Here is a 69,241-nt window from a genome sequence, read left to right on the forward strand (position 1 = left end):
AGAATGGAGGTAGTACAATATAACATTTCTACCAAGATAAATACGATATCTTGCACCTATTATATGAATATTTTACGAGACAAATAATTTATTTATTATTCCATATACTACATATATTAAGAGAATTTAAGTATTTGTCTATCATTATTTTAATTAGTAAAGTGCATATATCTTTTTAGCTAGATTATTACACTATTCTTTATTTGTTTAAATACTTTGTTTTCTTTTCAGTGTAACCTTCCGTGTATAAGAATGTTTTTACCAATTATAAATGTGATACATACGCACCTTTTAAAAGACAATTAATACGGAGTATGTGTTATAGAGTACTCGTACAATTTAATAAAATGATATTGGGCATTATTTTGAATGCATTTTCTAATATTTATCATTAGCACGTGTTCAATTTTTTTTTTTTAACAATCTTCAGTAATTACTACCTCCGTTTCAAAAAGATCCTTACAGTCACTATTTGCACAAACTCCAATGCAATATTGAACTACTAATATATCCAATTTTGTATGTGAAAAAATATAAAAATTTGATATTCTGAAAATAAATCTCGAGACCAATCTAACAAGATCTTACATGTAACGTTTTGATATATATAATGGTGAGAATTTACGATCAAAGTTTTTATAATTTGGACACATTTTTCAAAACATAAAGAACTTTCTGAAACGGAGGTAGTAGGTTATTAATTTTATTTATTTCCTTATGCAAAATTGTTTAATACTTGTTTTAGATAATGACATAATAAATAATATAGTGTTATCATAAATAATAAAATTTCATAAGTTAATTCGTTTAATTAAGTCAGGATAAAAGAGCGGGAAATTTTTTAATGAGAGCGTGACATGTGGCAGTTTTGGTTTTAGGAACCTCTCTTTTAGTATAGTTATAGATTTGTTTTCACAATTTTATCTTTTTACAACCTATATATCTCTTTAAATATCTAATACATCTCATACATCATATCATAAGCTTAATACTCCCTCCGTCCCTTAATACGCGTCCCGCTTTCCTTATAAAATTGTCCCTTAATACTCGTCATGTTTCTATAAATGGCATACTTTTACTAATGTTAATTCAAGCGCCCACTCATACCTCAAAAAAGTTTGACACATTTTCCACAAATTATATTTTAAAAAAAAATCTCACTATCAATGGTCACCTATTAAATTAATAAGTCAATTAAATTGCTCAAAACTTTGTGCCGGTCAAACCGGAGCGAGTATTAAGGAACAGAGGGAGTATAAAGGGGACAAAGGCCAATGACATATAAACAATATCCAAAGTTTATTTTATTTTTATTTTGCGACTCCTTTTCTTTCGACACATGTTTGCAAATTGTTACTGGTCTGATCTAGTTTCTTCCTGATTCAGCGAACAAGAACAAATTCTTGTTACCGAAATGAATCCCAGAACATCAAAGATAACAAGCTACATGACCAAACTGCCATTGAATTCTGGGCCGCTCAAACAATTTCCTTGACCAAAGAGTTTGCCAAAACTGAAATACCCAAATCCACCCCCAACAGACCAATGCATATTGTTCAAAGCCCTCCCTTTGTAAGGTATATAGTTAAAGTGGATGCTTCCTTTTGCTCTACCTCTTTGCTTGCTTCCTATGCAATTATCTGCAGGGATAAGAACAACATGTATATAGATGGAGTTGCTGGTACCACAACAACAGTGACAGCCACAGCTGCTGAAACTCAAGCAATCTTGCTAGCTCTCTCCTGGGCTGCTGTCAATAAGTGGGAGGATACTGTGGTAATATCAGATTGTAAGGTGGCAGTTGATAGCATAGGCGAGGAAACAACTCCAACAACATGGCTTTCTAACATATATGGAAAATGCAGGGAACTCCTAAGAAGCCTAAGAAGCCTGTTTTTGCAAGCAAGAAGGCGAGATTCGATGAAGGAAGTGGATCATGTAGCAAGGAAGGCAAGGAGGCTGCTGAATCTGTCGCATCAAGGAGTTAGTCTACACCCCCCTAACAAAATCTGATAGCATCTCTGAAAACAATGATATTTCTTTTTTGGAAACTTTAAATTCTAATCCCGGTTGCGCCATAGATGGCTGTATTTTTGTGCCACATGAAGTGGATGGCTGTAATTTTGCTCCACCAAGAGTGGAAACTATCTGAAACTATGATGCACTGTAAATTTTTTGCTGAAGTAATGGATTAAGTAACTCTTTCGAACCAAAAAAAAAAAACAAGCTACATGACGGTCTTCCTGACTGGTGTAAGCTACTGAACATGGATATTGCTGTAACTGAAGGTGTACAAGTTTTTGCTCCAAAATGATGTCGCAACAGTTCAAAGGGGAAAAACGAATCTACAAAACTGTCTTCTCTTCTCTAATGTTGAATATCTTCAGCAACCCATGGCTTTTGTAGGCCTGCCTTTATGATGTCCTCAATATCGAGCTTTAAATACTGCAAAATGGAATATATATATCATTTGATCTCGGATGAGATCTATCAGCTACTCGGAACTCGTGCACTTTTCCATGAACCTCCACCTAATTACAGCCAGGAGTCTTCTTCAGCCCTTTACTTTTAAGAAAACTTCTCATCTTTGCTACTTTGTTCCATTTTCCAGATGCAGCGTATATGTTAGACATCAATATATAGTTCCCAGCCTCCGAATGCATTTTACAAGCACTTAATAACGGACCCATACACAATCCACACGACACAGTCCTTTTCAGGCATTACCTCAAACATCAAACTCGCATTCTTTAAGCTACCTAGTTTGCAGTGCATAGTCAACAATGCAGTGCTTACAGCTAAATCTCCAATAAGGCCTATTATAACAACAATTATACCATGAACCAACCCCCTTAATTTCAACAATTATACCATGGCTGCAAGTGCAAATTGACGCTTAATCAACAAAAGATAATAAAACACAAGCTTTGTTTGGAGCTGTTAAGTCGAGTTCAGATTCGATCAAACTTATTCCGAGCTACATGGAGACTTAAGAAACCAGATTTCGTCATGGTGAATACTCGATAAGGAAGAATCATGCACTTATTTGGTTCATATATATGAAACTAACATAGGTATATGTAAGTTATAACAGACTCGATAATCCATCAAAAAGTTTAGTCGTCACAACTCATAAAAACTTATACAACAGGCTCATAATAAGAAATTAAAGCAGGCAGGACTCAGTAATGTCCATAATGAACCAATTATTACATCAGAATTGGCATGCTGCCCAAAATGTGTTCCAAGAAGATTAAAGATCATCAACTATACCAACAAACAGGGGAAAATATGTTTTAAGATGCAACTATGCAAGGTTTTAAGATTCAATGCTCAGAACTTGCATTAGTCTTCCTTGTTAGAACACACACATCACAGTATAACTTGGCTACTCAAATTTCACTATGCAATGTTTACAACTAATAAAAACATTTAAAATTCCACAAATCATTTTTGGTATCAAACAGCCGTAGGAGTTTCCCTTCAATGCAGGAACTGGAAGCCGATACAAGGTCAGAAAAAACAAACATCACAACCAAGTGACCACCAGTTGAAACTCATGTGAAACCCTAACTCATTAAACTTATGTTCAACAGGCTGAGGAAAGACAATCTAAAAAAAACATATAAAAACAACCAGCAACATATAGATTTGTATCATAGTTACATGACTTATATCCGAAATCAGATATTTATTCATAAGCAAATTTAGGGGCTAACTATCACAGTTATATACGAAGTATATGCAACAATGAAAAGAATATAGAACAGTGCGCTCAATTAGTCAATTATCATTAACATGAAAAACAGGACAAATGAAGAACAATAGAGAGTACTTCTAATATTCAAACTGAAAACTCCTTTTCCACAACAAAAGCATTCACAATGGATGTATGCAACAAAGTTCACTGACAGAGAAACTTGACATTCATATTTTGTTTACATCACACACAATCATAGACTGTCGGACTATTGATCATCTTCGAAATCATACTCACAAAGTAAACCGAGTCCACTACAGCCAGTATCATTCTCTTCGAGTTTTCGAACTGGTTTCCTCTTCTTGACAACAAAACTGATGACTGCATCTTCATACACCTTCCGTTTCTTCACAATTGGCACAATCGGATACTGCTTCGTAATCAAGCGTGCTGGCGGAAACATCAATTTGTCATCCATCTTCTTTTCCTGATGATGCAACACATCTAGTATTCCTGCTTCCAGATTCAAAACCTCATGCTTCGACTTCATAGATCTAAGTTCCTCAATGTTGGCCACGGATTCAGCTTGCCGTTTCAATTCACGGGCACGAATCTCAACAGATTTCATCTTATCCTCTTCAAAATCATCAATTTCTTTATCTGGATTACTCGGTTCAAAATTCCTCGTGGCGCCGGACTCGATTTGGTAATCGCTATTTTTCGGGTCGGTCTTCATCGTGATCTCCGAAGAACAATTCGTACACTTTATATAAAACCTAAAAACTTTGATCATTCCTAAATAAATCTCTCGAATAACGTCTTCCTTTCTGGAATTGAATTTAGTCCCTTGATACATGTAATTTCCACACGAACAGCATCTAATACTCATCGGGAGCATCATCCGCACTTTGATTTGATGATTTTGGGGTTGCCTACGTCTAGGGAGTTTGGCCGGATCGAAATCCGCCGGATAGTACTTGTTCAGTACTTTCCTTTCACCCATTGTAATTCGTAAACTTCAAGTGTTTCAGATTAAAATCTTGAGTTTTTCTTTTCTTTTCTTTTTCGAGGGATTTCTGAGTTTTGGTTCTAACAAATCAACCAACTTGGTTATTTATTTATAGGGTACAACATCGATGGAGAATGATCTTGACAAATTAGGCGTTTTTATTTTCCAAAATCTTTGGATTATACATCCGGGTGCACAGTGCTCATGGTGCACCCTGTTGAACATTTATCGAAAATCTAATGAACATTTAGAATGATTTCAATGTACATGTACTAGTGAAATATTTAAACTATATGTTCTATGCATTTGAACTATATGTTCATTGGCTATATGTTCTTTGAGTATGAACAATATGTTCTTTGTATTTGAACTATATGTTCATTTAAAAACAGGGTGCACAGTGAGCATTGTGCACCCGGGTGCATAAACCATATTTTGGTAGATTTTGAAGTAACATAAAAAAGGAAAGTTTCCTAAATCAACTGATAACTACTCCTACTAATTAAGGCGAGTTACCTTAACTACAATATTACAACTGCAATACTTACACGTTTTCCCACTTTCCTTGACAAGAAAGGAATGGAATGGACTCTTTTAATTTACTATCTAGAAACAAGACAGATTTCCACTATCAAGTAAAATTCTATTATTCCTTAATTTTAATTAAAAATATTAAAAACTTGGTGTGCGATTCAAGAAACCTTTTTCAAACAATTTTAACCGTATTTAAAAATATTTTAATATGACAAAAAATAAATAAAAAATTCCTTTTCCTACTCCTAAAAGGCCAAAAACTATCCTCCCCACTATAAATACACACCACGCAAGTCTTCAAAACCTTCATCTCATATGTGATTATTTGAGCAATATCCCAACTTCTTTAATCAATTCCTCTCTTACTTTTTTGTTCTTTCTATTTCTTCTTCCGATCTTTTGCCTTTTCCCATCTTCTTAAAACACTAAAACCTTAAACAACAACCACAAAAACCTAGAACACCAAATCTTTTTGCTTAATTTTGTTTTAGGTTGGAAATTTGTTACAATGGGTAGTGGTGAAAGACAACACATGAACTTCCACCTCCACCTCTCCGATCTTTTCCACCGCCACCACCGTCATCATCACGGCGACAACAACAAGAAGAACACGAACAAGGGTGTACCAAAAGGGTGCATGGCGTTTCTAGTAGGGCATGAAGGAGAAGAGAAACTTGAAAGGTTTGTGATTCCAATTATGTACATTAATCACCCTTTATTCATCAAACTCCTTAAAGAAGCCGAAGAAGAGTATGGATTTGATCAAAAGGGTCCTATCATTATTCCATGCCACGTGGAGCAATTCCGTAACATTCAAGACGTGATTGATCGTGAGCACCACCGTATGATGAACCCTCACCACCATCATCATCATCATCGCAACAATTTCTTGTACGTGCTTAAAGGCTTGATCGATTTTCCGGCTTTATTGGAGGCGGTGGTGATTATTTTTACTTGTTTATCAAGATGTAAATTTTAGTTTCTTGATTTGTTTTTGTTTTTTGTGGGAATTTTTATCTTTGGGCGAGATGAAATTCAAGTGAAAGTGGAACTTGACTCTTGACTTGGAAGGTATAGTTCTTTTCGGAGCTATAAAAAGCTCTCCTTCGGGAGACACCTCCAAGGGCGAGTAGGGCTTTTTCCCCTCAAAGAGGGGTTTTTGCCTGCTACTAAGTTTCCACTTATGTATTTGCCCTTATAATATACAAGTTTACTTTCTATCAAAAAAATAAAGAAATTCAAGTGATTAATTGTAGCCGACAATGATGAAAGTTTGGTAATTGATGATATTGTATGATACAATTAAAGAGTTGTAAGTAGTAATTAAGTGCAGTTTATAAGAAGCTCATGATTTGGCCATGTTAGATTACGGAGTATTACTTAACCAAAACTGTTTTTCTGTTTGGTGCCTATTATCTGGGTTTTTCCGCATCCGTTTAAAGAGTATTGCTCCGTATATAAACGCTTTAGGTCATGACCTATTGTTAGTGAAACACGTTAAATCTTTGTGTTATTTATTCGGTAACCATTAGGGCGTTTTCCTGTGATTATCATAAACTCGCTAGCACAATGAACAAGAAAAGGAATGCTAAATTACATTCTGTAACTTATCATTACGAGTCTGATACTAAAGGAAATTTCCTTAAGGAAAATCCATTGTCTCTAGTTTATGTTTCAATCTTGATCTTTCCCCAAGCACAACAACAAAATTTGTTTGAATTCAACTTTTACCGAAGAATGAGAGTCAATACTCAAGAGGTTATACTCACACTTTTGCACCAATATTTTAGAGTGAAAACTACTATCCCCATCTTTTTTATTCTTTACGTATTCTAAAGTGTACGAGTGCAAAAGTCGTAGGATTAACAAGTTTAGAATAGCACAGGGTCCCAAAAATTCGAGGGCCCAAAAATATTCGAGAGTGTTTTAGTAATTTAACTTTTTAATAATGTACCAAAAATTCGTTAATTTTTCTGCTTCAGCATCAAATACTCCTAAAATATTCTTATATTTTCAAGAAAAATAGAATCTAGTAGGAGAATTTAATACACATAAAAAAATTTCATAAAAAAACCTCATTAATTATTTACTGTTACAATAATCAACATTAACCTCCATGTACTGAACTTTCATCAGCAAAATAAGTTTCAAGTCTAATGAGTGTAAATAAATTATAATCAGGTCTTATAATGATAATAAGTTCCAACCAGGTCCTATATAATATCAATAAATTTCAATCAGTTGCTATAAGTTATAATCCGGTTTTATAAGTTTACTCTTTCAAATTTACTCTCTAGTATTATCGGGACAAACAAGTTTAATCAGTTTCTATAAGTTCAAGGGAATAAATTACGATTTTGTAGGCTCTTGAATACTCTCTTTTGATCTTACTTACGGCAAATAAGTAAATAACTGCGGAGTATTAGGCCCAACTTTTACTGCTGATTTCGGCCCTGTTCGGCATGTTGAGCAGTTGAGTAGAGGACTAGAGCCCAGAGGATAGCGTTTAGCCGTTTACTGTAGCGAGTAGCGGCAAACAATAGCGGGTAATGGTAGCTGTTAATTTAGCGGATAACTCGTCACATAATAGTATTCGGTACGGCCTTGTTCTGTTCACCTTGTTTCCACTTATTTCAGTAAAAAAAAAGTTCAGATAGGTTCAGTTAGGTTCAGTTAAGTTCAGATAAGTTCAGATAAGATAAGTTCAGGAAAAATAAAGGTTGCCCAAGTACAACTTATAACTAAAATAAGTTTTGATAAGTTTTAATAAGTTCAAATTAGTTCAGAGAAGTTCAGATAAGATAAGTTCAGAAAAAATAAGTGAAAATCAGGTGAATAGAACGCACTCGTAGCGGTTGATAATGTAAAATACAATAAAAGTTATATATACTACTGTTTAAAACTTTACTGTAAATTTATCAAACGCTACCCGCTACCTTTAAACGCTACTAATTTTAATGTTAACATAAGCTGCCCAATCGCTAACCGCTACCTTGCCAAATAATTATGAAATCAAAATGCTACTTCAAACACTACTGTCGAACAGGTCTTTCGTATATACATTCAACGGATGCTATATGTTACTGCCAATGGCGAGCAAAATAAGTGGATACTCGTTGGCCAGGAACCATTGTTCCAGAACAAGAAATGGAACCGGTTTTGGTGGTTCCGGATCTCCAAAACCGGTTCCATTTCTAGTGACAGAAGAATGTGACAAAAGAATGTGATGGTTAGAGTTGAAGCAAAGCGAGCGATTGTGGTGGTGGAAATGGTGCCATATATCAAAATATAATGTTTGCCTTTTATATTTTATTGAATTTTAGTTTTTTTTCCCTTACATCTTTAAGTAGAAGGATGAGAGGAATGTGTAAAAAACAAAAAGATGAGAATAAGGAGTAGGAGAGTATATTATCGGTAGGATTAAATTCTAAATTTACTTTACCAAACAGATGGAATAAGTTATGATTTTATATGTATCGTTGATTATAAACTCATGGGTTTAATACTCAAACATATACTTTATACCTGTGGTTGAACCAAACAGGGTCTAACTGAATAGTCAACAAAATATGGATACGACTGTGTGCATTAAAAATATCATAAATGCCACTAATTAGAACATTGTACACAAAAGACGTTAAATTTGTGTTTACAATGACAATAGATTTTTATTTATTTTATCTCTTCTCTTTACTTTACCTCATAATAACATTTTGAATTTTTTTTTTTTAAATTTTAAAAATTATTCATTAATAATTAATCATATGTTAATCAACAATTTTTTTATTATCTTAAATATATATTTTTTAATCAATCAATAACTTCAATAACTGTATACTAAAATACACATCATGATTGACACGTGTCATCTTTCGATGTGTCTTTGACTTTTTTTTAAATTTAATTTAATTTAATTTTATAATGTCTACTCCATTAAAGAAACTTTTAAAAACTATAAATTTTCTAATTTGTTTCCTTCCATATCATAGAACAATATACGGAGTATATTACAAGTAATATTACGAGTTCATTTATTATGGCAAAAATCGAAAATAATACACTGCACTATTACTATTGATTTTCTAATATTAATATGAAAAATATCAATCACGTAACATGGAAAAAATTGCAAATTATACACTGCACTATTACTATTGATTTTCTAATATTGGTTTATATGTTACTAATTATTATCATAAAAATATATGATTTTACAATCTTAACAAATGAATTTCAACTGCAAAATAAACATTTAGATAAATCATTTAACTCTTATGTTTCTTAAACTTAACTTATTATTAAACATAATTACTATTTAATTTTCCCGAGAAAAGTGAAAATAAATTAAAAATACTGATGTTCAATTTGTAGTTTACGTACGTAGTATAATTTATGTTTAATTGACCACTTTGAACTAATTGTGTCTTATACAAATTCAAAATTTTACTACGTCGTTACAAAATATTAGTTCATTAAAAATATTTAATATTTATAATATTATTTACGAGTAATTATAATACTCCGTAAACAAATTTTAATTTCATATGTGCGTTACATGAGTGCTAAGCTAGCTATTTATATATTTAAGCCGTTTTTCCCGTATTTTACAATTTTGAAATTTGAAATTTCCCAGTATCTCCGTTTCCCCGCTTCCGTTTCCAATATTAGTAAAAATATTACAGGCTAAGTTAGAAGTTAAAGCAGATTTAACGGAAGAATCGAATCGCACCTTGAAACAGGTTCCGCAACCTCAATTAAAAAATCACTAGCTTGGGAATACTATGCCGACCGGGTTTCTAAGAAAATCCGGCCGTTCGGACAAGTCCAGAGCGGACGGTAATCCGAATCGGGCTTCATCTCCATATTTGTGTAGTCCCTCATATTAAGCTCAAACTCATCTACAAAAATTAAACCCAGATATAAAAATCAGATTAAAAATTGGATTTGGGAGTTGGGATTGTTAAAATATTAATCTAGAAAAATCTAAATAATACAATTGTAAAAATAGTTAAATGTATTATGTAGAAAAATCTAGAAATATAATAATCTAGAATAATCTTAGGAAATATCTAGGAGCTAGACTAGAAAAATCTAGTAACTAAAATGTCTAGAATTATCCTAAGAAAAATCTAGATGATGAAGGGAGTAGAAAAATCTAGAAACCATAATACAACAACTATAAATAGGTTGTATGTGCATAAGTTTCGGGTGAGCTAATCAAGAGAGCTCCCACAAAAATTATGAGTGAGAGGTAGAAACAAGGGTTCTACCAAAGAGATAAGTGAGAGACATGAGCTCTCGCAAATATTGTTGTACAATTTTTATCAATACAATTTTGTTATATAATTGAGGTCCATCAAAACTTCCGCGTGTGTCCTCAAATTTCTATCAGGGATTTGGGATTGGGGAGCAAAATACAAACAAAATCGAATCATACAGTGGACTACAATGTTGTTGGCGAGGTATGATTTAGGGAAATCGAAGTCGAAGTCGATATTTGATGATTTAATCCTCTTGATTCTCCTCCTATAGTGTTGTTGGGTTTCCTTCCTATTTGTGAAGTCGTTTAAAGCCATTGAAGATTGCACCCCCATGATGTTGAAGTAAGTTTGTGTGCGTTATTGTTAGTGCTAGTGTTAGTATTTCCAACTACAATTTAGAAATGCCAAACTAATTAGAAACATCGACTCAACTTCAATTTTTAGGGTTCATTCAGTTCTACAATTGAACAATTCACAAGGACACAAAACTTACAGTGGCGAGGTGATGGCCGGCGGCGGTGGCGATGAGGAAGAATAATATCGCCTTTTGTTTATACGGAGTATTATTAGCTATTTAGCTTAGTATTTATAGTACAAACTTCCTAATCGGAAAGCCTGTCTTAACGCGCGCCTATTGTTATCTGTTTATATATATTTATCTTTAATGGAACTAGTTATTGCATCTGTGATTATGACTGAAAATTAATCTCGATAAAAATTGAGTTAAATAAAAAAGTTATAATACTTTGATATTTAAATAGTTACCTATAACATGAGATAAATATTTAATGTATTATTTATTTTTGTTAGGGTGATAGAATATAAAATATGATTAAATATTCAAAAACTTTTGTGTGCCCCCGATCTACGGTATTTTACTGTACATCCAAATATAAAAGTGAATCAAACCAAAGATATAAGTGACCTTATTTGAGAACTAAAGTTACCTTACTCAAGGATAAATGTGACCCTAACCATTTAAAAAATGCGACCCTAACAATGAACAATGAAGTGTCATGATCAAGAGTGATATGCTTGTTACAAGTTATAACTATGACCAATACAACACCAACAATGAAAATATACACCAATACACAAGTGTAATATAGGTAGTAGGCTACGTGGAGTTTGACCCCACACCATGTACAATATTATACATTGCTCTACCATTTGAGCTAATAGCCTTGAAAATAAGGTAACTTATAACTACAATAAAGAAAACTTATAGCATCAATCTATATAATATACTAAAAGAGAGGAAATCAATGTGGTGATGACAAATGTCACTCTATGATTCGCCTCTCTTTTAATATAAATAATTAAGCTTAAAATAAAATAATTAATATACTTCGTATATTTTTTACTTAAACCTTCTAATTAAATACGGTAATAAATCAATTACACTACGAAAATACTTATTTACTTATTGGAATGAATTTCTTAATTTAAATATACTACTAAAATAACATGTTGAAATATGATGTGCATACATCAAGATCATTGACTAAAAAAAAGTTATACTAAGAATCTACGCCAATATTACAATATTACAATATTTACAATATGACAATAATCTGTACTGTATAACATAAAAATAAAATATTTTAGCAAGGTTGTCTAAAACATATTTTTATTTTAAATGTTTTAACATTTCTTAGCATGTTTCAAAATATTAAGCTTAAATTTGCTAATTACTAATAGTATATATTGTCAATTTTTATTTAAAATATGTGTCTTATATTGACTGCAGATATGTATAACGAACGTTTACCTTTAGTATTTATCAAGGTTGTGTCATGCTTATTGAAAAGAAAGTTTAATAACTTTGTATCTTTTCTTTCTCGAATTTATAGTTTCTACTTATCCTTTTATTTAATAGTTCCTTAATCTTGAATAATGAAAACAATTTTAAGAGGTTTTTTTTATTTTCTTTGTCTTTGATCATGTGATGGGTAATATATTTGTCTTTACTTTACATTGTAATCTAATGAAAAATCTTTGCGCGCAATTTCGAGTAACAGAAATCGATGTGGAGTTATGTCGCTCGCTGATTTTCCTTTCTTATACTTGATTCTATATTAAAAAAAATCCACTATCTCCCATCATACCTATTTTTCTATTAAATTATAATATATAAGCTTATAATAGCTTATTGTGTAAAACTCCGTGTAAAGACTATACGATTAATTTCGGACGGAGAGAGTACATATTATAATGTTTTACTTTATTTACTCCATTATTCTAATAAGACACTAGAACTTTAGAAGACTCTATAATAGAACTTTAAAATTAAAAACTCTCGTACCAAAAAAAATGTTAAGTCTAGGGGTGGGTTTGAGGCAACCGTGGATACATGGGTGGGTGATAGATCGGGGATGAGTTTGATCTTTTATCCGTTAAGAAGGAGATTGGGAGGGGAGGGTACCTTTCCTATCGTGGGTGACGGGGATATGGATGAGAATTTTAGACGAGTATGAGTGTGGAGACCCGGACCAACCTCAAAGTCATGACTAGCTGAATAAGGTAAATACAAACTTTTACATAAGACGGTCTTACAGAAAAGGCCACATTGATGTATAAATTAAGCAATGAAATAAATTAGTTAAACACTTGAACTAATTAGTTAAGCACTGAAACCAATTAGTTAAACAATGAAAATAATTAGTTAAGCACTAGAACTAATTAGTTAACCAATAGAACCAATTAGTTAAACAATCGAAGTGGTCTTTCCGGTAAGACGGTCTTACACAAAAGTTGTCGTAAAGTAAATAGTGGAGTAGGTATTATCCATCATTAATTTTAATTAGGAAAACATCTATAAGTTATATGTGTCCAAAGTATAATGTAATCAGACAACCAAATTGTCAAATACTCTTAGAGTTTTAAAATTCAAAACTATCTTATAAAAAAATAATATCGGGTCCATCCGTCTAGGGTTTGGTTTGAGGAGGGTGTAGATACACGGACGGGTGATGAAACGAGGTTAATTTTATCTTTTACACACAGGGCTGGAATTAAGACGGGGTGAGTATCGTACCTATCGTGGTGATTGAAATGGGGATGTGAATTTTAGGCTAGGTGTTGAGAGACCAGCCCCACTGCGCTTCGAAGTTATCTCTAGCTGAATAAAGTATATGGTGGGGTAGAGATGTTAAATGAACGGGTAATGATGTTGATGGTAGGGGAGTATTAAGTGGGTATGACTATCGAAGTAAAGAGCGGATGAGAATAAATTTATGTTTGACATGGATTATGAAAGGGGAAGAACATAAATATATCTATGTACCCTTATTTTATTTTATTTGAATTTGTTAAATAAATAAGACACGGAATGGGATAGTAACAGATCTATCCATCGTTAGTTTTAATAAGAAGATTATCTATAAACTCTATTTTGATAATAATTGTTTATAGCTATAGTATAGATATGCAAACTTATTATTCATATCATAAATCGTGCATTGCACGGGTACTATACTAGTAAGGGTAACTAAAAGAACAGAACATGTGCGGATAACATTCTCCTTTTAGGCCGCCACACAATATATTATCGTAAATCGGTCTTTCTGAAAAATTTGGGTTAAATAATTTAATATTAAATTTAATTTAAACTTGAGTTATCGGTTCCTATGTTTAAATTTCAGTTACCCTTTGTTTTTTAGCTCTAAGTAAATATAAATTAGGGTTATTAATAAGCTGGTAAGAGATATTGACGGGGTAAATGTTGCTCAGCTTCAAACTTTTCTTTCCTTTATCGTACCAAGTGACATTTCTCAGGCCATCTGCTCAATCAACTTATCCCAAAAGTAGGACATGATTTTTTTACAAACTTTTATAGTTTTATGTAAGGCGGCATTACACAAAAGACCACATTGTTATCATATAAGTTAAGTAATGAAATTAATTAGTTAAGCATCAGAACTAATTAGTTAAGCACTGAACGAATTAGTTAAGCACCAAAAGTAATTAGTTAAACAAGAAACTAATTAGTTAAGCAATTAAAGTGATCTTTTCGATAATACGGTCTTACATAGAAGTTGCTGTGATTTTTTCAGATCGGCAAGTTGAGGGGAAGTTCAGCTCGGATATGGCCAAGGACTTCATTGAGTCCCAAAAAATAAACACAACAAGGATTGGAATTGGGTTTGGGAGACGGCGGGTCACCCCAAGGGTCGTACAATGATTGTGTATGCGAGTGATGCTTTCATGGCCGAGTCGTTAGGAATTAAAGAAGTGCTTTCTTGGCTTGTAATGTGCATGAAGAGACTCAATCAAGTCATAGAGGAATCATTAATTACGGGTAATTGCAAACCACTAAGGGTGAGTCGACATGGTTCCTTCATCGATCAAGGATTCAAAGAAAACATATACGAAGTACAAATTAGATGAATTCTAACCAAAATTACTAGTTAAAAGCATAGATAAAATCAGAGGTAGCATGAATCTTTAACTTTCGCATCTTCATGACCAACTTTCTTCTATCAAAATATGTTCATACCACCCCTTCATTAAGTTGCTTAAAGTTCACATGTGGGCTTCCATCGCTTGCTTAGTTGCCAAGATTAAAACAAAGCCTATCGTTGATATGCTGGCCATGTCTTTATTTTTTTATTTAATTTTCATTTTAGAAATTATGTAATACGAACTAGTTTGTTAAGGAACATTATGACATCATCTTTCGGTGATTTTTGTCGGAAAATTAATTCGGGGTTGTAATTTAAAATTGACTAGACTTTAGCCCGGTTTCTATTCAATTGTTACGTTAAAATAAAACTCCTACATATATCAACTGCTATATTTTATTTATTAGATTAAATTGATATTTTTTTTTATTATGGATTGAATTTCATTTTAGATTTATTTTTTAATTATTATAGTGTTTGATTTTGGATGAAATTGTATATAAGAAATATTAATAATTATTTAATAAAAATATTTACATGGCATCTAATTATTTATCTAAGTGGCATTCGACTTTTTAATTCAAAAATAATTTTGAAGTCTTATTTTTCATTGGCTGAAACCATTAGATTTCCTACGTGGCGCTCTAATATTGGATTAATGTTTGATTTTGGATTGAATTTTATTTTAGATTAGTGTTTGATTTTGGGTGAATTTTATTTTAGATTTATTTTTTAATTATTAGAGTGTTTGATTTTGGATGGAATTGTATTATATTAGTAATTAATTAATTAATTAATTTAAATATATACATGGCACCTAATTAATTATCTACGTGGCACTCGATTTTTTTAATTCAAAAATAAATTAGAAATCTTATTTTTCATTGGCTGAAACCATAGATTTCCTACGTGGCGCTTTAATATTGGATTAATGTTTGATTTTGGATTGAATTTTATTTTAGATTAGTGTTTGATTTTGGATGAGTTTTATTTTAGATTTATTTTTTTAATTATTAGAGCGTTTGATTTTGGATGGTATTGTATATATTAGTAATTAATTAATTAATTTAAATATATACATGGCACCTAATTAATTATCTATGTGGCACTCGATTTTTTTAATTCAAAAATAAATTAGAAATCTTATTTTTCATTGGCCGAAACCATTAGTAATCCTAGGTGGCGCTCTAATAGTTCAGCATATAATTAATTATCTATGTGGCACTCGATTTTTTTAATTCAAAAATAAATTAGAAATCTTATTTTTCATTGGCCGAAACCATTAGTAATCCTAGATGGCGCTCTAATAGTTCAGCATATAATTAATTATCTATGTGGCACTCGATTTTTTTAATTCAAAAATAAATTAGAAATCTTATTTTTCATTGGCCGAAACCATTATTAATCCTAGGTGGCGCTCTAATAGTTCAGCAAATATGCCTCCTTTATATGGAACTTTGTTAGATTGTATTTGTCAAATTTTCCAAAAGATAAAGGAAATAAAAAATAGTTCTACGGGTGCGTTCTATTCGCTTGATTTTCACTTATCTTATCTGAACTTATTAAAATTTATCAAAACTTATTTCAGTTATAAATTGTACTTGGTATTTTCCTAAACTTAACTTATCTGAACATATTTTTCCCACAAATTCTTATGTACATGGGGTGTACGATAAATATTGTACACCGAAATTAAAGTTGACGTAAAATGCTTAAAAGTTACCATTACATATATAAAATTTACGGATTTTTCATGAAATACCCCCGAATTATGGCGTAATTCACCAAATGCCCCTCGACTTTCAGAAATTCACCAAATGCCCCTCACAAATGACTTAATATCCAAAATACCCTTACTAATGACGCGCCGTTAGTCCTCCGTTAGCCTAATTTTTAAATTCACCAAATACCCCTATTTTATTACTTATTTCATATAATACCCCTATTCTGAAACTTAATTCACCAAATACACATAACTTAAAATTACCCATTTTGATGCTCAGCGGCTAGTTTTTATGTTTGAAAATTAGCCGTTGCTTATTGTTTGCTTATAAAAACCCCTTTTCTGACTATTTATTGTAGTTTTTCTATTGTTTTGTTAATTTCATATCATTTTTGTCATGAGTTTTCTTTCAAAATCATCATCCACACCCATGAATCCACATATGTAAGAGTCCCAAACAATTTCTAATATTATGGGAGGAAATTTCCATCTGAGGCTCCGATACAACACTTAGTAAGTTTCAATTATGATCCAATAAGTTCAAGCCTCATCCAGTAAAGACAATGCACTTTAGCTGAGCAAAAGGCCAAAAAACCTCATTTTCAAAGGGATCTTATGTAAGTGAAGCTGAAGTAATTCAATCTAAAGCTAACACCTTAATTTTCTTATTATCCGAATGGTAAAGAAACTAAGAAATCAAGTTCAATAACACATACATTTTTATCACAACCTCGATTTCAACTTGGATTCATGATGTGAAAATCTTGAGTTTGGAGGCAAATCTTTGTGCCAAGATTCATGTTTTTTCACTGGTTCATGAGCTTTGGAACATACCTTAGTTTCATTTTTTTTTCTTGTTCCCTCAAATCCAAAAATAGACATTTGTCCATAAATCTGACCATGTCAATAGGACCTAGCTCAAAAGAAAAGTGGGAAAACCTTTATGCCTCGACTGTAAGGTTGAGAGAAAGTTAGGAGATTGAAGAAAGATGTTTGGAGGCAGTAGAGACAGGAGACAAAAGGGAGTTAACGTTAAATATGTGGCATGGAAGCAATAGAAGCCGAGGTAGCTGGAACATATGCGTTAGAATAAAATTAATAAGAGCTTTATTTTTAATCTGTTTGCATATGTTAAAGATATTTCCCATATTGAAAAAGGAATACCTTCCGATTGCGTGGTAAATATAATTAATTGGTCACATAAAGAATAAGGTACAAAAGAAGTAGCTATTTTCTTGAAGAGTTGCGAAGTTTTGAGGTGTTTTTAGGAGTGTTTTCTGTTTTAGTGTTGTACCGGAGCTTCAGATTGAGTGTTGTATCAGATATTCGGATGTCAAATTTTCTCCCATGATAACAAAATTTATTTGGGACTCTTACATATGTGGACTCATTGGGTGTGGATGATGATTTTGAAAGAAAACTCATGACAAAAATGATATGAAATTAACAAAATAATAGGAAAACTACAATAAACAGTCAGAAAAAGAGTATTTATAAGCAAACAATAAGCAACGGCTAATTTTCAAACACAAAAACTAGCCGTTGAGCATCAAAATGAGTAATTTTAAGTTATTGGTATTTGGTGAATTAAGTTTCTAAATAAGGGTATTTGGTGAAATAAGTATTAAAATAGGGGGTATTTGGTGAATTTGAAAACTAGGTTAACGGAGGACTAACGGCGCATCATTAGTAAGGGTATTTTGGGTATTAAGTCATTTGTGAGGGGCATTTGGTGAATTTCTGAAAGTCGAGGGGCATTTGGTGAATTACGCCAAAATTCGGGGGTATTTCATGAAAAATCCGTAAAATTTATCTACTTTTTAGTAATAAAATTTTTTCATTTTTATAAATATTCCAACAAAATCACTAATACTGTATAAAATTAATCATTTAATACTTTAAAATGTTTATCTATTAACTTTTTTTAATAATATAAAAGTTACAAAAAACTAGATAATGATTAGAACAAACTGGATAAAAGTTATTTATTGTGCACCTTGTGCATACAAGACTTTTTGTATTTTTCATGGAATAAGTGGAAAGAAAGGAAACACATAATTAAGTTTTGGAAGTTAGAAAATCTTTTCCCAAAAATAATCTAAGCCTTTATCGGTTTATCCTACCACAAAGTCCACAACTATGGTCTATGGAGATACGTGATCTGTAGGTAATTATAGGCTTTATAGCTGGTGCCTTATGCTTGAAGCCTATATGTGATGTCATATCATAAAAGACTTAGCCCCTAGCCCCCTATTTCCTACAATACTCCGTACTTCCGTAGTAACTAAATCGAATAACTCTGTAATATCATAGGATAATAAACTTCTTAATTCTTTTTTAACTTTGAAACTCATTTATTTAGAAAAAATTAACATTATTCTAATTATTACCAGTTATTTTTATAAGGGCGTTTGGTGAATTATGACAAAACTCGAAATATTTAATTAAGGGAGGTCCCAACTTTAAGGAGTCTCAACTCTAAATAGTCCTCAATCAATAAAATGACCTGCTAAACTGGTGGTTGTGTCACGTACTACTATATGTCTATACGAAGTAATCCATAACAAGTCTTCATATAGACGGAGTAGTGAAATACAACTCTAAATCTTCTAAGGAAATACCACACTTCCTTATGCAAGTTCGTCTTTCTTCTATGGTCTCTGTGGAATGAGAGAAATGATTGCATTTCTAAAAATGCTTCCTTTAATCCTTTTAGAATTTTCCATAAAGCCCACTTGGCCTATCATGAATGGGAGGCACGAGTTAATATTGATCATTACCAACTTAAGGGTACTCCTCTCACCTCACACACTTCCACTAAGAATACCACACCTACTCTCCCTATCATGGTTCGCTGGTATTGTCCATTCAAACTCAATTTCGACGGTTTAAGTAAAACTTCTTCAGCAGCAGCAGGTATGTATATATTATCATCCGTAACAATTTTGGGAAAGCCATTTATGTCTATTCCTTCAACGTTGGTCATACTTAGGCTTTCATAGCTGAGGCTATTGCTCTTCATAAAGGACTCCAGGAAGCTCGACGACTCAACATCGACTATATTGAAATAGAGGGAGATAACCTTCTCATCATCAAGAAGTCAGCTTTAGAGTTGCAAAAAGAGCCATTGGCAGTCTTACTTTAAATTATTGTGATGCATATTCAGTTTCATGCTAACTTCTCTTGAGATCAGTAGGTAGTTGCTTCGGATTACCTGTGATAATACTGATAAATGTAAGGTATGCAAGATTGAGGTGGAAATGGATTCTCTCAATCTCTCAGTAGAAACTGATTTCCCTGGTTCTTCGAAAGTGGTTTCAGTTACCATCCTACCTTTTTATGAAATTCAAACATGAAAACAAACTTTAACAGGAATGATATAGTTCATACTGACTAGTCTTAGGAGTTGCTCCTCGATCTTTAATTTGGGGGAAATTAGACTACTAGTGTAAATGGATTGTAAATTCTTGGTACATACATCATAACTTTTAGCTCTATAGTTGGGGAATGTACAAAGATGTGAAGGTCTATCAGTTTTAGTGACTCCCAAGTTACAATGTGTGCATGGAGTAAAATTGCATTTGTATCTCCATTTACAAACACTTCAAAATACTAGCATGAGTTTGCAGGTGTTTGTAAATCAAAGGTGACCATTAAGAAAATAGCAAGCATATAAATTAGGGTACAGACTTGAGAGAAGACTATCTTAACTTTTGTTGTATCTGGAAGAAAAATAGCAAGCATGCATGATTTACCAGTTACGGCTTTCCTGTAAATAGAAATTCAAAAATGGGGCTTATCATCTGAGCTTGAAATTGGTTCCTTGGCCTGTAGATGAGTAATGGAAACAACCGTAGAAAAGGAGGTGATTCTTGAGAGAATCGGGAGCTTAGACAGCTTGTTTGTTCAAAAAGTCGAAAGTTATTGCCATTACTTTGAAAATGATTAGGTGCACCGTGCACCCACGGATATTTTTAATACCCATTGGTGGTCTCTATCACATTTTCTCCTCTCATGTAAGGAGAAAATGTGAGAGAGTGCACGGTACACTCGGGTGCATATAATATGTTATAGTGTTCTACCATTACTTTGCATCAATAGGTCATTGGTGAATAAGTAATGCGATCATCTTTCAATTGTCATGGACAGCCACAAGCTACCACACCATACCAAATATGGATGTTTTTGCCCTGTAAATTTTGACAATCTGTTTACAAATACTGCATAGATGTTTACAATACAGGTAGAATTGAATCAGTAAAATTTCAACTAGAACCAAGGGGGAAAAAAACTGAAAATCATTTTCTTAATGTTGCATTTGGGTAGTGTAAAAAGACTAATACTTTGATAGGTAAAATATAGCTAAAACAACATGCATTATAGACAAATAAGGGGTGTTCACCATTTCTTTACATATAAAATAACTTACATATATAAGGAATATTTCAATAATTCTTATCCCAACAATCGCAGCAACCTGAAAGCCAAGCCAACCATATACAAGGGATACAAGGAAGCCAAGCACATTTTGTGGCAACAGTATGAAGGCAACCAGGAATAAGAGGAAATATCCTAGAAAGACGTAAATTCAATGGCTTTAAAGAACAAATGATTAAACAAGAGCAGAGCACACATACAAGGATAAAAGTCCATAATGCCTTGATGGATATTGCCACATAAACACTTGTCATAAAAGCTAGAGTTGTTCCATAAAACAATTGTTGCAGAACAAAGACGCTCAGGTCAATAAGTTTGAGTGACTCTGAAGTTCTTCCTGTCATAACCCAGATTAGGGAGAACAACGCTAGCATTGAACAGCACATTGCGTATGTATCTGAAATTATGAACACCTTAAATGCTGCTTGTCTTATGAGAACTGGATCACCATTTTGTTCATCAAATCCTCCTGGAACCGTGAAACCTGCAGCAAATGTGATAGTAGCAAGGAGTACAGCAATCACTAATAGGATGTTCACGTTTTCCTTCGTTGCTGCTTCTGACATTCCATATAAGCTTCGAGGCATTGGATACTTTTGTCTGATGAGTTCCATGATCTGTTCACAAAATGTTTACTATGAAAATCTATCTTCGTCACTTCATCAGGCAATAAAACATATGTTCGCTCACTTCCTAAATGGAGACTGAGGCGCAAAGTTATCGTCAGATGTCAACATACCTCAAAAATTAATGACAAATTAGGTGCACTACAGTTCTTAGAGCACATACTCCCAGGTAAAGATGGCTGTGGGCCGGGGAAGCCCGAGGTCCGACCCGGAACGGGCACAAAAAAAGCACGGCCCCGGCACGAGCACAAAGTCGTGGGCCGGGCTTGGGCTGTATTTTTTGGAAAAAACACGAAAAGGCACAACACGACAAAACATGCTACATTTAGTAAAATTAAGCTTAGACAGTTAGACACGACGGTCCGTGGGCCTTATGTTGGAATTTTTGGCCCAGTCCGGCCCGCCATGTTGCAGAGTGGGTTTGGTGTGGTCCGGGCCTGTTTTGGCCCATGGACCGTTAACCCGAAGCCCAGCCCAGAGCCCGTCCCACAGCCATCTTTACTCTCAGGTGACTAAATGTACTTAAACTATCTAATCATATTCTGTGGACACTAGGGTACTCCGTAGTCCGTACTGTTTAACAGACCAATGTTCAACAGAGTTTAGAAAGCCCTACTTTGTTGGGTCTGAGGCTGCGAGGGAACAAATAAAAAGGCATCCTATACCACAAATATTTTGCATCATAAATAAATTGGCAATTTTGTTACTACGTAAATACTTGAGTGTTTTGTATGCATACCTCGTGAGGCACTTAAGTTTGAGATTGAATTAAATCAATAGGTGCTTCACCATTATTGTTGACGGCATTAAGATCAACTCCATAGCAATATTCAAGTAAAACCTTCACCTTGTTGAATTGACGATTGTTTATAGCTGTGTGTAACGGTGTGTTTCCTTCATGATCTCGAGCATTGCTCAGTTTGTGAATGTGAGATATGACTTCATGTTTATCTTTTAAGGGTATGAGGTGCAGAAGCGTACGGCCATTGAGATCACGAATTTCCGCACAAGATGGGCACTTGTCAAGTATCTTTATGGTGTTTTCAATATTATAGTTACACTGAGCTGCTCTAAGTGAAGGGGTGAGGTGAGACCTTCCATATCCCTCAAGAAGGCAGCTGAAATGTTTGCTTCAAGTAGCAAATCTAGCTCACTGAGTTGTGTTGATATCCTTTCAGCATTCCGGTTGCAGAATTGAGGTAATGGCCTTTCACTTATCTGATTTCCCCCTGCAACTTCAACAATATTATGTGAAACACAAAACTTTGACTTGTGAAACAACTCAACCACTTGGTCCTTAATCCTTATTGCTTTAGTATCATGTGAAAGAGACACCTTAAACTAAACTTAAACTTGTGGTGGGATGCCTAGTCTATAATTCTATCTCCAGATCACACTTGCTATACTTCAAAAAGAAAAGAATCAAACGGTATCGTTTGGCAATCAGATGTTGGCTAGCTCTGTTTGACCAAATTGTATTGTCACAATTTGCATTGCTGGTTATTTGTTAGTTGTTTATGTGCAAAAATAACCAACTTTCAGGCAAAACATTAACAAGGCTAATGAGAAAAGGTTCATTAACCAACTTTTTTTGTTTTGTTTGACAAAAGTCGATTAAATCCTGGTAAAATTCTAAGGTACCAATCAAGGGCAAGATGTACTATGCTGAAACAAACATATGACATCATAACATGTACATCTAAAACCTATAATCTAGCAGTTACACTCGAATAATAATATTTGTAAAGCAAGCAATATCCTGCTTATCCCAACTACTTGTATCTAGCTAGACTAGCATATGCAGATAATACTTTAAAAGACTTACAGAGGGGTCCAGGTATTTGCAGATATCTTGCATAGACATGCAAAGGAGTCTCCTTATAATTGTTGACAAAGGACGCCACCTCATCATCAAGCTCTATCAAAAACCGAGCACAAGTAGAATTTCCGGCACGCAGTGCTTCATGGAGGGGTGTGTTGCCTTCTGAATTCCTTACTCTCCACGGTGGAGTACTATAAAGAAATGAAGCACCCATGTCTAAGACCCTTTGGAAGGTATTCTTGCAGGATATTGTCAATTCATGTGCAGCTGAAGTCCTAGCCCTCGCCGCAAAATGGAGTGGCGTATCACCATTAGCATTTGTCTGACAAAGAAGGATGGGAATTCTTTGAAGAATTTTTTTAATAAACTCTATTGGTTGAGTTGATTTTGGACTAATTGCTGTATGAAGAATATTATTTCCTTCCATGGAACGTGAGAGTAGATAGATGTCATCATGTCGAGAAAGAAATTGCACATCCCCGGTTATGGATGCCTTATATAATTCCTTTTTCATCATTCCATTCATGGCTATGTCTGTCTCATCCCTCTGCACCAGTGACATGCAAATATGCAATACATTGAATTATATGAATTTTCGGATGAAAATCAAAAAAAATGTGTGGGTGAATCAGTGTGTACAAAAAGAAATTCGCGGTAGCAAATGGGTCTCCAATAAACCTTCATATCCACTACTACCACCGTTTCAAAATGATCCTTACACTTTCTGTTTTAGTCTGTTTCATAATATTCTTCACAATATTATTAAAGTATACATTGAGACGAATCAAACAAGACCCCACATGAATATGTTTTTTCTTATGTATTGAAAATAATTTAGAGAATTCTCATCAATTGTGAACAGTGTCAAAATTTTAAATTGGAACATCATTATGGAACGGAGGTAGTAGTTCACAATATTAAAAAAAAGTGCATATATATAATGAGTAATGATCGAGTAGGTGAAAATAAAAGATCTTAGTACTACGTACCATTTTGTTAGCGAAATTATCCTGTGATTGGATTAAATCCCATGGCGAGATGGCATGGCTGCTTTTGATAGTGAAGTCTGCAGAACATTCCATAAGAACTCTCACCTTCATAAAATCAGAGTTCTTTATAGCTAGATGCAAAGGAGTTTCTCCGTTAAAATCTTGCTCGTCCTTAAGAGCATTGATCTCTGGAATTTCCAATGCCCTTTTCCCATCTTCATAATTCTCTATTTGTATTAGGTGCAATATGTTTCTTCCATTAAGATCCAGCTGCTCTGCAAACTGCGGATTGTGATTTATTAGAACCAAAATGAAAGGTAAATTGCTCTTGCAACATGATGCCCTGAGTAACGGAGTCAATTCATCTATGTCATGCTTAGAGGCTGCAGAACTTGGTTTTCACAGCAACATGTATATTAGACGTAGCAAATCTTCTTTCAGGTTACCTCCTTTTACACTTGATGGCTTGATCATTCCATTTTTTGACACTTCATAGGTTATCAAAGCCTCTAACCAAGCACAAGAAACAAAAAGAATGTCAACTCATATTTTTGAAAGAAAAAAATTCACAATATTATGATCTATCAACCATTTGGTAGGACCATAAAAATGGTGTAAATGGTAATGAATTTGTATAAGAAAAGTTTCATGCCCATGAGTACTAAAATAATCTGCCGATAGTCTAAAACTCAAATATTTTCAAATGGATCACTGACCAAACAATAATAAGTGAACCTTCATTTAGCAACATGCATTAATAAAATGGTAGTGTAAGAGTAGAATGTCTCTGGATACCTTTATCTTTGCTGGAAAGGAGAGTCTCATAAGTCCTAACTCTGAATTTATTTGCCTAATCAATCAGAGTGTAACAGAAATATTTCAATCTTCAATCTAGGGTATCGAGGAATATATAGTTACCTAATATTGCAGAGAAAAAAAGTTATTTATTGACCAAACCCATCTAAGAAAACTCTAGAGCTTCTTCAATTGCAGGTAAATTATACTATCTCCGTCTCATTTTAGTTGCTACATTTGACCCAAAAACTTCTCACAAAAAATGGTCAAATGGAGCGACCGAGCGAGTAAAAGAGACGGAGGGAGTACAAATATTTTTCTTTAATTTACTTCAAATGCTAAGACTAGAGCTTCTTCTTCAACTGCAGGAAAATTACACTTTAGCTTCTTCAAATGCACGAATACAAGCATTTTGCTAAGATTGAGTTAAGATAAGAAACCCAGATCTCTAATACCTCCTCCATTTCATTTGTTATGACATTTTTCTTTTTCATGGTCACCAATTCACAACTTTGAATGAGGAAAAGTTGATATTATGAAAATATGCATTGAGAAAAATCCAACACACTCCCACTTGATAATGTTATTTCCATATACACCCTTCTTTTCTTATGTTCTACTCACTTATTGTAGACTCTTGTTTCTAGGAAAATATGGAAAAGGTGAGTGGATGTAAGAAAATATGGTCAATGTTTGGGAAGTTTGACCCCAAAAAAGAAAATGTTCCAAATGATATGAAACATAGGAAGTACAATCTTAAAGACTTTGCCATTCAGAGATGCATATGTTACGAGGAAATAAAACAGCAGATGCATGTGAAGAATTAAAAAAACACTAAATTACCACCAATCCTGGAGCAAATTTTTGCTGCCAAATGCAAAGGAGTTTCTCTGGAATTGTTGACAGAGATAGCCAAGCTATTATCAACACTTATAAGGAACAACGCGACTTGAATTTTGCCTCTTTTGATTGCGGTGTGAAGAGGTGTATCCCCTTCTGAATTTTTCACCCTCCATAAAGGCATACTACCATTTTGTCCAGCTGCAGCTGCCTCAGCATCACGGTAAAATGTGACGAGAAGTTTGGTGATCTCCTTGTTGCCTTGCCTGGCCGAGACATGAAGGGCTGTTTCACCCTTGGAGTTGGTCTGGGAAATGAGAATAGGGAATCTTTTAAGAGCTTCAGCAATGAAACTGAGGTTGTGACCAGTACGTGCTGCTACATGAAGGATAGTATTCCTCTCTTCTAAGGTAACAGTAAGAAAATAGATGTCAACTTGATTAGATCTGCTTGTCCCAGAAGTAGCTTCTTCACCTGACCCTTGATTGGGGAAGATGCTCATGTCCCCATTCACAGCCGCTGCATAAAGCTCCAAGGACATTGTTATGTCGTCCTCCATTGTTGTCCGTAATGCTGTCTTCTGTTTCACTGTCAGATCACAAGCTAATGTTTGTGTTGGTAAAAGTCAACTCTGAATTAAGGCAACTCTGCTAGTATTTGTAATATACTTTAAGCCTGATAAAATTTGGAACACTCCATTAGTGAATATTAAAATGTGTAATTGATCTTTGACCAACAAAGCTGAAAGTTGTTACTTAGAAATTAAGGATGTTGCTTATGAAGTTTCCATGAAATTCAGTGATCAAAAGAAAATTAATGACATGTTGATAATATATGACGCTTGCACCATACAAAAGTGAATTTAGCTAAAATACATCAATGGATTTGTGTTAGTGTTTTATATATTGCAAGTATGCGGTGACTTTCATAGATAGATCCGAAGAACATGTCAAATCCACAAGGAAATTTGGACACTTTGACTAAGCAATGAATTGCTATCAGAAAGTACGTCAATCCAATTTTACACTAGTGATCAAACTATAAACTAATGCTAACTACTAGTAACAGAAGGAAGATCCAATATAAAAACATCTATGAATCCAGGTTTAAGCATCCCAATTGACATATTATAATGCTCAACTAGTCACCAGTGCACCCTTCAGTAACCAATAACCCTCCCGCAGGGAATTTCAGCCTCCCTAAAATGTATCATATCTATTCGCATGGAATCAATAATAGAGAGACTTTATGCAGAGCATCCTAATTTCCTAACAATCAATTTAAATCCACTTATTCCCTTAGGGAGAAGCATGTTCTTTATCTTTTGAGGAAAATCTGTATCAAAACATGAAGTAATTAAAAGAGATAAAATAAAGTACTCTGTAGTAAACGTACCTCAAAACTTTCATAGGGACCTGTTTTTTTCCTCCTTTAGATGCAATATGCAGAGGTGTATCCCTACCGAAACTTTCACTCCATAGAGACTCAGTACTATTGGTTCCACTTGCAGCTGCCTCGACATCACTGTAAAACTATGTGATGTCCTTGTTGCCTTGCTAAGCCGAGAAGTGAAGAGCAGTTTTTCCCTTGGAGTTATTCAGGATAATAAGAGTGGTTAATCTTTAAAGAACTTTCACTATGATATTAAGATTTTGTCTATTTCGTGCTGATACATGTATGAAGGTATTCCCATCTTCCGGCATACAAGTGAGGAAATATTTGTCAATTTCATTAGATCTGCTTGTTGGCTCCTTTCTTGTCCCTTGCTCATTGGGGAGGTTGCTTAAAAGTTAAAACCCCTTTCACAGCTGATGTATAAAGCTCCATAGATATTGGGTAATGTGTTTTTTTCCTTGCTTCCATATGACAAACAAATCCTCCTTTATACTCCATGTTACACAGCTCTACACTCAGCCAAATCTATGTTTTGTTCTATACATCGTATGTAATTCTCCCAACTTATTGGGAGTACCACTGAGTGGATGACTGGTTAAAGTCTTGCAGAAGGTACCCAAGAATCAGATCTTATCTACATCATTGCCCTTTGTGGCTCTCTCTACACCGGAATTATTGGGAGTACCATTGACCTGAAATTTATATTTAATCAGTCACAGTATAAGTATATCTCCGTGTAGTCAATCATTGACCAAGCAAGCTGTGAGTTAATCAAGGGGATTTTGTTAGGGGACAAGTCTCAAGTCTGTTTAGCTTTACTTTTGTATAAATAAGTTGCATCATAGATTGTAATCTTCATTCAAGAATTAATACAAACATCTTCATCTTATTCTCTATTCTCTCTCTAAAGCATTATAATTCTTCTTCTGGTCTTCTTCTATCTTCTTCTATATTCTGCCTCTTCTTCTACATTCTATCATCTCTTTCAGAGAATTATCAGCAGTGACTTAGTGTCCTGCATCAGATTTCCTATGAAGTTTCAATGTAATGTAATTTGTGTAAGTGTGACAAAAGGAAAAGTGACGCAAGTTGACATATACATGCATCTACTGAATATGAAATGTAGTTTACTTGAAATGCTTCAAAGAAATTGCTGGTCTATTAAAGTAATAATTAGTCAATGGTTATCAAGGATATTATACTAATAAGAACCTTCCTATGCAAACACTGAAACATGACTAGCAGTACAACTAAAATCCACATTTCAAGCACATGGTTGGGGTACATGATAGTAGTGGAAACTACAAAATTAAAGATAACCTAACATCCTAGTGACGTTTGACTTCCTATTGACATGCATCAAGGATGACTTGCCAATCAAAAAGTCAACCATTCAGAGAAGTCTTAGCCCTGGGTTGACATATGAGTCAAAGACTCAATTAGGATACGATCACTAATATTCCAGCTCGATGCTAAAGTCTACCTGTCAATGTTTTCATCTTGGACCATCTTATAGGCCATGTCCTAGTGAACAAGTTTCAGAAGCAGGAGGAAATTAGTTAGATGACCAATATCAAGAAATACAGGGAAAGTCATGTAGTAAGCAACCGATGAACTTATCAACGAAGGAATCAATCATCATAGGAAAAAAAGGTGCACAAAAGTCTCTATATAGCACAAGCCTGTGGTCCTGTGAAAAAGATCTAGTGGGCATGACCACCAACAAGGATAGTGTCTCGGCTTCATCTTTGAAACAAAATGGTGAAGACGCTTTAGGTCTCTACGGCAATATTGCTTGAGCTCAGAAGATAGGTCCAATGGGACTCAATCTTTGATTCTCCTACACATAAAAATCAGTTTTCAATACCAACACAAAGTAGTACCATATATTCCAGCATAAATCACCAGAACTTGAAGCTAATTGAAGCTCTAAAAGCAAAGTTCCTGAAGCTTTCCAGTCCAATCAGTAACGAACCACTCATATGACCAGTAGTCCAGTGCTATCTTCATTAGTCTTCCATTTTCAGCCCTTGGGATGACATGGCTTCACGAATATTTCAAATGTAAAAGCTGCAATTTTTAGCACAAGAGTAAGGGTGTGAACTGTGAACAGACTCTTGTACTTGTGCATGGTGCGCTGCAACCTCACTCTGAAAGGCCCATACATCCTTAGAGCATGTTTGGTATAGAACTTTTAAGTGATGGAAATGGAATCAACTAACTATTTCCATTATCTAATGTTTGGAATGAGAGGAGTGGTAACACAATCCATTTCCAGAGGGTAACCATTATCACCATTTGTTACCTCTTCCTACCCTATGGTAACACCATTGTAACCTCCATCAATCCTCAATTTGTTACAAGTGATTCATTTCCTAAGATATACCAAATACCTAATATTGGTAATAGCTACCACTATCTTTTCCCCTTCTTATTTATTTTCTTTCCTACGTTTATACCAAACATGCCCTTATTGTCCATCACAAGCAAATCCTATTGCTGAATCCTGATGAAGGGGGCTTGCTACATTTCGAAGCACAATTGAGAGAACAAAACTCAGAGGGCCTGGAAGGTATGATAACATGAAACCTCACATCCTTGCTAATGTACTTGTTGGTGAATTAAGACTAAAATCATCAAGTAATACAAACCCAAGCAAGAGAGACCTCCGGGGATTTGAAACTTTGAACCCTTGTGATCAAGGAAAGTTGAAGACCTTCGTTAAAGAGAACATAAATTGAGAATGCATAGGGGCTATCTTTTCCTCCATCTACAATGGGTAATATGATCAAGCACTAGGCGTACCACAAACAACATTAATAACAAGCTTGTAATGATCATACTACTGAGATACCATTAACAACGCACGAGTAAGTGGAAGGGTCACAATCGTAAATAAATAAACAACTTCGATCAAGCCTCAGGAGTTACTCTTATTGCCATTTTGTTTTAAGGTAGAACCCACAACGGACTTGTAAGTGGTTCCAACTCTCCTTCTCATTGACGGGTACAATTTAACTATTAACGGAGTTTAACACAAATGTGATGATTGTTGTTTTCTCCTAAACCACAATTCTAGTACTTCCCATTCCTTAAAAACGATAATCCGACTCCAAAATTGAAGTGATATGTTCTCACATTCAGTTCAGCAAATCAGGAGTTAATGGTGAATCTCAAGACCTATTTGTGGCACAAAATGTATCCTTTCCTTGGTCACAATTCATACAGTATTTAGAAATTATCTAAATTTCCTCAAGTAACAAACAAAGTTATCCCACTTCAGTGACATCTCATGAAGTTGTTGATCGGGTGCTAGTGCTATGGAACCAAATTTGAAAATTCAATTTAACAAAAACCCTGAAGTTATCTAGTTTACAGAGTTATAACAGAAAATATTATTGTAAAATCATAATGATTACCAAATCAATGACATTTGTTGCAACAGGAACTTATGTTCATACAAAACAGGATGTAAAATAAAAATTCCAGCAACAAATCAGATATAAAAAACCAAATTCCGAATGAACTGGGAATGAGAATCATCCTAAAATCAAGTTTACAAGCATTCAAATTTCATACATGGGAAGAATTGAAGATAAGTTATATTATATTAACAAGTATTACAGGCGCGAAAAGGGGAAATTCAATACCTCTATGGCTCTATGCAGTGGAGATACTGACAGGCGAACACCAGAAGCATAGTAGGTAATAAAATCCAACATGGAGTAGAAAAATAAAATGGGCGGTGTAGATTAGGAATTTCAGGGGTTAATTAATTCCCACTATTTCCTCTATTTGGGGGAAGAATGTTAAGATGGATAAAATGTAGAATTACCGGTGGGCCGGTCTGTCACAAACTCACAACCCATCCCCAACACGGTCCGACAGTAGGTTACACGGGCCATCTATTTAAATGACCCATGACACAATCCGCTTAGCCTGAGTTGTTTTTCATGGGTTGTGAGTCGAGTTTTTCCAACACATACCACTTCGACTCATCCCTCTTGAGTCTTGACCCAACACAACTCATGTTGGCATACCCGACCCAACCCACGACACCCAACCCATGAACCATGTCCACCTGCCACACGAACCCAACACACCTGACTATCTGACCTATACAAGCCATGATCCAACACGCATGACCCAACCCACTTGGCCATATTACCCATTTGCCCGTAATCCTGTGCCACCCGAATCCAATACACCTAACCGAAATCACCTGACTATCTGACCTATACGACCCAGGCCATGATCCAACACACATGACCCAACCCACTTGACTCTATGACCCATCTGACCCATAATCCTAATTTAAGTTATTTTAGATTTTAGAAATGCTAATACATGTAAATTTTAACGTTTAAATGTACATTAGCTATATTTTTATCAATTTATAACATAAAAATTAATCAATTTAAGTTCATACTTAATTTTGAATTTTTTTTTATGCTTAAGTAATCATCCAAACCATTTAACCCATTCAAACTGATTAGACCCACCTAACCCAACCCACATTAGGCCCAAAATACGTAGACCTATTCAAACCCACCCCACCTACATTAGCCCCTACCAGTCCAAACCATTTACCTGAACAACCACATTAGCTGCAAAACACACATAGACTAGTCCAAACCCACCTGACCGACCCACATGACCTCACAACCCATCATCCCCCAAAATAGATCCAAACCACTAGACTCACTCAACCAACACAATCCATCCAACCCGCGATCCAAGACGTATTGTGCCCATCTTACCCGACCCAGTCCACGTAACCACCATGTTTCGGTTCTGTGTTAACATCCCCAACCCACAACCATCAATCCCGTTCCAGGCCCCTAGGGCGAGTCTAGTTGGCCATATGTAGTAAGGAGCTTCGAACACTTGACTCATCGTAAATGAACCCTCGATCTTAACCACTAAGTCAAGACACAAGACTTCATTGGTGTACGTTGTACATAAATTATTTTTTATTAAAACAACCATCAGGAATGACACATATCACTTTCTGGTGAAAAAAAATTCCACCAAAACTTTTTTCCCCTTTTATTCATTTATTTATTTCAATATCTTTTTATGCAAAAGATTTAGTATATTTGACTAAAATTTTCCAAAAGGTCTTGTGCGCACAAGGTGTACAATAAATTTATTGTACACCAAGATAACTTTTATTCAATTTTTTGTAACTTTAACCTACTTTTGGTAAACTTTTATATTAGTAAAAAAGAGTTGATAGATAAACATTTTAAAGGGTTAAATGATTAATTTTATACATTATTAGTGATTTTGAAGAAATAAATTTTATTAAAATGAAAATTTTTATCACTAAAAGTATATAACTTTTACATATATAAGTTTAACTTTTAAGTAGTTTGAGTTAACTTTTACTCCGGTGTACAATATTTATTGTACACCCATTGTAAATAAGAATTTGTGAAAATTTTCTCGTTCCTTATCTATTTTCTCTTGGATAAATTTTCAGCTATAATTTTATTTCTCAAAAAATAATATTTGTAAGATCATAAAATATATCCTGACTTTATTAATCTTTTGAAAATATGTCAAATCTTTTGTACTTTGTACTACTTTACTTTTTAACAACTCCTTTATTACTCAAACTAGTATAGGACCCGTGCCATGCACGGTAATCCAAAATTATTGATATGTTATAAATATGTTTTTTAAAAAATATTTCGTATCCATCTATTATGTACCACTAATATTTCGTTTTTCAAATACTTCGTATAATTATTAATTTCCATTGTTCTTACGGTGCATAAGTGAACAATCTATCTACTAATAATATGCATATATACATGAATAAGAAACAATTTTAATTTTTTATACTAAATATGGATATACAATTTGGCAAAGGAAAAAGACATTTTTTTTTTTTTGTAAAAACACATTGCACTTTAGACAATATTATAATCTCATAATCTTGAACCTGGTAATTTGAATAGGTGTTAAACCAAAAAGGGAAAAAAAAAATTGAGAAGCAATTTTCTCCTCTGTTCCACCGCCTAAAATTGATTCATGCCAAAAAAAAAAAAAAAACCAGATCGATTCAAGCCAAACCAAAAGACAAAGTAAATTAGGCCTAAATTGTTGGTTTGCAAGATTTCTTTCACACCTTCCAAAATTTAGATCAAGCTTTTACAAAACTGTTTTGGTAATCCAATACAAATTAAAACTCCAAATAAATCTTTCACACTTTCCAAATTTTGAAGTTGATTTAGGTAGAAATCGTTCACCATCTCCGTCGTTCTTCCTCCTAATGTCTTCCAGGTTAGTATAATACAATTTTGGTTGAATTCTGAATTTTTGGAAGGTGTGAAAGAAATCTAGGTTAGTACCCGTGCAATGCACAATTATAACAACAAAACTGTAAAAATTATATTGCAATTTATTAAAATTACAAACATTTGTAAAAACTATATTGAAATTTATTAAAATTACAAACAAATTAGTAATCTCAATGTTGAATATTATTATTATCTAGCACTATATAAAAAATTTCCACCAAGTAGCAAGGGTTAAATTTAGCAAAGCTTTAGGAGGAAAACTCTCTCATATACTTCGTGGTGGATAAAATACGTACTCCAGATTCCTCGTATACTCTGTGTAGAAAGTAAAACTTTTCATGGCTGAGTTAACCTAGGACCCTTCATGTTATCAAAAATTAATATACTACATAGTAGTAGTAGGTGATGCAGAAAGGAGTGTTTGGCTACCCTAACAACGGGAAAAAGTACAACAATTAGGGAATCTCCATAGTAATCTATAAACTCAATCAAATGTTTATGGTGTAAAGCTTAACATAGGGGGAAAAAATACAAAACAAATACTCCGTAGTAACTTGTGAGTGTACTATACTATTTACAATGTTGCTCCAAGACTTACAACTTATTCTTGGTCTATAATAGTTTGAACTCTCGATATATGTAGAACGTAGTTGATCTGCAAGAAAACAACAGCACGAAAGTCAGATAAGAAAGTAAAGAGATTTTTTTTTAAATGGAGACAAAAGGATAGATTATATTTAGTCTTACCTTCTCGATGTTAGTATCCTGCAATGGATGACAATTTTTTTTGCAAATATACATTATTATAATAGTATATTCAGATAAGAAAAATAAATAGTAGCAAGACAAAAAAAAAAAAAAATATATACATACCTCTCTTTAAAATCATTTATCTTCGCAATATCAGTATTTTATACGGAGTAGTCACAAATAGCGAACTCGATATTCCAACAACACCTTACATGCATGAGAAAGATAAACGCATAAGAAAGCAAAACCAAATCAATACATAAAATGACAATCGAGGCTTTCTTTCAACACAAATAATATATACCATGAAAAGCCTTGATTTTTGTTTACTGGATGGCAATAAAAAGTTGACAATTTGGATGATTAGATAAGTATTCTGTCAACTGATCAGCATATTGATTCCACAAAGTGCAACTCAATAATTTTTTTCTAAAATTGACAACATAACAAAATTAGTATAATAGTCATAATTGTATTTGCTTTAAGATAAATTGGAAATACACTTATAGCAAATCCTCTAGTTGAACATTGAGCATCTCTAATAAATTGATCTGCTGATAATACTCCAGGAAGATAACCAATACAATATGTTTTCACAAAAAACCATAGTAATAATAAATAATATACCTAAAATAAATATAATACTTAAAAAATAAGTTCGATATTTTACACCAACTAATACAGTGTTGTCTAGATCTTTTAATGCTTCATAGGACTTAAAATCAAAACCATGTATAGGAATAGTCTATCCAACCACTTCTACCACTGGAGTAAACATTCTAAAATTAATTTTGTATGGATGCATCGTGGGTTTATATTGTATGCTTCTCCTTGGGTGAAAACATCCTTAACTTTCGCAATAAAAGCTCTTTTTATAGAAGCTTGAATCTTGCCTCCCTGTTATACAATAAAAGTAAAATAAAAAAAGTAGTTAGCATCATACTATTTGACTACTAATATTAACATTATATTGAATATAGCACAATACGAATGATGGAATTACCTCTACATCTAGTAAAACCATTTCAATAGTATACATTTTACTCGGATTATTGAATGCAGGAACTGTGCATAGTCGGATAACCCTTGCTTGCATCGTTATGTTTTCTATAGACGAATTAATGTTGTGAATGAGACTAAAATTTCCTGCCATTTTTTTTCTCACAAATAACATTTAGGTTAATATTTTTTTGATATTATGGTTGGATGAGCACGGAATATATACAGTTGATTATGGTCGTTTGAATTAGGTGTAACCCTAATTCTTTGTGATTAATGGATTATTGATTAGCTACTATATTCTAGATATTCAGTATTCACGCATATTCAGGGCCTTTTAATTTTTAATTTTTTAAATCAGTAATCTCTCCCATATAATTTATGCTACATGGAACATTTTTTAGGTTCTTTTACGCATAGGGTGCTAAATTTCGGATTTTCCAATTTTTTTTTTTATTTGTTACCTATTTATTATCTCTTTTTTTTTTTCTTTTTTTTTTCTTTTTTTTTTTTTTTTTTTCCTGATTTGGGATTGTTATTCCGTTTACTTATCAATTACCTATTTGTTCCCTATTTTTTAGGGAATTTTGTAAACTATTATATTTAGTCGGGGAATTGCTCATGGTGTCCCTATTTTATAGGGATTTCACGCACAACATTTTCCAAAGATTTTGTACAATCTTTTCATATTTATTCTCTACTTTTTAGGGAATAGATTTCTGAATTATTATTTGTACAATAGTTTATTTATTCGTTTATAATTCAATCTTTTTTTCATTTGTTACCTATTTGTTATCTAGTTAGTTGTTTTAACTATTATTTAGGGAATTCAATTTTTTGGATTATTATTTTATTCGGAGAATGTAGTCTTGTAATCTGATGTTATATTTTCCACAAGATTTTCCACATTTTAATGTAATCTTTTCAATTTATTCTACTTTTTAATTTATTCTATGTACGTTTTTTATTTTATTTTTATTATTATAGGTTATTTATTTATTTATTATTAATATCATGTATTTGAAATTTAGTCTATTAATCTGATGTTATATTTTTCACAGAATTTTCCAAAGATTAAAGTAATATTTTCAATTTACTTCTTTTTCAATTTATTCCATGTACGTTTTTTTATTTATTATTTAGGAACTTTATTTTTGTAACTGATTATTCCACATGATCTTTTCCAGTTCACACAGGATCTTGTGAATTATCTTTTCCGCAGGATCTTTTCCACTTTTTTTAGTATAACAATATTAGAATACCAGTTAAATAAATTTTTTAACTTCCATTTCACACGTTTTTTTTTCTATGACTTTTAATATTATTATCATTTATTTAAAAAATTTGGTAAAAATGGCGGTAAATTTACTAAACTGATTAAAATATTTCATACGTTTTTTTTTTGAAATTTTTTCTATTATTATCAATTATTTGATTTTTTTTTTTTTGGTGTACCATCCGGTTCAACCTTAGGGCTAATCCGGATTCAGGGCGAGTTCTGAGTGGATAGGATTATTTGAAATTTTATGGAAAAACAAAATAATTTATTTTTAAATAGTTAAAAAGTAATTTAAAAAAAAAAAATACTAAGATTCACCATGAGATGACACGTGTCATTCCTGGTGTCTCTTTTAGTATATAGTTATAGATATTTTATAATAAAAGATCAAATAATAATTTTAGAATATTCGTGCGGCACGAAAACAAAATCTAGTTGGTAATACACGTGAAAATCGTTTATTTTTAATTGGAGCAATATACCTACCAAGGTCCATAATAAACAAAGAAGCCCATAATGAAAGGGTATAGCCAAATGAAAGGGTCTATAGTGATACAGGCCCAACATTATAAAAACGCACAACATTCTCTCTCTTAAAAGCAAACTTTATCTTCAATCAAAACCGAAACCCCAGAAAACCAAAAACAAAAAAGAGCTCACTCCCTTCACTCCTTCCCTCCGCCTCTCATCATCTTCTTCCCAGAGGAGAGAGAAAATCAAAATTTCCTCAGAATCCACCATGACTGTCCCCGTCGTTGAAGAAGAACAGATTCCTATCCCCGTTGAAGAAGAGGTAATTTCATTCTAGATTACCTTTAATTTTCTCTGTAATTTTTGGGTGAATTTTGATTTTTTTTTTATTTTTTCTGAATTACGCAGAAGGAGGAAGTTGTTGTTGAAGACGTTAAGGAGGATGACCATGACGATGACGACGATGAGAATGACGACGAAGATGACGATGACGAGGATGACACTATTCTAGGTTTTTTCCATTTCTTATTTCTCTCATTTTAAATGTTTTTCAATTTCAATTTTTTGGTTTAATATTCTTATTTAGGGTTTATGATTCTTATTTCTCGTTGATTTTTTTTTATAAAATGGTTTATGTTGGATATTTTATGTGACGCATAATTTTCTATTTGCCAGCAACATTTGCAAAACAATTCGTTTTTTTGTGGGAATGCAGTTTATTGGTTATGGTTTGTGGTTGAAAAAAGGGATTGTTGAAGTTGTATTTCTGAGAATTTTGAACGTGAAAATGGTAAATTACTGTAGCTTGAGCGATAAGCTGTTTGGAATTTGTTCTGTTTTAATGTTTGATTCTTATTGAAATGCTGAGCCTTTTATGGGTTTCAGTGAAATTGACCATATTTGTTGACTGGAAGTTGGCTATTCATTCATTTTTTATACTTTGATGACTGAAGAATCGGGGTGAGGTGGGGTTAGGTTTAAGGATTTTTTATTTCAGATAGAATTTGGACCTGAAACTTGAGATTTTATATAGCTTTAGTGACTAGTTAATTATTGTAAGGATTTTGACTATGTTCTATTGTTTGATCGTTATTCGAATACATTTTGTTGTACAAGCTTGAGTGACATTTCTGCATCAAATAGGGTGGAGTCTGTACTTTGTTTGTTTGATGGTTTTGAAGGAATTGTTACTGTTCTGTGTACACTGATGTGAATATTTGGGTTTTTTTTGGGTGTTGAGGGTGGATGAGTTTTATGTACTTTTGATGCTTGAGTGCTAATTTTATTTGTCCTTTGTTTTTCTGTATCCATTTAGCTTCAGCTGATGGTTTAAGGCAGAGCAGGAGTGAGAAGAAGAGTCGCAAAGCAATGTTGAAACTGGGATTGAAACCCGTCACAGGTGTAACCCGCGTCACCATAAAGAGAGCAAAAAACGTAAGAGTTTGTCCTAAATCTCAATACTTTTACATTGATCAAAGTTATTTTTAAACATACTATTAAGGGTCAAGCTGACTTTGGTGTTTCTGAATTACAGATATTGTTTTTCATTTCAAAGCCTGATGTTTTCAAGAGCCCAAACTCGGAGACCTATGTCATATTTGGAGAGGCCAAGATCGAAGACTTGAGCTCTCAGCTGCAGACCCAAGCTGCCCAGCAGTTCAGACTCCCTGACATGTCATCCATGATGGCCAAGTCAGAAGCTTCTGTTGCCACTGCTGCTGCACAAGAGGAGGAAGAAGAGGTCGATGAGACAGGGGTTGAACCTCGTGACATTGATTTGGTTATGACACAAGCTGGGGTTTCAAGGGGCAAAGCTGTCAACGCACTCAAGGCTCATGATGGTGACATTGTTGGTGCTATTATGGAGCTCACTGCTTAGGTCTGTTGATTTCTGGTCCTCGGGAGTTTAATCGTCCATTCTAGCTTTATTATTCTTTTTCCTTTTTTGGGCCGAAGACAAACTTTTTTAGTGATGTGGTGAAGCATTTTTGAACTGCTGCCCATTTCATTTGAATATGGATATGCTTTATGATAACATAAATGGTCTTGTTGCCTCAAATTCGCAGTAATGTCTTATTAATTTGATTCAGGTGCTAGTTCAATCTTTAGATTTTCTACCATGTTTGGCCGATGGTTCAAGTGCATTTAATATTAGGCCTGATCATCTTGAGCCCATCCCGTTGACCCAGCCCGAAAATAACTGGGTTTGGGCATATTTTTTGGGCCCTTTCATTTTTTGTATGGGTTTAAGCAACTCAAGAATGCAATTTTAGTTATAAAAGTGACCTGGTCCGAAAATGGCATGAAAAGCCTGCTATTTTTGGCCTGATATAGCGGAATTTGGGTAAAAATTCTCGACCCGGTCCGGCCTGACATAATGGGCTGAATTTTTAAGTCATGACCCGAACCCGACTTGGCCCACAATTTGTTTAGGTCTATCATTTATATATTGATCAAGGAATGAATTTCTTCCCTGTGTTTCATTTCTTTGGTATATCTGTTAGCCTTTCAGGCTTTCAGCTTGTTTGTCGTTATATCACCTCTTTTTTTCTACTATCATACACAGTTGAGATACATACTAAATTTGAGTGTACACATTTTATTGTAGTAATTGCTTATATGCTTATCCCTACAATTTTTTGGTATTATTTACCCGGAAAGTCTACTTATTACAGACTTACAGTACATACAATGATACAATCATCTTTCCTAATTGATTACCAATCATCTTTCCTAATTGATTACCCTACAGTTTATCCGGATTTCCCCGGTAGTGCCAGTAACAACATCAATCTGACCCATTTTAACCATTGCTGCTGCAAATTTTCTCATCCATAATAACTGACTTCCTGCATTCTGATTCACCTCACTAGCTGTGTTGTTGTTCGTCAAGAGAGTCTGATCAGATGTGAACAGGCCACGGTTGGCTAGGATGTCCTGGTAGTAGCCTACGTCTGTGACTAACGGGCTATTAGGGTTCATTGGAACGACCAGGCTAGAATCTGTGCTTCCTTGCGGGCACTGTTGCTGCAGTTGTCCTGCATATTTTGAATCCAGAGTGGGATCTCCCCCGTTTGTTCTGTTGAAGTTGTATAGCCTGTTGTTGATGGATGTGCAATGAGTCCGGCCAATTGTGTGAGCTCCTGTGATCATGAATAATTGGAGGTCAGATTAAGGACCTCAATATTAGCCTATTAGGGACTAACCTAGCGCCCAGTTTGACCTTTGTGGTTGTGGATAGCGATTCAAATTAGCTAAAAGTAGACCTGATCATCATGAGCCCGGCCCGAAAAATAGTGGGCTTTGGGCAGAATTTTTAGGCCTGATTTTTGGGGCAGTCTCGGCATGAATTTTTCAATTTGTTGGGTAGGTTTTGGACAACCCATAATTGCATTTTTAGTGATAAATTTGACCCGACCCGAAACGCCCCGAAACCCCCGCTATTTTGGCCCGAAATAGCGGGGTTTGGCAGAAATTTTCACTCCAAAGTTTGTCTGGGCCCAACACACTGGGCAGCATTTACAAGTCGTGACCCGGCCTGAACCCGGCCCAACCCACAATTTGATCAGGTCTAGCTAAAAGAGATTTGGTTTTGTTTAGTTAACATATTACTGACCACTAACAGCTAACATCTAACATTAAGCTGTTAACTGTTAAGGGACTTCAAATGTAAGACATCATTTGAATACTACTTTGCGTTGTATACTCGTAAGTCGTAACTGAATACTACATTATGGGAGTTCCCTTGAATTCTGAAGGTGGAAGAATGCCTGACATTTTTTTGTGCGAAAAGTATAGTTTCACTTAGGTTGAAGATATATTCATCCTCTATATCTGCTAAACAAAAAAATGATACCTGATAGGGTGACCATTTCTTCCTGTGTCAGCTTTTTATTCGCGAAGCTCTGTGTAAGTTGATCAACATTCAGCGAGGGTGCAGGGATGTCTCGTAGCACCTCTGAAGCTAAAGAGACTCTGCCGTCCCTTCTTCCACCCGGAACATCATACGTTGGCCCGCCCGTCTATGAATATAAGATTAAAGTTATGCAGCAGACAACAGACTTATGACTGTTCTCAACAAGCTGGTAAGTGGTAATAAATTCTACTTACAATTGCTACACTGTCTCTGGCTGCGAAAGCCAAAATGTCTGCACATGATACAACCCCTTTGCATTCAGTTTCAAGTCTAGTCTTTGCGTTGTCAATGATTTCAAACCCACGAAGGCTGGGATTGTTTGCTGGTGAATCCTTCTCAGCTGTGTTCGAGGAAGTGGAGTCGATTAGAACGGATCCATCACAACCCTGAAAGGAGAAAAAGAGGGGAGGGAGGGGATTAGAGCTGGCACACCTGACTCGACCCGATAACCCGACACGAAGTTACTGAGAGAAACCCGAGCCCGAATGACCTGAAATTGACCCGATTTGACCCATTTATCATATTTTTATAGTATTATTAATTTTTACAATATTTCTGATATTTTTTGACACATCCCGAAACCAAACCCGAATCTGGCCCATTGACCCGAATTGCCACCCCTAGGTCCTAGACTACAGCTTATGAAAATTATGCATTTTATTCCATGTAAAAAGGTTTCAGACGACTTACTCTGACGAAGCAGTCATGAAAGTGCAGTCTGACAAGACCGGGGGCAACCCCTTTGTCTGTCATAAACCCTTTAGAAACTTCTTCATTCACAATGCGTTCAGCTGATTTACATGATTGGTTATAAAACCCAACTTTAAGTTGCGCTTCTATCTGAGCACTCAGACAAGAAATAGCCAAAAGTTGAACAAGAAAGATAGAAGAGTGAGGGGGCATCTTTAGGGTCATTCTTTCTTAGCACTTTGCTTCCACCTTGCAGGACCTAAATAGTAAATACACAGTTTGTGATCATTTTATAGTAAAAAGGGAGGAATAAAAGAACATATTAGTGTGTTGTGTGACAGCACATTTGCTTCTTTTAGCCTTAGCACATGACACTTTTAAGTTGGAATAAGATAACTAGAATTATTCTGATGGTAACTAGTCTGTCTATTAATCTTTGTTACGGATTATGTAATATACTTAGTGTATGATCCCCCTGAAGTAGCATGCCTTGATTCTATTGACTTTAGCGCCGAAGATGCCATTTACAGTTGTTGAACCAATAGCTTTGATATCCTGCTATGTTAAGTTAGTCATTGTACCAAACTACCAATCAAACACCTTTTGCTGTCGTTAGTATTTTAGCCATTTCAATTTGATATAATAGTCTAAGAATACAAGATTAACAAGCAGTATCAGTAGAAAGGATATCTTGTGCTGGTTAGAATAGCGGTGGATGAGACTCATTTGGTTAAGGGAAAGGAGGATTATAAGGAAAAAGGTAGCTTCTGCATGATTGGGGGGGGGGGGGGGGGGGGTAGAAACATAGTGACAAAGACTTTGTACTTTAATTTGTTTATGATTTTCTCCAATTTGTCTAGTCATGTTGGATTTAATGCTTCAAATTAGTGTGTTAGTGGTCCTTAATTTTAGGAACATGAATATTATTAGTGGGCAGTAACGGGTTAGTGGGTTATTCCATATCTAGCAATGTAGTATGTTTTATGAGCCTATAAAAGGTCTTTTGATGTAACTTAATTAATTGGATTGAATGAAATACTATTATAATTTTGCTACATTTCTTTCCCCTCTCTCATTCTATTATAATTTCAACAATGTTGATAACATTTTAAGGAAGTCCTACCTTAATCCCATTTCTGTGCTATGTTTGAATGTTCGATTCTTTGAACTCGTGAACTTATCCTAACAGATGGTTATCCGAATTTTGTTTATAATGTAATTAAGTTTCTTTCATCAAAGCGTTTGAAGTTAATGGTGTGAAATATCTTCCCCTAAAGACCTTGTAGGATCTCTTATAACAGTAAGGAGTTTGTGCTTACATTGTTGTTCCTTCTTCCTGGTGTTTGTTTCAGAACCCAATCTCTATCCAGACTTAGTGCCTAAGATTGATCATTTCCGAGAACTTTATTTATTAGTACTTTTCTACTATAATGAACACAGGAAGGATACTAACAGAACAATACTGTAATGCTGATGAAACATTTTCCAAAGTGTTAAATTATGAGAGTGGGGGTATGCTTTTACTTATTACATTAAACAAAACAATAACTGGCTTCATACTTACCACGTACGAAGTATTAGTTACGAGTCTTATGACTAATTAATTTCCAGTGGAAGCATTGATCTGCATAATCTGAACTCATGTTCTTCAACTGGTTGCTGTCTGATAAAGCATAGTTTGAATATTTGTTGTAGTATGAGTTGAAATTTAATGTCCTCCCATTTAGGCTCTTTGTGGTAGCCTATATTCCATACCGGAACAGATACAAATTCATTACCGACACTTGGTAGTAAATATGGTAATTGAGATTTGAGAAATATCTCTAATTGGGGCTATAAAGCCATGTCATGTGATATTAGTCATTTTATTGCTGTAAAGTCATAAAATATGATATCAGTCATTTTATTGCTGTAAAGCCATATTATACAACCCTTAGCAAACTATCTTGTACAGCCATTCATTTTATTGCTTTCAGCTCAGATTAGCTCATCTTTATTTAGTTTACCACCCTACAATTCCTTCGAATTTCTCCTTCATTGTCTGTAAGAGTATCAATCTGACCCATCCTCACCATAGCATCAGCAAACTTCCTTCCCCAGAAGTAAGGATTTCGAGCATACTGATATACTAGATTTGCAGTAGAAGTGTCTGACAAGAGAGTCTGATCAGATGTGAACAAACCACGGTTGTTGATGATGTCCCGGTAGTAGCCAGTGTCAGAAATAGTGGGGCTAATAGGGTCCATTGGAACCACAATGTTAGCACCAGCATCCCCTGATGGGCACTGCTGCTGTAGTTGAAATGCATACGCGGAGTTCATGCTGGGGTCTTGTGCTGTTGATGGGGTGAAATTGTACAGCCTTTTGCTGAAGGAAGTGCAGTGAGCGCGACCTATGGTATGAGCTCCTGCACACCACCGGAGAATTTGTGCAGTTAATTAAATTAGTTTTCAGGGGTAATAGTGAACATAAACTCCCTAATTGGTCTGTTCTATTGCATAAAGTCATTGGCATAAATGGCAGTTCTACACAAACGAACATACATAAGTTATGGTTTAAGGATAATTTCCTCTAGGTGTTGTTATGTCAGTTTCTGGTTCCTGCTGCTGTAAGCAACCAATTTATTTAGTCATTACTCCCTCCGTCCCTAATTGTTTGCCCCATGCATTAGAAGTGCTTTATTAAGAATTGGTTGTGTAGAATTGAGAAGAGACAAAAGTGGTGGGCCAAATGTATTTTACGTGAGAGTAAAATTATGGTCCCATGAGCTTTTATGGTAAAGGAGCATTCTTTTAGGGACGGACTAAAACGGCAAATGGGGCAAACAAAAAAGGACAGAGGGAGTACCAGATAAGATAACCATCTCTTCTTGTGTTAATCCTTTGCTGCCAAATATTTTAGTGAGTAGATCAACATCGGCAAATGGTGGAGGCAGGTTCATGGTGGCCTCTGAAGATTTAGAGACTCTACCGTCTCGTCTTCCTGCAGGAACATCATAGCCAACTCCTCCAGTCTACACAAATGGCCAAACACACACCATTACTACTACTACTACTACATCAAAATAATGGCTAAATTTGACAGTACTTATGTTAGATTGTTGGGGCTATCGAACTCTTCCTTTTTTTTTTTCAGCTTAATTACCATTTCAACACTGTCTCTCGCAGCATAGGCTAGTATATCAGCACATGACACAACTCCTGGACACATATATTCAAGTCGAGCCTTTACATTATCAATGACATCAAACCCTCGTAGGCTAGGATTATTAGCTGCTGCATCTTTCTCGGCTGTGTTTCCTGGAGTTGAATCTAGGAGTACTGATGCATCACATCCCTGCAAGTATCATAACAGAATGTGTTATATTATGTACTTCAGTAACTTATCATTTTAAAGTTACTACTTATAATGACAAGTACTCATTCCAAGTTGCTAACTTGTTCTTTTTGCTATGTTTTTTACGTGGTATTTTTCTTCAGAATAGATGATAGTAGTAGGATAGTTTGACCCGCCTTTCTGTGCTTCCTAATTGTGGTAAAAACATGGATGTAAAGGGTATAATTCACATGTGAGTATTGGACTAGTTATTGCACATTGGAGAAATAGAAGGAGGTTGACTAACATACTATAAGATTGGTGGGCTACTCCACCTATCACCAATTGGTTTTAGGATGGAACCCCGTCAGACTTATATGTGGTCAATCTCTTCCCATGTATGGGCTTGTGTATGGCCCGATGAGTTTATCAATAGAAGTAGTGAGAATGTTGACTTACCCTAACGAAACAGTCATGGAAGTGCAGCCTGACGAGGCCAGCAGCGTATCCCCTGTCGCTGAAAAATGCTTGTCGAACCTCATCTTTGATGATGAACTCAGCCATGGGACATGACTGCATATAAAACCCTGGTTGAAGGTCTGCTTCTGAGGAACTAGTCAAACTTAACAACACCAAGATTGGAAAGGCTAAAGTCAACGTAGAAATTTGAAGACATTTCCTAATTGAGCTCATTATCATCTTTCCTTTTGTTTTCTTTTCTTCCTGAAATGCAGTGTCTTTTTGGGCTTGGAGACCTTGTGCTCCTTGGAGTGATATTTATAGTCGAGGAGAATAATATAAAATTACATTTGTTGCATAGTTCTGTCTGTATTCTAATTTCAGTTGCCTGATCTCATTCTATCAAAAAAAAAAAAAAACTGCATGATCTCAGTTCTCAGTGCGTAATGCACAAGCAGCGGACTGTCAATAGTGTGTTGAAGTTTTTGGTGGAGAGGGAAGAGGATTGGATAGGCATGGTCATATTTAGTAATGGTTATATGGAAATAATAGTCACGTCTACTATTTAGGAATGTCCGGAAAAAGTTGTCACACTTTCAGTTTATGGTAGAAATTCTTGAGATTTTTGATGCCTATGTTTATACAAAGTCATTAGGGATTATGAGAATGGTCCAGTGATTAGTGTTTATACAAAGTGTTTATACAAGTATTTTGGTGAAATCCTATTGTGTCATCGATTACGAGAGGTTGAGACAATGTGACAATTATTTTTTGGACGGAATGAGCATTTGTTTGTGGCCATTAACAGGAACTCTTGCTAAATAAGTATTAGTTAATTAATGTTATTGATCCAAGAAGGTGGTGTGCAAGTGTCCACTGTGTTTTTACTTGAGTGGAGGAAAAACCAAGAAGCATGGTAATTAGAGAGTGATACTATTTAAGATAAATTAGTTTGACTAGCCGTCTTTGTCTTTTCTCTAATCTTCAACGTTCTACTTTGGCATTAATATTTGTGGAACTTTCTACTTCCAGCAAATGGAAATATAGATCCATGGACCCTGAAATATAAATTAGTTTGCCACTCTTCTAATTAGGAAAGATAAGAAAGGGGAGAACTGGAGAAGGGATCCATTTCTAAAACGCAACGTAACACGGCACACTAGGTTGTTTCCATTACACTAGTGGGGGGTTTGCTGATGGGTGTTAAAATGTAAATAACAAGAACTATGCACAGGATGAGATAAGGGGAGTTGGATATACATTGGATCAATCATGCCATAACTTGATAAATCGAGAGGTTGTTTTCGGTTGACTTAAATCCAATTCACAAGAACTGTCTGCAAGCTTGATGATGAACAAGAAGCTTAGTATTATGGATATATTTTAGGAGTGTTTTATGTATTTAGGAAACAAGTGTTTGTTTCCTAATACCGTTCAGTATATTTCCTAATTCATGTACAAGTAGGTTCCTAGTACAGCTAAATTAGCTACTGTATTTTAGTTCAGAGTTATGGTAACAGCAGGAATATTAGCAAATTTTCCTATGCAAACAAGTAGCTTATTCATTTTCTGGGCTAATCACCCTATCCTCTCCTTGATTTCCTGTCAGAACTTATATTTGGCTCATCTTCATCATAACTTGGTAAGATGTATTTGGCAAGCTTAAACAATTAGTGCACAAAATGCAACCTGCTGAGCAGTTCTCTGACAGTCAAAGAGCGCCTGCTCACAAATAAATAGACGGGTATGTTGGATTATCAGCATACGGAAACCCTTCCACACTCAGCTTTCAACTTTAGCCTTAGCATTGTCAATGAATTTGAGACCTCTTCATGTATATTGTGGACTGCATTTCTCAGACCAGCTTGATTTGTCAAGCCTGAATCTCTGAAGACTGATCCATCAAAACCGCCCCACAAAACAAATCCTGATACATACGGAGTACATAATTATGTATCTCTGTTGCCCTGACAAAACAATCATGCATCCTATTTTGCAACCTCATCTTTGAACTTAGCTTTGCAAGGGGGACAATATATCGCTATAGAATCCTACTTGCAGAGTTGCTTCATTGTGAGGGCTTAAGAAACATACCAGTACAAGTGTTGAAAGTTAGCTTCATGGCATTGTATCTCTGTTTATTTTTAGTTTCTGATACACGATTAGCATCAGAATTTTGGTTTGTTCGAGGCATGAATCTTAAGATGAATAGAACATATTTCTTTTCCTAAACTTCTTACTCCTCTGTGTTTGTTAACAAAATCAGTAGAATCTTCGCCATACTCATTTTTATCTCAGGTTGACTAATTTTCAAGAGTGTCCATCATACACACTGGTGTACCTTGCTCTAGATACACCAAAGGTTGTTTTCTGCTCATTTAGAGAGCTTAATTTCTCATCTAGAGCTCTCCAAACCAGCAAGAACACAAAATAAATTAAAAAAACATAGCCCTGAGTATGCCTAGCTCTAGGCACACCTGGTTGTGAAATGGAATTTGCACTAATATTCATGGTGATTGTAAACCAATGTGTCATTTTATCATTGGCCCTCTGTCTTAGTAGTTCGGGGGCGTAGTGCCGACACAGGAGAAGGGGTGAAATGAACATATTGAGCCTTATCTATTGCTTTGTATTTCACACTCCGTATTCATTATGAGTGTACAAATTGTTTGTTCTAGTTCAAACAATTGTTTGTTCTAGTCGAGTGTTTTCATATTTTAGGTTTACTTGGTTGGTTAGCTACTTAGCTGTTTCTGCATTTAGTTTTTTTTCAGTACTTCAGGTTCACAGGAAAAAATGCTAACCACTGTTTTTCACCTTACAGTAACACTTGGAATTCAGAGTTTTTCATCAAATTACACATGTTTGGGACTGAAGAATAACCCTACAAATGATCCAAACCAGCATGAGGTGATTCTGGTAAAGACAAAGGTAAATGAGATAACTCTACTTAGGACTCAATAAGTCTCTTGACTATGATAAATACACCCCATCTTTCTTAATTTATTACACTACAGTTTGTCCTGATTTCTCCATTAGTACCAGTAAGAACTTCAATTTGACCCATATTAACCATTGCAGCTGCAAACTTTCTCATCCACAAGAACTGATTCCTTGCATTCTGGTTCACCTCATTAGCTGTGTTGGAGTCTGTCAACAACGTCTGATCAGATGTAAACAAGCCTTTGTTGGCTAAGACGTCCTGGTAGTAATTAACGTCTGTGATAAATGGGCTGACAGGGTCCATTGGAACCACCTGGTTAGAATTTGTGCTTCCTTGTGGACACTGTTGCTGCAACTGTCCTGCATATTTTGAATCCAAAGTGGGATCTGCCCCGTTTGTTCCGCTGAAGTTGTATAGCCTGTTGCTGACGGATGTGCAATGAGACCGGCCAATTGTATGAGCTCCTGTGATCAAAAGTGGAATATTGAGAGGTGACACAGGTTCTTAATACTTGGGGTATGTTCTGATTAATCTTAGTACCTAGAAGGCTAGAAAATGCATAACTTGCAAAAAAAGATTTATCCTTTTACCTGCTATTTTAACTATTAAGCGAACCATTAACAGCTAAAATCCTGTTATTTAATCTGATTTATACTGAGTTGAATTGTACTGATAAAAACTGTATTTTTCCCTAATGACAACTATTTTTTACAGATAGCTTTTCTTTTTTGCTTATTCAATATTGTTTGTCACATGTAGTTACTCCTTTTTAATTGATTAAAACTGACTGAAACTTAGTTTTGTAAACTATAATTTGAAGAGTACATGACATAATTATTCATGGATAGAAAATCTAACAGCTGACAAACACTAGAATAGCTACTTGCTGTTTGTAGACACTAAGATGGATACATCACCTAACCACTTAGCGGTATACATAGTGCCGAGTTAACATAAGAGAACTTGACTCTAAGAGCATCCAGTATAACTGTATAAGTGTGAAAGATGCGTATGCTATGTAGTAGACCTGGTTATTGGACAGGGTAGCCCAATGGGTATAGGGTTTGGGTTATGTTAATAGGGTTCTTATTGGGTAGGACTCTTATTTGACCGGGCCTTTATTGGACATAATCAATATAGGGCTGAACTTATAACACAATAATTTTGAAAACTAAAATAATTATGATATAAAAAATTATAGGATAGCTTCGTATTCACTTGCATTCGCATACGACTCTCTCTCTCTCTCTTTTTTCATTTTTCCTTATTCGTTTATTGACTCGCGGACCCGCCCACTATCGGCCCATTATTGACCCACAACCCTCTTTGACCCTGCCATTATTGACCCTGTCAATTTCATCACACGACCCGTTTTGACCCGTCCCGACCCTGACCCGACCCGCCCAATAACCAGCTCTACTATGTAGTGTCCATGTAGTATATGCTGCAAAGCTGATACCTGATAGGGTGACCATTTCTTCCTGTGTCAAATTTTTATTGGCGAAACTCTGGGTAAGTCGAGTAACATTGAATGTGAATCCAGGGATGTTTTGGAACACTTCTGAAACCAAAGAGACCCTTCCATCCCTTCTTCCAGATGGAACATCATATCTTTGCCCCCTGGTCTGTGAAACAAAGAAAACAAAGTTAAAACTGTTTTGAAAAAGCTAATATTATATCTTGCTATCTGTTTTTGCTGGTAATAAAAATCTGAACTTACCATTGCTACACTATCTCTAGCTGCAAAAGCTAATATATCAGCACATGAAACAACCCCTTTGCATTCTGCTTCAAGTCTAGTCTTTGCACTGTCAATGACTTCAAACCCTCTAAGACTAGGATTGTTTGCTGGTGAATCTTTCTCGGCTGTGTTTGAGGAAGTTGAGTCAATGAGAACTGATCCATCACAACCCTGAAAAAAGTGGGAGAAGATTTTCTTAGGAAAATTTTGCAATTAACTGTAAAAAAATATAATATTGGTTATGATATTTAACTTACTCTAACAAAACAGTCATGGAAGTGCATTCTGACAAGACCAGGGGCAACCCCTTTATCATTCATAAACCCTTTCATAACTTCTTCCCTCACAATACGTTCAGCAGATGGACATGATTCGCAGTAAAACCCAACTTGAAGCTGTGCTTCTAGCTGAACACTTAGACAAGAGAGAACCGAAAACAAAACAAGAAATCTGACAGAAGAGTGAATGTTCATCTTAATGCTCATTTTGTTTTCTCAGTACTTTGTGTTTTTGTTGGAAAACCTAATATGCAGATGTTACCATTTTATAGTCGAGAAAAAGGAATTAAAAATGCAGTGTTGCGTTCTGATACAGCATATTGAGTTCTTTAAGTCTACAACATGGCACTTTTAGTTAGAGAAAAACTCTAAATGGAATTTTCTGACAGCAACTGGCCACTTAAAGCAGTTGCTATCAGAAAATTCCATTTAGAGTTACTTCATTTTGGTTATGGAATATGTGATGATAAGCACTATTGTATCTGTATGAGCCCCTTAAAGCAGTCATTCCTGCTTATATTGACTTCTGATGCATAAGTAGCCAATGGAAGTAGTTAAATGAGGGTATATTTTAGGACTAAGAGTGTTGATTTTCTGGTATTACTAAATCGTCACTTGTCACTGTATTATTCAAATATGCATATCATTGTTAACTCTCATTCCTATGCGGAGTATGACACACTCAGAGGATAAGAGAGTTAGAGACCAGCGTTTGTACAAGGGAATGTCTCAGTGGAGATGGGTGAGGCTCCATGTTATTTTTAGATGGTGGGAATTGTTTTTCTCTGAATGATGTTATTATTGAATTGTTTGGAGCATTGTGAAATATTAAATTTCCTACTAGGTTACTACAGTCTACAATGGTGATAAGTGTGATTAACTGCATGAATAGAGAAGGCTCTGGAGAGTCTTATTGATCTTTTCCTAACATATTTTTCCTGAAACTTACTTATGTAAGGTAGAAGAACGTAAACTAGAGTTCATATATGGTCATCCTCTGTACCCTGTTTTGTTTAGTCATGTCAGCAACCTGTTAGGAAGTCCTTATTATCCAAAACAATATCAGAGTTTTGATGGATTTATTGATCTTATATCTCGACAAAGGGTCATCAGGAAGTTGATGAAGTATTAGTTGATTTAGGACGCGTACGTCTTCCATAGTCCTGAACAATAAAATGACCTGCAGGGATGGTCATTTCTTCCCAGCAAGGGTGGTATATTAGAGTATCACTCAATTGTATTTCTTACAAGCAAAGCCAGTTAGTTAGGGACTGTGCTTTTCATAACAAAGGTTTTAGGTGCTACTTCATCATAGAGTTTAAATACTGATGTATATTGGTGATAAAATGTCAGAAGAAAGATGTAATACCCCGAAATTTTAAATTCGATTTATTAAAATTAAAAATATTTATTAACTTGATTTCGTTTTAAATAATTATGAATAATCGAATTTCGTTATTTTAATCGTTTTTACGATTTATTTTAAACGATAAATTTATAAACTAAAATTTACTATTTTTCGTTAACGTTAATTTATTTATTTTTAAGGAATTATTTTAATTAAACATTTTTAATTTTTAGCACTTTCTGAAAATTAATTACAATTTCTGAATTTTGCCAAATATTGTGAAATTTTTATAAAAAAAAAAAAAAAAAAAAAAAAAGAAAAAAAAAAGGGAGAGAAATGTCTGCTTTTTTTTTTCCTTGCTCCCCACGCACAACCAGGAAGACAAAAACTCCCTTCCTTCCCACAATTCAGTCCAAGTGCAGATGCTTGGACCCCAAGTACACTCCCTTGTTCATCACACTTCCCATATACAAATTCAGAAACTTTAGGTGGAATTTCAACAACAATCAAATTCAATCTCAAACTCACTCCCTTGTTCCCTTTGATTCGGTCCACGAACCACCACCGCAAACACCACTGCAACCACCAGCCACCACTACTGCCACCTCCAGCCACCCTCACCACCTAGGCAACCACCTGCTGCCATCGCCGCACCGCCCTGTCGCCGCCCAGAAACACCCCCCCATCTCCCCTGCCTCTCCCTTTTCTCTTCGCTGCACCACCAGCGACGACACCAAACCACCACACCACAAACACATTACCACCTCTTAAACCCAACTCCATCCTCAATATCCGGCGATCCGCCGCCCAGAACCACCGCAAAACATCACACAAATCTCCCCTGTTTCTCCTCTCCTTCGCGCCACTCACCACCTTCTCTCTTGCTGCTCCGTCGCCGAGAACCAACCACCACCACCGCCGTAATAACCGGCGTATCCGGCGCCACCGAGCCCAGCCTCCCTTTCTCCCTCCTCTCTTCTCTCCTCTTCGTGCTTCCCTTTCCCTTGTTTCGGCCCTCCCCTGCTTTGTGTTCTTGTTCCCAGAAAACCCAAAATCAGGTTTCAAATGAAACCTTGATTTTATTTCCCTCAAACCCAATCTAAGGTTGGGCCATTTTGGTTTGGGCCTTGGTGAGTTAAAAACTGAATTGCATGTTCAGAATTTCTAATTACTAATTTGCTTGCCTTAATAAATTTTGATGATTTAGTTATTTCCAATCAAATTATTATTTTTTTTCAAATAGAAAAAAATGTATATACATATTTAATTTCTGGTTTTAACTAAATAAAGTCACTAGCTTGAATTAATAAAAATGGAATATAAATAATATTTTCATGAAAATCGATTTATAAAATATATATGTATTTTGATCGAAAATTCGATTAATAATAATAATATTTTGTTAAATTTCGAAATTATGTTTTATTAAAATTTGTTATTTACAAATTTGTTATTTATAAAATTTATGATTTACAAAATATTGATTTTAAATTATTTATCGATCTAGTACTAATTCAATTATTTAATATCTTGAAAGAAATTGGACTCGGAGCTCAGGACGAACGAACCAAGGAAAAGCTTTAGCAACCGCGGAGTGTAGGTAACGGCTATTGCTAGTACCCGCAATTCCCTTATAAACGCGATTATGAAATTACAACGTTATGATTGATTTATTAGATGAATGTTCTGACATGTTTTATGAATTGCGGGAAACGAAATATGATTTTATTGAATTATTTATTATAATACGATTTGATGGAATTATTCCTTATATTATGATTGATTGAATGTTCTTATAAAATAATGTTTATAAGAAACCATGACAGGAATGATGATTTATTTTGATCACATGATCTAAAGGAAATATGTTACTTCAACTGAAGTAAAAAGGCTAAAGTGTAAAATTAAACGAAACATGATAAATGAAAGTGAAATTCCTAGTCCGTTTGGCAGTATATGTTCACAGGTTACGATTCTCGGTCATGCATGTACCCATGGGGCATCCGCCCATTGAGCCAAGGCTCTCATGTTTTCGGGCCAAGGCCCCATGTTTTATGGACAGCGGTCCATCGTGGAAGACGTTCCACCATGTCATACTTGCCACGGCTAGCATGTGCACCCAAAAGCTATGAATGAATTAAATAAAGGACTTTCCACAATGTTTTACATTATTCTATTCTCCCTGTGTTATTAAATAAAATGAATTGAAATGAATTTACGTTGCTAGAATAGTTCGTTACTGAGTCTTCGGCTCACCGTTTTTGTTTTCTGTTTTAGGTACTGCGGGGAACGATGGAAACGAGTAGTGGCGAGGAATTTCACTTTAATATTATTCACCTAGTTTTAATAGTTTGATTAAAGACTTTTAGTAATTTATGCACCTTTATTTTGGTAATATTAAAGATTATTATATTAATTTTTGGGATTTAATATCTTATGATTGATGGTTGCCTTGTAATTCCCAAGAGGGAGTTACGGCAGGTAATGCCCTGACCAATTAGGTTAATTCCGCTGCTAATTATGCTGTAATAATGTAATTAGAGGTCGGGGCGTTACAGTTTGGTATCAAGAGCAAAGGTTCTGGACCATAAGTGCTAAACCTTACGGGTTTTGGCAAGAAATAGAATTCAGTAGGCTTTAAGCAAAGAATTTTAAGGAATGAGCTAAAAAGGAATATTCTAAAATCATGTTAAGTTAAAATGAATATGAGTGTGAGTGTAGGAACGGGATGAACGGGTTTATTTTCTATGATTTATTTGCTTTCATTTGTTGAGACATGTTATGTTGAATGTTGTCTATCGAGGCTACGAATGATGTCCCCAAGGGCTCGCAACGAGCAACATATTAACAATGATAACCACATTACGCACGAGGATTTTGCCATATTGAGTGTTTTATTTCCTAATGCTTGGGAATTAGAAATTGTTCTATGATGTTAGAGAAAGTTGAGTTTTAGTATCCTTTGACCTATCGAGATCTGATGTAATTTTGGGAATAAATTAGTTGAATATGAAGCTAATGTTAATTGTTTGAGGCATAGTGTGACCAAAACGCCAAATGAGGATAGGATTTCATTCAGAAGTTAGTGAGAAAACCGACGATGCAAGTTGTCACCGCTTTAAGATCCCAAAGGACGATTAAGAGTAGTTTTTCTGGTTATTTTTGTAGTATTGTTGACTTAAACACTTCCAACTCACCCATAACTGACCTACCTATCGTTTGTGAATATCGAATGTCTTTCCAGAAGAAACCTAGTATGCCTCCACCGAGAGAATTAGACTTTAGCATTAAAGTAATCACAAGATCCACCCCGATTCCTAAAGAACCTATAGAATGACAACAACTGAGTTGCAAAGAATTGAAGAAACAATTAGATGATTTACTTGGACAAGAGTATATTCCACTGAGTGCTTCACTTTTGGGATCCCTGTCATATTTGTTAGGAAAAATGATGGAACTTTGAGGTTATGCATAGACTATAAAGGATTAAACGGGATTATTATTAGGAACAAATATTATTACCCCTCATCGATGATCTGTTTGACCAACTTCGAAGTGCAGATATATTTTCAAGAATAGATTTGAGGTCGTAGTACGATAAAACTTGCATTAAACTTGAGGATATTCCAAGGACAACCTTTAGAACCAACTATGATTACCATAAGTTTGTTGTGATGCCATTTGGATTAACCAATGCGCCAGCTGTATTTATGGATTTGATGAACTGTATTTTTTTCAACCATACCTTGATAAGTTTGTGGTTGCTTCCATTGATGACATTTTGGGTATATTCTAAGAGTAATGAGGAACATGAGGAGAATCTGAGGAAAGTGTTAGAGATGTTGATTGAAAACCAATTATGTGCTGAGTTGTCAATTCTGGCTTAAGGAAATATCGTTTTAGGTCATATTATTTCTGAGATAGGTGTATCCGTTGGTTATGAGAAAGTAAAAGCAATTGTGGAATATCCTGGACCAACCAATGTCCCCCAAGTATGAAGTTTTATGGGTTTAACTAGAGATTATCGAAGATTTATTTAAGATTTCTCTAAGGTTGCCTTACCCACAATCCAATTGGTTAGAAAGAATATCAAATTTATGGGGAATGATGGTTGTGAATCTGCAATTCGAGAACTTAAGAGATGTATCACCATTGCCTATCACCTTGCCTTCCATCTGGAACTGAGAGATTTGTTGTTTATAGTAATACTTCAAAACATGGAATAGGATGTGTCAAAATGGAAAAGGAAAGTCGTAGATGATGCTTCTCGCCAACTTAAAGCCCCTGAATAGAACTACCTTACTTATGATCTTGGTATACAATACTCTACTAGAAAAGCTAATGTTATTGTAGATGCTTTGAGTCAAAGTCTACCTTTTTCTGAGCCAACCAAGATGATATGTAAGACATGAAATCCGTGTTCATTAAGAATAAAGGAAATGTTTAAGTGCGTTAGTAACGAGGCCAACTGTGAATTATTAAGGATTTGCGATAGTAACAAATTAATGATCGTTGTGGAAGTCATGACCATTAGATTCGAGATTATTTTGATCTATCACCACCAGCTACACGTACTAAAAGATCGTCTATTGACAACGAACATGGAACCAACGACATTGTTAGCATTCCTCAGAAAAAAGCCATGATTGGAGTAGATGCTATGACAACACCGCATGAAAAGGCAGAAATGTTACCAACGGTCCTTGTCATTCTCTTTTCTAATTATTGTGTGTGATGCTCGTAGATATTCCTTCATTTATTGTCATACATATTTAGAGTTTATACCAAATAGGTTGACATGGGTAGGATAATGAGTACTAAGTAACCTGAAAGTTCAGGCATATTTAGAGGATGTAATGAAAGGATGTTAGGTTGGAGATTAGGAAGAAGATTGACATTTATGCGTATGTGAGAATAAGAGTAAATTACTCCAATGACTAAGAGATAAAAGGTCGGAATTGAAAATGTTATCAGACAACTAGGGAAAGGAACATTTTAGATGCCTATAGCAAGTGCGTGAATATATTTCAAGGAGAATATATGATAGACCCCTTTAGAGAAAACAAGATTTTGGGTTTCACCCTATCATTGTGTCGTGAGATGAGTTGATTTGAGGTAATCATTTGAAGAACGATAACATAAAGAAGTCACTTGGGAACCCCGATCTTATGTGCAAGAAACGATAATGTATGAGTATTATAGAGGATCAAGATAAGTTACCATTATGTGTCATATATCTGGTATCAATGGAATTAATTTAAAAGTATTTTTGAAGGTTCGTTGAGCTATTAAAATATACTAGAGGTTGTAAACCAAATACCCTAAAGTTAACTGAAATTATTTTGGGATTATCAATTATATGTGAGATCTTGATGAATCATATTTAAGACCCGTACTTCGATATATTTAGTAAACCTACCTACGGATAGTTTAAGAATTATGGAGAACCCTAAGGAACAAATTTGAGGGAAATACAGGAGTTCGCGAAGTTTTAAATATGTCAAGTTGGCAAGAAAGTAGTTTCGAAGGCTATGAAATGGTAATCTAGGGTGAACAACCTAGACAAATCTATGCTAAAGTATTTACCGCATATTTCGAGTATATGTAGAGACCTCAACCAGGACATGTTCAAGGACCGAGTCATGTGATTTGGGTTGAGCCTCCATTGTTGAAAGAATTTAACTTAGGCGAGAAAATGTTGAACATCCTTGTGTTAAAGTGAAATCAAAGAAATGCATGTTGAAGGACTAAAGGATGATTGATATGCCTCTATTAAGAAAGCTAAGAAGTTATCAATAATTGGTCTATCAATAAGGTTGAATGATAAAGTACCGAAAGAGCACGAGTTCGTATTGTATAAGTGGCGAATCACAAATTAAATCAAGGTTATTCAAGGTTTCAAAGCGTTCAAGTTATGGTTGATTTTCGAGTTACCTTTCCGCACCCTTCATAATGATTGTTTTGTGGATCAGATATGTTAGGGAAGCTAAGCTAGAAATTTTAAAGTTATGCAAGAATAGTATGCGGGACCCAACATGATTTATGGTGAAAAATATGAAATTGAGTTTACACATGAAGCTTTGAGGATTGTACAACAAATAAGTTATCCAGAATTAAGTTGTCAATAAGGTTGACGATATCGATGAATGTTATGAAGTTCGAAAAGAATTATGAATGATTGAGGAATGCAATGGAATTGAGAATGGAATATCGACAAAATGATTTGTCAGTAAAACCAGGTAGTCTGAACTAAGTTTTCTGCGAGTTAGATTGTTTCTAGTAAAGGCACGCTCGATGGCTTAGCATTATCCACAAAATCCGAGGTTTGTCGACTTAGAATATAAAAGATAACTAACAAAGTCATATGCCTAACGATGTATTCCTAGTCACATGATTGGACTCGAACCCCTGCAACGAACGTAGTTAATGAGATTATTTAATGTAGAAGAAAAGATAGAAGATCGAAATCAAAACGAATCAAGTAATGAAAGTCAACGACAAGACTCATGCAGCAAAGGAGCCCAATAACAAATGAAAGCGAAACATCTTCAAATAATCTCTTAAGAACGAAATTATGTACGAATCACTATGTTTTCCGTGAATATGAAATGTATCAACGATGCTTATGCGTGAAATCAAATGATTGGTTATGATATGTTTTCAATTAGTGAATGTCGAATAAAACGGTTCAATATGACTCGTATGATTTTAAGAATGGCAAGTTCGAGTGTTCGACTGAGCTCCAGTTTCGAGGACGAAACTTTTTCTAAGGGGGTAAGAATGTAATACCCCGAAATTTTAAATTCGATTTATTAAAATTAAAAATATTTATTAACTTGATTTCGTTTTAAATAATTATGAATAATCGAATTTCGTTATTTTAATCGTTTTTACGATTTATTTTAAACGATAAATTTATAAACTAAAATTTACTATTTTTCGTTAACGTTAATTTATTTATTTTTAAGGAATTATTTTAATTAAACATTTTTAATTTTTAGCACTTTCTGAAAATTAATTACAATTTCTGAATTTTGCCAAATATTGTGAAATTTTTATAAAAAAAAAAAAAAAAAAAAAAAAAAGAAAAAAAAAAGGGAGAGAAATGTCTGCTTTTTTTTTTCCTTGCTCCCCACGCACAACCAGGAAGACAAAAACTCCCTTCCTTCCCACAATTCAGTCCAAGTGCAGATGCTTGGACCCCAAGTACACTCCCTTGTTCATCACACTTCCCATATACAAATTCAGAAACTTTAGGTGGAATTTCAACAACAATCAAATTCAATCTCAAACTCACTCCCTTGTTCCCTTTGATTCGGTCCACGAACCACCACCGCAAACACCACTGCAACCACCAGCCACCACTACTGCCACCTCCAGCCACCCTCACCACCTAGGCAACCACCTGCTGCCATCGCCGCACCGCCCTGTCGCCGCCCAGAAACACCCCCCCATCTCCCCTGCCTCTCCCTTTTCTCTTCGCTGCACCACCAGCGACGACACCAAACCACCACACCACAAACACATTACCACCTCTTAAACCCAACTCCATCCTCAATATCCGGCGATCCGCCGCCCAGAACCACCGCAAAACATCACACAAATCTCCCCTGTTTCTCCTCTCCTTCGCGCCACTCACCACCTTCTCTCTTGCTGCTCCGTCGCCGAGAACCAACCACCACCACCGCCGTAATAACCGGCGTATCCGGCGCCACCGAGCCCAGCCTCCCTTTCTCCCTCCTCTCTTCTCTCCTCTTCGTGCTTCCCTTTCCCTTGTTTCGGCCCTCCCCTGCTTTGTGTTCTTGTTCCCAGAAAACCCAAAATCAGGTTTCAAATGAAACCTTGATTTTATTTCCCTCAAACCCAATCTAAGGTTGGGCCATTTTGGTTTGGGCCTTGGTGAGTTAAAAACTGAATTGCATGTTCAGAATTTCTAATTACTAATTTGCTTGCCTTAATAAATTTTGATGATTTAGTTATTTCCAATCAAATTATTATTTTTTTTCAAATAGAAAAAAATGTATATACATATTTAATTTCTGGTTTTAACTAAATAAAGTCACTAGCTTGAATTAATAAAAATGGAATATAAATAATATTTTCATGAAAATCGATTTATAAAATATATATGTATTTTGATCGAAAATTCGATTAATAATAATAATATTTTGTTAAATTTCGAAATTATGTTTTATTAAAATTTGTTATTTACAAATTTGTTATTTATAAAATTTATGATTTACAAAATATTGATTTTAAATTATTTATCGATCTAGTACTAATTCAATTATTTAATATCTTGAAAGAAATTGGACTCGGAGCTCAGGACGAACGAACCAAGGAAAAGCTTTAGCAACCGCGGAGTGTAGGTAACGGCTATTGCTAGTACCCGCAATTCCCTTATAAACGCGATTATGAAATTACAACGTTATGATTGATTTATTAGATGAATGTTCTGACATGTTTTATGAATTGCGGGAAACGAAATATGATTTTATTGAATTATTTATTATAATACGATTTGATGGAATTATTCCTTATATTATGATTGATTGAATGTTCTTATAAAATAATGTTTATAAGAAACCATGACAGGAATGATGATTTATTTTGATCACATGATCTAAAGGAAATATGTTACTTCAACTGAAGTAAAAAGGCTAAAGTGTAAAATTAAACGAAACATGATAAATGAAAGTGAAATTCCTAGTCCGTTTGGCAGTATATGTTCACAGGTTACGATTCTCGGTCATGCATGTACCCATGGGGCATCCGCCCATTGAGCCAAGGCTCTCATGTTTTCGGGCCAAGGCCCCATGTTTTATGGACAGCGGTCCATCGTGGAAGACGTTCCACCATGTCATACTTGCCACGGCTAGCATGTGCACCCAAAAGCTATGAATGAATTAAATAAAGGACTTTCCACAATGTTTTACATTATTCTATTCTCCCTGTGTTATTAAATAAAATGAATTGAAATGAATTTACGTTGCTAGAATAGTTCGTTACTGAGTCTTCGGCTCACCGTTTTTGTTTTCTGTTTTAGGTACTGCGGGGAACGATGGAAACGAGTAGTGGCGAGGAATTTCACTTTAATATTATTCACCTAGTTTTAATAGTTTGATTAAAGACTTTTAGTAATTTATGCACCTTTATTTTGGTAATATTAAAGATTATTATATTAATTTTTGGGATTTAATATCTTATGATTGATGGTTGCCTTGTAATTCCCAAGAGGGAGTTACGGCAGGTAATGCCCTGACCAATTAGGTTAATTCCGCTGCTAATTATGCTGTAATAATGTAATTAGAGGTCGGGGCGTTACAAAAGACCTTTCTCTAAGAGCTCTTATAACAGAACAAGCTTGCATACCTATAGTTTAGTTGGGAGCACCAAAAGTTAGATTTCGTTTAAGAACATTCCTGGTGATAATTTACTTCAGACTATTGTCAGAGACTTGATAATAAAACATGTGCAATTAGTGCCATTAGTGGTAGGTTTTGTCATTTACTTAAAAGTGGGTATGATTTTACCTAATACTCTACTTGTAATCTTGTATACTGTATTAGACAACATTACCTGACTTAATACGCAATCGGAATATTTAAATCTCCAGTGGAAGCATTGATCTCATAAACTGCACTTACTGCAGTCATGTTTTTCAACTGGTTGATGTGTGTTTGAGCACTTTCTCAGTAGTTGCCTTAGTTTAAGGTGGAAGCTCACTGGCCACTTTGTTGCCTTTGTTTAACATTATCAGAATTTGGAAAGGGTATTAGCAAATGCAGATTACAAAATGATAAAAAAAACATCCAAGAGTCTAGCACAAAAGGGCCCGGGAACCCATTCTCGCCATTAACATTATCAGGACAGTTTTTAATGTCTGTTAAAAGGGGTGGAGTAGGGGGGTTTGAGTTGAGATGTAATTTTAATTAGTTATTGACTTTTCGACAATTTGAGGGATTTTTTATTCTCCATTTAGCAATTATACTTTGAAATGGATGCGTAATTAACACTCAGTATCTCAGTAACAGATAGAATATTCAGTAGTAGTTGAGAAATACATGTAGTAATAAAGGAAGAGTCACTGGTTCCAAAGAACAATAGCTTTGGGGAATTAAATCAGACATATACAGACATTAAAAACTGTCCTGTAAAAGCCATATAATACTGCAATTTCATTGCTTTATTTCATCACCTATCAGTCTACCACAACCTAGATAATCTTCATTCTTCATTCCATTAATTAACTACCCTACAATTTATTCGGATTTCCCCTTCATCACCAGTTAGGACACCAATCTGACCCATGGCACCCATAGCATCAGCAAACTTCCTTCCCCAAAGCCCTGGACTGTTTGCATACTGAGTAACTAGGCCTGCAGTATCAGTGTTTGACAATAGTGCCTGATCTGATGTGAACAAACCGCGGTGGTTCAGGATGTCTCGGTAGTAAGCAGTGTCAGAAACAACGGGACTGATAGGATCCATTGGGACCACAATGTTGGCACCGGCATTTCCTGATGGGCACTGCTGCTTCAGTTGAGCTGCATAAGCCGAGTTCATACTGGGGTCTTGCCCTGTTGCTGAGTTGAAAGTGTATAGTCTATCGGTGAAGGAAGTGCAGTGAGCACGGCCTATGGTATGAGCTCCTGTACACCGGAAAATTTGTCAAGTTATTGATTAGATTTTGAGGTTTAAACTAGGCCCTGTTCTGTTCACCTTATTTCCACTTATTTCAGGAAAAATAAGTTCAAATAAGTTCAGTTAAGTTCAGATAAGATAAGTTCGGGTAAATTAAGTGTTGACCAAGTACAATTTACAACTAAAATAAGTTTTGATAAATTCTAATAAGTTCAGTTAAATTCAAATGAGTTCAGATAAGATAAGTTCAGAAAAAATAAGTGAAAATCAGGTGAATAGAACATAACCTTTTTAATCAATGTCTAACTCAGTTTCAGTTGCATGAATTCTTTATTTCATCTTAACATAACCTTCATTTATGCTGCAGAACCTTTTTAATCTTTCATTTAACCACCTCACTGTAATAAATTTCCCTTGTAGATTCTTGAGTGAATTTCAGAAACAGAGGATATTTTCTTTTTGAATAGGAAAAATGATGTTCAAACAAGATAGTCCTGTGAATTATAATGATGTTCAGAAAGAAATATCGAATTTTGTTAATCCATTACCAGATAGGATAACCATCTCGTCTTGTGATAATCCTTTGCTGGCAAATATTTTAGTGAGTAGATCAGCATCTGCAAATGCTGGAGGCAAGTTCTTCTTGATGTCTGATTCTAGGGAAACCCTACCATCTCTTCTTCCTGCAGGAACATCATAGCCAAATCCCCCAGTCTACACAATTTACCAAACAAACCCAGTTACCACTACTGCAACATCAGATTTACTGCTATCTTGTCAGAATTTCTATGCATATATCATATATTAAGACAAAGTATGAAGTCTTCTGCGTTTTTTAGCTTAATTACCATTTCAACACTGTCTCTAGCAGCAAATGCTACTATATCAGCACACGAAACAACTCCTGGACACATATTTTCAATTCGAGCCTTTGCATTATCAATGACATCAAACCCTCGTAAGCTGGGATTATTCGCTGGTGCATCTTTCTCGGCTGTGTTTCCTGGAGTTGAATCAAGGAGTACTGATGCATCACATCCCTACAAATATCATAACAAATCATGTCAGGTTATGAGTATTAAGCCTGTATTCAATCATATACTACACTACCCTACAAGTCAAGGCACTTTTGCTTGCAAGTTTGTGTAAGAAATATGTTTAGTGGTAGTAGGTTAAATTTGTGGACTCTAGAGTCCTTTACCAACTAACTGAATCTGGAATTTTTCATATGAATTTGCTAACTTTTCCTTATGGGGCCCAAGGATTATCCTTTGAATTTTTATAGGGGGTGGTTACTGATAAAACACCCAGATTTAGAATAGAATTCCATTATTTATCAACTGTTCTTACTGCCTGCAGAAGTGCAGAACAAAATTAGGAAGGTGAAAAAATGCAGAAGTTAGTTTGTCTTAAACATGGTAAAAGGATGGACTTCTTGAGATTATAATTGACTTACTCTAACGAAACAATCATGGAAATGCAGCCTGACAAGGCCAGCAGCATATCCCCTGTTGCTGAAAAATGCTTGTCGAACCTCATCTTTGACGATGAACTCAGCCATGGGGCATGACTGCATATAGAAACCGCGTTGAAGGTCTGCTTCTAAGAAACCAGTAAGACTGAACAAGACCAAGATTGAAAAGGCTATTGTATTAGTTGTAGAAATTTGAAGACATTTCCTAATTTGGGCCATCTTTCTTTTTCTGTACTGTTTGTTACTTCTGAATGTTCTGACAATGTTTGTTTACTTACTTTGAAGATCTTGTGCACAAATGCAGGGATTTTATAGTCAAAAGAGAAACAATATAAAATTCTATTGTTGCATAAGGTAATTATTATCTTATCTTTGTTTAATTTAATTTATGTTGCATGATCTTAATTCTTAGTGGCTTATGTCGAAGCAGTAGACTGTACTGTCATAATTCATTAGTGTTTACAAGTGTACATAAAATTGGGAAGATAAGACAAAGAAGATTGGTTAGGCACACAATTATATATTTGATTATGGTGATTAACAGCCACTCTTGGTAAGTAAGTGCTAATTAATGATATTGACCCTTAAAACGTGGATCCCCTTACAGATTAATCAGGAAGTGTCCACTGTGTATTGACTTTAAGTGGATGAAAACTGAGAACTGAGAAGCATGGAGATTAAATGTAAAGAATTAACAAGATTGATTAGTTTCATTGTGCTTAAGAGTTTCGCCGCCTTTGTCTTCTATCTAATCTTCAACCCTTAAACTTAGCACTAATATTTGACTATTTGTATTATTCTTCTTTTTCAGCAAATGGAACTTCAGGTTCATGGACTGTGATGCAAGGCAACTTGAGTTTCTCTTGGGAAGATAAAGAGGAAATACAAGACAAAATGAGTAGTCGAAGTCAAAACTCGAGAATTCCCTTTTCAGAACGCAATGTGACACAATGCCGCATGACAGTACTTCCATTGCTGTACTGGGGATTTGCTAAGGTATTATCAAATATACCCTGTGAACTTTCTGAGGTTTGTCTTCCCTTTTAAAAATATGTGATCTATATTACTCAGACTTGAGATTTCATATCAAATACAGGTACGTGTCTCAGTTTAGGTTAGGCTCGGCTATTTTATGAAAACTTCCATGTCTTTGTTCCAAATTAAGTGTTTAAGCAAACATACCATATTGGGTTGTCAAGGATCCAACATGGGTACTGACTACTGAGGTATAATCAAGAATCCGAATAAAATTGTAGGTAACCTTTACTTGTTCTTTAGAGAAGTTATTTCGTTGATCTTAAACTTGAGACCTCTAAGTTAAAACTTACAACTGCACTTGGGAACTCCATTAGGTGAAATGGTGTAAATGAGAAGGTTTCCTTGACAATTCAGGACAGGGTTTCAGGTTTAATTAGTAAGATACATGTAAATATTTATCATTTGGTTTCATTTAAACATACACAATTCAGTTTATTCAGTCTGAAAATCCTTACCTTAAGTTCAACATTATGTAACAGGTAGTGTAAGATTTGGAATTGTACTAATAAAAACAGAATGACAGCAACAACAGGAAATGCAGCAAATTTTTCTATTCCTTTTATGGGTTAATCACCCTACAATTAGCTCGAATCTCTCCTTCGTTTCCAGTCAGAACTTGAATCTGGCTCATCTTTATCATAGCTTGAACAAAATCCCTCCGCCAACCCAAACTATTCCCTGCATAAGATGCAGCCTCTCGAGCAGTTTCCTGGCTGTCAAGGAGCGCCTGGTCAGAGGTAAACAAACCACCATTTTGGAAAAGATTTCTATAGTAACTCGATTCCATAAGAAATGGGGTTTGGTTCATGAAAACAACCAAGTTTTTATCAACGTTTCCTTGAGAATCTCTCGGGCACTGTTGCTTCAGGAACTGTGCATAATATGGGTTTAGCTTCGGGTCCTGCATTGTTGTGCTGTTAAAGTTGTAGAGTCTGTTTGTGAATGAGGAACAGTGTGCTCGTCCAATTGTATGTGCTCCTGCATACAAATAGACATCATAGAAGTATGAATATTATCTGATATAAGCTGAAATATTAAATCATGGTATTTTATACTGGTTTGTTGTTATTCTTTTCTAGGAAAGAAAGAAAGATCACACTGAACTAATCAAAGAGAAAAGAAGCAGAAACATATATACCAGAAAGAGCAACCATTTCATCCTGTGTTAAACCCTTGTTTGCAAAAGATTGAGTGATTTGATCAAGGTTAAAAGAAGGAGCAGGGATGTCTAAAGTTTCTGATGCTTTAGAAATCCTGCCATCTCTTCTTCCTGCTGGTACATCCCAGTATCCTCCTGCAGTCTACAATGCACAGAACAAAAAGACTAAAGTTTTGTCCAAAATTCAGTAGAAAAAACAAGGTTGATTGATGTTGTTACCAAAGATATGGAGTCCCTTGCAGCATATGAAAGAATATCAGCACACGACACAACCCCTTTACAAGCAGCCTCGATTCTAGCCTTAGCATTGTCGATCACTTCAAGACCTTGTAGAGTGTTTCCATTTGGTGGACCTTCTTTCTCAGCTTGATTGGTTGGGGTTGAATCTATAAGGACTGATCCATCACAACCCTGTCAGAAAAAGAAACATTCATGTTAGGCTCCGTTCTATCGGACTTATTTTGTCTCAACTTATATTATATGAACTTATTTTAACTTAACTGAACTTATCTGAACTTGCTGAACTTATTTTGACTGAAATAAACTTATTTGTGTGTTAAAATGTTTGGAACTTCTTTTCTGAACTTATCTGAACTTATTTTGTCTGAAATAAGTGAAAATTAGTCGAACAGAATAAATATTTTGTGTTTACCCTAACAAAGCAGTCATGGAAATGCAGTCGAACAATGCCAGGAGCAATCCCTCTGTCTCTAAGAAAAGATTTTGTAACCTCGTCTCTAATAATAGCTTCAGCAAAGGGACATTTATCGCGGTAGAATCCTACTTCCAGAGCTGCTTCAATGTGAGAGCTTAAGAAACATGCCACCACTATAATTGCCAAAGCTAACTTCATTTTCATGGGAAAATTAGCTCTATATCTTGATATAAGAAGTTGAAATGTTACTTTTGAGTTTGTTAGTACTCAACAAACTCCCTTGGGTTTTTATAACAGCGAAAACATGCACATATTATGCAAGTATGGAGTTTCCCTTGTAAATTATTTTCTACTAGCAGTTGTCATTTGTCTTGAACTATAACCATACGTTATTCCCATGCTGTTGCAAATTCTGGTCTTTTGCAATTGTTTATAGGTAATTATTAGGAGAGAATAACCAATGACTTCTAAGAGATTTGGACATTTTGGAGAAGCACATTCATACAATATGTGCATGGTGTTCATGATGCTCTCTTTGCGAACACCCTCTCTGGCTCTTCCTTCTTTCTTTGTTTATTTTAGTTTAGTTGGTTGTTCTGCATTAGATATTTCAGGGTACTTTAGGTTTACAGTTAAGATCGCCGCCTTGGCGCCAGCGGCGGAGCCAAGACTTTTTAATCGAGGTGTCCGGGTGTCGACATTTTTGAATTGGGGTGTCAAACATGTTAACTAACAGTTATTTGGTCCATATTAATTTACTTTTTCTAATAAATATAAACATAAACGTTCTTTTTAACAAAATTGGGTGGTCGGTCACCCACCCTTGACACACCGTGGCTCCGCCACTAGCGCCTTACTACTGTAGTAAAACTTGTAATCAAGCCAATTTTCACCAAAATGCACATGAAATGAGATTCAAGACCAACCCACCAACGAGGAAAACTCCCCATTAGGATATTCTGGTTGAGTAAAAGGGAAGGGACATTCAATATGCAAATGAACACATGATCCATAATTGGATGATGAAAGCCTAGAGAAGAGTTGCAGTATGGAGCAAATTACATAACTGAATAGCAGCTAAACAGGATCTTTGAACAACACAAATCGACAAAAAGAAATGTATATTTAATATTCTGTATGTCATAACAGAGGATTTTTAGTGATTTATGTAGATTTTTTTTATCATTTGGCTTCAGTTTTTATTAAAAAACAGACAATTCACTAAGAAAAGGTGTCTATTGTTTGACAATTCTGAAATTCTCAAATCCACATTTTGAGACTTCTAATCTAAGCCTCTGGCTTATTTAGAAGTACACTAACAGCAGAAAATACAGCAAATTTTGCTACCTAACCAAGCAGTCTTTTTTTATATTTATGGATTAATCACCCTGCAATTAGCTCGAATCTCTCCTTGATTTCCAGTTAATACTTGAACCTGGCTTAACTTAATCATAGCTTGAGCAAAATCCACTTTCCAAGACAAATCATTCGCTGCATAACTTGCCGCCTGAGTAGCAGTCGTCTGGCTGTCTAAGAGTGACTGATCAGAAACAAATAAACCAGCATGTTTGAAAAGATTTCCATAGTAGCTCGAGTCCATGTAAAACGGACTTTGGTTCATTCCAACAACCAAGGTTTGGTTAAAAATTTCTTGCAGAACTTTTGGACACACTATTCTTAGGAGCTGTGCATAATGTGGGTCTAGGTTTGGGTCCTTCATTGTTTTGGTGTTATGGTTGTAGAGTCTGTCAGTGAACTGGAAGCAGTGTGACCGACCAATTGAATGTGATCCTGCATATAAATACTCCGGATATTAGCTGAATCTAAGTAGTATCTAACTTAAACTTGAGATAATGACTTTTTCTTGGGGTTTTTGCCTAGATCCCTTCTGCGTAGACCTGTCAAAAATCAACCTGACCCGAAACCGACCAAAAATGTTGGGTCTTGAACAAGATTTTGTGACCCGTAACCCGATTTTATTCAAACTTGAACAACCCGAAAAGTAATGGGTCAAAACCAGACCGAACCTGCTTTTGACCCGACCAGTTGAAAATCATTGTATTTATAGTAATAAATGAGAGACATTTTAAACACAATAAACACGTAATTATTGTTGGGTTTAATATGATTTTGATGTGAATTATAAGTCATTTTATGGTTGAATTTGAATAAATATAAACTTGCGAATGAAAAATTGTTAATTTGTGCTTATATTTTGTATATTTATTACCAAATTAAC

At 34.9% G+C, this 69,241-nt stretch overlaps 12 protein-coding genes across 12 annotated transcripts in view; 2 read left to right on the forward strand and 10 right to left on the reverse strand.

Annotated features, from left to right (window-relative positions):
- Positions 1 to 3,735: 3,735 nt before the first annotated feature.
- LOC110797082 (uncharacterized) lies at positions 3,736 to 5,130 on the reverse strand. The gene has a single exon (XM_022002182.2). The coding sequence runs from the start codon at positions 4,701 to 4,703 to the stop codon at positions 3,969 to 3,971; it is 735 nt and encodes a 244-aa protein (XP_021857874.2). The 5' UTR covers positions 4,704 to 5,130; the 3' UTR covers positions 3,736 to 3,968.
- Positions 5,131 to 5,572: 442 nt separating this feature from the next.
- LOC110797092 (auxin-responsive protein SAUR32-like) lies at positions 5,573 to 6,489 on the forward strand. Its single transcript, XM_022002193.2, has one exon. The coding sequence runs from the start codon at positions 5,752 to 5,754 to the stop codon at positions 6,220 to 6,222; it is 471 nt and encodes a 156-aa protein (XP_021857885.1). The 5' UTR covers positions 5,573 to 5,751; the 3' UTR covers positions 6,223 to 6,489.
- A 14,493-nt stretch (positions 6,490 to 20,982) lies between these two features.
- On the reverse strand, positions 20,983 to 22,642 carry LOC130469344 (ankyrin repeat-containing protein NPR4-like). Its single transcript, XM_056838526.1, has 2 exons — positions 22,433 to 22,642; positions 20,983 to 21,684 (listed from the first exon to the last, which is right to left on the reverse strand). Exon 2 carries the CDS (start codon positions 21,679 to 21,681, stop codon positions 21,076 to 21,078), a length of 606 nt encoding a protein of 201 aa, XP_056694504.1. The 5' UTR covers positions 21,682 to 21,684; positions 22,433 to 22,642; the 3' UTR covers positions 20,983 to 21,075.
- Positions 22,643 to 22,674: 32 nt separating this feature from the next.
- Positions 22,675 to 25,351, reverse strand: LOC110797101 (uncharacterized). Its single transcript, XM_022002199.2, has 4 exons — positions 25,300 to 25,351; positions 24,505 to 25,013; positions 23,519 to 24,062; positions 22,675 to 22,922 (listed from the first exon to the last, which is right to left on the reverse strand). The coding sequence occupies exons 2-4, from the start codon at positions 24,613 to 24,615 to the stop codon at positions 22,726 to 22,728; spliced, it is 852 nt and encodes a 283-aa protein (XP_021857891.1). The 5' UTR covers positions 24,616 to 25,013; positions 25,300 to 25,351; the 3' UTR covers positions 22,675 to 22,725.
- Positions 25,352 to 26,122: 771 nt separating this feature from the next.
- Positions 26,123 to 31,298, reverse strand: LOC110797110 (ankyrin repeat-containing protein At5g02620-like). The gene is made up of 3 exons (XM_022002203.2): positions 31,185 to 31,298; positions 27,535 to 29,374; positions 26,123 to 26,814 (listed from the first exon to the last, which is right to left on the reverse strand). Exon 3 carries the CDS (start codon positions 26,696 to 26,698, stop codon positions 26,123 to 26,125), a length of 576 nt encoding a protein of 191 aa, XP_021857895.1. The 5' UTR covers positions 26,699 to 26,814; positions 27,535 to 29,374; positions 31,185 to 31,298.
- A 6,178-nt stretch (positions 31,299 to 37,476) lies between these two features.
- On the forward strand, positions 37,477 to 39,449 carry LOC110797644 (nascent polypeptide-associated complex subunit alpha-like protein 2). Its single transcript, XM_022002755.2, has 4 exons — positions 37,477 to 37,663; positions 37,750 to 37,852; positions 38,657 to 38,775; positions 38,876 to 39,449. The coding sequence occupies exons 1-4, from the start codon at positions 37,610 to 37,612 to the stop codon at positions 39,218 to 39,220; spliced, it is 621 nt and encodes a 206-aa protein (XP_021858447.1). The 5' UTR covers positions 37,477 to 37,609; the 3' UTR covers positions 39,221 to 39,449.
- Positions 39,450 to 39,922: 473 nt separating this feature from the next.
- LOC110796664 (peroxidase 5-like) lies at positions 39,923 to 43,662 on the reverse strand. Its single transcript, XM_022001744.2, has 5 exons — positions 43,512 to 43,662; positions 41,948 to 42,206; positions 41,452 to 41,643; positions 41,198 to 41,363; positions 39,923 to 40,484 (listed from the first exon to the last, which is right to left on the reverse strand). Exons 2-5 carry the CDS (start codon positions 42,170 to 42,172, stop codon positions 40,075 to 40,077), a joined length of 993 nt encoding a protein of 330 aa, XP_021857436.1. The 5' UTR covers positions 42,173 to 42,206; positions 43,512 to 43,662; the 3' UTR covers positions 39,923 to 40,074.
- A 148-nt stretch (positions 43,663 to 43,810) lies between these two features.
- On the reverse strand, positions 43,811 to 46,005 carry LOC110797653 (peroxidase 5-like). Its single transcript, XM_022002762.2, has 4 exons — positions 45,722 to 46,005; positions 45,092 to 45,283; positions 44,795 to 44,960; positions 43,811 to 44,354 (listed from the first exon to the last, which is right to left on the reverse strand). Exons 1-4 carry the CDS (start codon positions 45,959 to 45,961, stop codon positions 43,945 to 43,947), a joined length of 1,008 nt encoding a protein of 335 aa, XP_021858454.1. The 5' UTR covers positions 45,962 to 46,005; the 3' UTR covers positions 43,811 to 43,944.
- A 2,525-nt stretch (positions 46,006 to 48,530) lies between these two features.
- Positions 48,531 to 50,931, reverse strand: LOC110797665 (peroxidase 5). The gene is made up of 4 exons (XM_022002774.2): positions 50,664 to 50,931; positions 50,386 to 50,577; positions 50,125 to 50,290; positions 48,531 to 49,129 (listed from the first exon to the last, which is right to left on the reverse strand). The coding sequence occupies exons 1-4, from the start codon at positions 50,889 to 50,891 to the stop codon at positions 48,720 to 48,722; spliced, it is 996 nt and encodes a 331-aa protein (XP_021858466.1). The 5' UTR covers positions 50,892 to 50,931; the 3' UTR covers positions 48,531 to 48,719.
- Positions 50,932 to 62,099: 11,168 nt separating this feature from the next.
- LOC110797658 (peroxidase 5) lies at positions 62,100 to 64,439 on the reverse strand. The gene is made up of 4 exons (XM_022002766.2): positions 64,133 to 64,439; positions 63,525 to 63,716; positions 63,225 to 63,390; positions 62,100 to 62,684 (listed from the first exon to the last, which is right to left on the reverse strand). The coding sequence occupies exons 1-4, from the start codon at positions 64,367 to 64,369 to the stop codon at positions 62,275 to 62,277; spliced, it is 1,005 nt and encodes a 334-aa protein (XP_021858458.1). The 5' UTR covers positions 64,370 to 64,439; the 3' UTR covers positions 62,100 to 62,274.
- Positions 64,440 to 65,576: 1,137 nt separating this feature from the next.
- LOC110797675 (peroxidase 5-like) lies at positions 65,577 to 67,323 on the reverse strand. Its single transcript, XM_022002782.2, has 4 exons — positions 67,000 to 67,323; positions 66,567 to 66,758; positions 66,327 to 66,489; positions 65,577 to 66,166 (listed from the first exon to the last, which is right to left on the reverse strand). Exons 1-4 carry the CDS (start codon positions 67,204 to 67,206, stop codon positions 65,748 to 65,750), a joined length of 981 nt encoding a protein of 326 aa, XP_021858474.1. The 5' UTR covers positions 67,207 to 67,323; the 3' UTR covers positions 65,577 to 65,747.
- A 783-nt stretch (positions 67,324 to 68,106) lies between these two features.
- LOC110796672 (peroxidase 5-like) overlaps positions 68,107 to 69,241 on the reverse strand; it is a 2,434-nt gene continuing 1,299 nt past the window's right edge. The window contains exon 4 of the mRNA XM_022001748.2: positions 68,107 to 68,793. Coding sequence (XP_021857440.2) covers positions 68,375 to 68,793 — 419 coding nt within the window. The 3' untranslated portion in view covers positions 68,107 to 68,374. The remainder of the gene's footprint in view (positions 68,794 to 69,241) is intronic.

The sequence above is a fragment of the Spinacia oleracea genome, chromosome 3 (genome assembly GCF_020520425.1).
Source record: "Spinacia oleracea cultivar Varoflay chromosome 3, BTI_SOV_V1, whole genome shotgun sequence".
Classification (NCBI taxonomy): Eukaryota; Viridiplantae; Streptophyta; class Magnoliopsida; order Caryophyllales; family Amaranthaceae; genus Spinacia; species Spinacia oleracea.

Bases quoted from the DNA above. Each gene is read 5' to 3' on its own strand.
- LOC110797644 (XM_022002755.2), top strand. From the start codon at position 37,610: ATGACTGTCCCCGTCGTTGAAGAAGAACAGATTCCTATCCCCGTTGAA. The intron at 37,664-37,749 runs GTAATTTCATTC...TGAATTACGCAG, and splicing joins CTATCCCCGTTGAAGAAGAG to AAGGAGGAAGTTGTTGTTGA. The intron at 38,776-38,875 runs GTAAGAGTTTGT...TCTGAATTACAG, and splicing joins CCATAAAGAGAGCAAAAAAC to ATATTGTTTTTCATTTCAAA.
- LOC110797092 (XM_022002193.2), top strand. From the start codon at position 5,752: ATGGGTAGTGGTGAAAGACAACACATGAACTTCCACCTCCACCTCTCC.
- LOC130469344 (XM_056838526.1), bottom strand. From the start codon at position 21,681: ATGGAACTCATCAGACAAAAGTATCCAATGCCTCGAAGCTTATATGGA.
- LOC110796664 (XM_022001744.2), bottom strand. From the start codon at position 42,172: ATGACCCTAAAGATGCCCCCTCACTCTTCTATCTTTCTTGTTCAACTT. The intron at 41,644-41,947 runs GTAAGTCGTCTG...TTCTCCTTTCAG, and splicing joins TTCATGACTGCTTCGTCAGA to GGTTGTGATGGATCCGTTCT. The intron at 41,364-41,451 runs GTAAGTAGAATT...TTATATTCATAG, and splicing joins CCAGAGACAGTGTAGCAATT to ACGGGCGGGCCAACGTATGA.
- LOC110797101 (XM_022002199.2), bottom strand. From the start codon at position 24,615: ATGAAGGTGAGAGTTCTTATGGAATGTTCTGCAGACTTCACTATCAAA. The intron at 24,063-24,504 runs GTACGTAGTACT...TCACTGGTGCAG, and splicing joins ATAATTTCGCTAACAAAATG to AGGGATGAGACAGACATAGC. The intron at 22,923-23,518 runs GTAAGTCTTTTA...TTGAAGTTGCAG, and splicing joins GCAAATACCTGGACCCCTCT to GGGGAAATCAGATAAGTGAA.
- LOC110797653 (XM_022002762.2), bottom strand. From the start codon at position 45,961: ATGATAATGAGCTCAATTAGGAAATGTCTTCAAATTTCTACGTTGACT. The intron at 44,961-45,091 runs GTAATTAAGCTG...CCATTTGTGTAG, and splicing joins CGAGAGACAGTGTTGAAATG to ACTGGAGGAGTTGGCTATGA. The intron at 44,355-44,794 runs GTACTCCCTCTG...GGTGGTGTGCAG, and splicing joins AGAGATGGTTATCTTATCTG to GAGCTCATACCATAGGTCGC.
- LOC110797665 (XM_022002774.2), bottom strand. From the start codon at position 50,891: ATGAGCATTAAGATGAACATTCACTCTTCTGTCAGATTTCTTGTTTTG. The intron at 50,578-50,663 runs GTAAGTTAAATA...CACTTTTTTCAG, and splicing joins TCCATGACTGTTTTGTTAGA to GGTTGTGATGGATCAGTTCT. The intron at 49,130-50,124 runs GTATCAGCTTTG...TTTTGATCACAG, and splicing joins AGAAATGGTCACCCTATCAG to GAGCTCATACAATTGGCCGG.
- LOC110797658 (XM_022002766.2), bottom strand. From the start codon at position 64,369: ATGGCCCAAATTAGGAAATGTCTTCAAATTTCTACAACTAATACAATA. The intron at 63,391-63,524 runs GTAATTAAGCTA...TAAATTGTGTAG, and splicing joins CTAGAGACAGTGTTGAAATG to ACTGGGGGATTTGGCTATGA. The intron at 62,685-63,224 runs GTAATGGATTAA...TCCGGTGTACAG, and splicing joins CGAGATGGTTATCCTATCTG to GAGCTCATACCATAGGCCGT.
- LOC110797675 (XM_022002782.2), bottom strand. From the start codon at position 67,206: ATGAAAATGAAGTTAGCTTTGGCAATTATAGTGGTGGCATGTTTCTTA. The intron at 66,490-66,566 runs GTAACAACATCA...TGTGCATTGTAG, and splicing joins CAAGGGACTCCATATCTTTG to ACTGCAGGAGGATACTGGGA. The intron at 66,167-66,326 runs GTATATATGTTT...ATTTGTATGCAG, and splicing joins TGAAATGGTTGCTCTTTCTG to GAGCACATACAATTGGACGA.
- LOC110797110 (XM_022002203.2), bottom strand. From the start codon at position 26,698: ATGGAGGACGACATAACAATGTCCTTGGAGCTTTATGCAGCGGCTGTG.
- LOC110797082 (XM_022002182.2), bottom strand. From the start codon at position 4,703: ATGGGTGAAAGGAAAGTACTGAACAAGTACTATCCGGCGGATTTCGAT.